This window comes from Oryctolagus cuniculus, chromosome 9, assembly GCF_964237555.1.
Source record: "Oryctolagus cuniculus chromosome 9, mOryCun1.1, whole genome shotgun sequence".
Taxonomy (NCBI): Eukaryota; Metazoa; Chordata; class Mammalia; order Lagomorpha; family Leporidae; genus Oryctolagus; species Oryctolagus cuniculus.
This window is the reverse complement of record NC_091440.1, coordinates 35,598,696-35,670,784: the sequence shown is the minus strand read 5'-3', so window position 1 is coordinate 35,670,784 and position 72,089 is coordinate 35,598,696. Positions and strand designations below refer to the sequence as shown.

Here is a 72,089-nt window from a genome sequence, read left to right as displayed (position 1 = left end):
TAAATTAACAATGAGGTCATTTAAAAGATCAGAAAAATCTAAAATAGAAATTCAAGAATTTTACAATGAGACAAATGAGACTGAAAATGAACCATTATATTTCAAATTATCTGAGCTTGGGCAAATTATTTAATTCTTCTAAGCCTTGATTGCCAATCTGTAAAATGGAAACAACAACTGAAACATATATGGCTGTTTTCAATATTAAATGAGATGACCCAGGTAAAGCGTGCAGAATGATGCCAACCCACAATAAGTACTTAGAAAGCATCAGTTCTGTGGCCTTCCATCAATATGCATTCATGCAAGAATTATTTACAGACTTATTAATGAATGACAGGCATTCTACTAGACATTGAGGATACTGTGATAAAAAGAGATCAACATTGTCCTTACTCACTGACATTAAAACCTCTTTGTGGTAGCAGACAATTCAACCAACAGTTATAATTGAGTAGAACAAATGTTAATCAAGTATCATTTCCTGAGATGTTCATAGGGCAAGAGCTCATCAAATCTAGGGTGGGTCAAGGGGTCAAGGCCACAAGGTGCAGTCACTGCCACATAGCAACATTTTGTTCAGTGACGTACCACACATGCAACTGTGGCCTACAGGATCACAATGAAGCTGAAAAATTCTTATCACCTGGTGACAGGGTAGCCATCATAGCATCATCACACAATGCACTACACGTGTGTGGTGATGCCAATTGTATGAAAATATAACATGTACACTCATGTACAGTACATAATACTTAATAATGATAAAAAAAGGCTATGTGACTGCCTTATGTATGTACTGTAATATATTTAACATTTTAGAGAATACTCCTACTTAGAAAGATAAACAACCTATTGTAAAATAACACGTTGTGTTATGACAGCAGCAGCCTCCAATGTCTTATGTTTACTATGTCTCTCTTTGTATTTAAGATCTATTTATTGGGGCAGAGCCAAGATGGCAGAATAGTGAGGGCGCACACTGATAGTCCAGGAAAAGATAGTTTAATAAAAGTGGAGTTACTGTAGTCTCAGGAAAAGGCTCAGGAAAAAATTGCAGAGGAAACTCTTCCAGATCTAGTGGATGTGACATGGAGGATCTACCGGGAGAGCAAGGTTGCCCACCGCGTGGAAGCCCAGCTGCAGAGTCTGCATGCCAGCGCTGGAAGTGGAGGTGAGACATTGGCGGGGAAAGGCAGAAAGAGCCTACAGGGAATGAGGCCTGAAGCCCCGCTGAAGAAAGTTCACCAGGCTGACTGGAGGAGAGAAAAAAATGAATAAATAAGGGGAACCAGCATGGACACTAGCCTCTCTCTCCACTCACCTTACAAAACTGAGCAAGACAAAGAGCAGGCACCATTTTGGACATACTTCAAGTGGTGCCTGCCATCAGCCAAGCAGAAAAACCTGACTCTGGTGGGGAGAAATAACAGGAGGTTAGGACCTAGTGAAAGTGTGGAGCTAACAAAATTAGACTGTGAAAATCTGAGGGGGGGCGGGAGAGAACTCACCGAGTACACAAACTCAGTAACCTTGGCAATCCGGTGAGAGACTGTGGAAAAATTTGAGACCACACTGAGGGCTGCATAAACTCTTTGTGTCATCCCAGGGGTAGAGCAGACAAACACACACAGGGGCCAGATTTCTTACATCAACTACCCTCAATGCCACTCAGCTGTGCGGAATTATTCCCAACTGAGTCAAAAAAAAAAAAAAAAAAAAGAGGGAGAGAGAGAGAGAGCGAGAGAACAATCTGGGTAAGTCACCTTTGGCACACCCTTAACCCTGAAGAACCAAACAGAGCTCTCTGGCCACAGCCATCACAGCCTCTAAGGATCCATCAAAAGCAGCCAGTCCACTTAATCTAGAGTCAGAGTATAATGAGAAAAAGCACCACAGCAAAGAAACCAAAGAATATCTCCACAATTCCAAACAACAAACGCAGAAACCGAGGTAACAAGAACAAGGAAGACACTACGACACCCCCAAATGAAAGACACCCCAATTCAAGATTATGAAGATGATGAGATAGCAGAAATGCAAGAAGCAGATCTCAAAAAATTGATAAGAACATTAAGAAGTTCTCAAAAACAAATTCTTGAACTACAGAAATCCTTAATAGACAGGATAGAAAATCTCTCTCTCTCAAAAATGAAATATTAAAGAAGCAAAATGAAATGAAACTAGTAGAACATGAAACTGTGATAGTGACAGGAAATCATAATGAAATGAAGAATTCAATAGATCAAATGACAAACACATTAGAGAGCCTTAAAAACAGAATGGGTGAAGCAGAAGAGAGAATATCAGACTTAGAAGACAGAGAACAGGAAAGGATACAGTCAGACCAAAGAAAAGAAGAGGAAATTAGAAATCTAAAAAATATTGTCGGGAATCTAAAGGATACTATTAAAAAACCCAACATTCGGGTTCTAGGAGTTCCAGAAGGCATGGAGAGGAAGAAAGGATTAGAAGGCCTTTTTAGTGAGATAGTTACAGAGAACTTCCCGGGTTTGGAGAAGGACAGAGAAATCCTAGTACAGGAAGCTCATAGAACCCCTAGTAAACATGACCAAAAGAGATCCTCACCATGACACATTGTAATTAAACTCACCACAGTGAAACATAAAGAAAAGATCCTAAAATGTGCAAGAGAGAAATGTCAGATTACTCTCAGAGGATCTCCAATTAGACTCACAGCTGACTTCTCATCAGAAACCCTACAAGCTAGGAGGGAATGGCGAGCTATAGCCAACGTACTAAGAGAGAAAAACTGCCAGCCCAGAATATTATATCCCACAAAGCGCTCATTTGTGAATGAAGGTGAAATAAAGACCTTTCACAACAAACAGAAATTGAAAGAATTGGTTACCATTCATCCAGCCCTGCAAAAAATTCTTAAAGATGTGTTATACACAGAAACACAGAAACACAGCCATCAATGTGAAAGAAGGTAAAGGAAGAAAACCTACCAGTAAAAGATCATAGGAAGCTCAAAGCATATAGTAGAAAATATCTTTGGGAAAATGGCAGGGCAAAGTCACTACCTATCACTAGTCACATTGAACGTTAATGGACTCAACTCTCCAGTTAAAAGGCACAGACTGGCTGTATGGATTAAGGAACAAAACCCATATATTTGCTGCCTACAAGAAACACATCTTTCCAACAAAGATGCATGCAGACTGAAAGTGAAGGGTTGGAAAAAGATATTCTATGCCAACAGAAACCAAAAGAAGCAGGTGTAACCATATTAATATCAGACAAAATAAACTTTAACAAAAAAACTGTTAAGAAAGACAAAGAGGAACACTATATAATGATTAAGGGTTCAATTCAGCAGGAATATGTAACTATTATAAATGTATATGCACCTAATTACAGAGCACCGGTTTATTTAAAGGGTATGTTAAGGGACTTAAAGGGAGACTTAGATTCCAATACAATAGTACTGGGGGACTTCAATACTCCACTCTCAGAAATAGACAGATCAACCAGACAGAACATCAACAAGGAAACAGCAGATTTAATTGACACTATTGCCCAAACGGATCTAACATATCTACAGAACTTTCAATCCTACATTTAAAGACTTTACATTCTTCTCAGCAGTGCATGGAACCTTCCCTAGCATTGACCACATACCAAGCCATAAAGCAAGTCTCAGCAAATTTAAAAGAATTAGAATCATACCATGCAGCTTCTCAGACCACAGTGGAATGAAGCTGGAAATTAGCAACTCAGGAATCCCTAGAGAGTATGCAAACACATGGAGACTGAACAACATGCTCCTGAATGAACAATGGGTCATAGAAGAAATCAAAAGAGAAATCAAAAACTTTCTGGAAGTAAATGAGGATAACAACACAACATACCAAAACTTACAGGATACAGCAAAAGCAGTGTTAAGAGGAAAGCAATAGGTGCCTACATCAAGAAATTGGAAAGGAACCAAATAAATGTGCTTTCAATGCATCTCAAGGATCTAGAAAAACTGCAGCAAACCAGACCCAAATCTAGTAGGAAAATAGAAATAATTAAAATCAGAGAAGAAATTAACAGGATTGAATCCAAAAAAACTGCAAAAAATCAGCCAAGTGAAGAGCTGGTTTTTTGAAAAAATAAACAAAATTGACACACCACTGGCCCAACTAACTAAAAAAAGAAGAGAAAAGACCCAAATCAATAAAATCAGAGGTGAAAAAGTGAACTTAACAACACATACCAGAGAAATAAAAAGAATCATCAGAAATTACTACAAGGGCTTGTATTCCTGGATACATGCAACCTACCTAAATTGAACCATGAAGACATAGAAAACCTAAATAGACCCATAACTGAGACAGAAATTGAAACAGTAATAAAGGCCCTCCCAACAATGAGAAGTCCAGGACCAGATGGATTCACTGCTGAATTCTACCAGACATTTAAAGAAGAACTAATTCCAATTCTTAAACTATTCAGAACAATCGAAAAAGATGGAATCCTCCCAAATCCTTTCTATGAAGCCAGCATCACCTTAATCCCTAAGCCAGGGAAAGATGCAGCTTTGAAAGAAAATTACAGACCAATATTCCTGATGAACATAGATGCAAAAATCCTCAATAAAATTCTCGCCAATAATATACAACACATCAGAAATATCATCCACCCAGACCAAGTGGGATTTGTCCCTGGAATGCAGGGATGTTTCAATGTACGCATAACAATCAATGTGATATACCACATTAACAAAGTGCAGATGAAAAACCATATGATTATCTTAATAGATGCAGGGAAAGCATTCTATAAAATTCAACACCCTTTCATGATGAAAACTTTAAGCAAATTGGGTATAGAAGGAACATTCCTCAATATAATCAAAGCAATTTATGAAAAACCCACGGCCAGCATCCTATTGAATGGGGAAAAGTTGGAAGCATTTCCACTGAGATCTGGCACCAGACAGGGATGCCCACTCTCACCATTGCTATTCAACATAGTTCTGGAAGTTTTAGCCAGAGCCATCAGGCAAGAAAAAGAAATTATGGGATACAAATTGGGAAGGAAGAAGTCAAACTATCCCTCTTTGCAGAAGACATGATTCTTTTTTTAGAGGATCCAAAGAACTCTACTAAGAGACTATTGGAACTCAGAGAAGAGTTTGGCAAAGTAGCAGGATAAAAAATCATTGCACAAAAAGCAACAGCCTTTGTATACACAGGCAATGCCATGGCTGAGAAAGAACTGCTAAGATCAATCCCATTCACAATAGCGACAAAAACAATCAAATAACTTGGAATAAACTTAACCAAGGACGTTAAAGATCTCTATGATGAGAATTACAAAATGTTAAAGAAATAGAAGAGGATACCAAAAAATGGAAAAATCTTCCATTCTCATGGATTGGAAGAATCAGCATCATCAAAATGTCCATTCTCCCAAAAGCAATTTACAGATTCAATGCAATACCAATCAAGATACCGAAGACCTTCTTCTCAGATCTGGAAAAAATGGTGCTGAAATTCATATGGAGATGCAGGAGACCTCAAATAGCTAAAGCAATCTTGTACAACAAAAACAAAGCCGGAGGCATCACAATACCAGATTTCAGGACATACTACAAGGCAGTTGTAATCAAACAGCATGTTCCTGGTACAGAAACAGATGGATAAACCAGTGGAACAGAATAGAAACACCAGAAATCAATCCAAACATTTACAGCCAACTTATATTTTATCACAGATCCAAAACCAATTCCTGGAGCAAGGACAGTCTATTCAATAATTGGTGCTGGGAAAACTGGATTTCCACGTTCAGAAGCATGAAGCAAGACCCCTACCTTACACAAAAATCCACTCAACATGGATTAAAGACCTAAATCTATGACCAGACACCATCAAATTATTAGAGAACATTGGAGAAACCCTGCAAGATATTGGCACCGGCAAAGACTTCCTAGAAAATACCCTGGATGCACTGGCAGTCAAAGCCAAAATTAACATTTGGGATTGCATCAAATTGAGAAGTTTCTGTACTGCAAAAGAAACAGTCAGGAAAGTGAAGAGGCAACTGACAGAATGGGAAAAAATATTTGCAAACTATGCTACAGATAAAGGATTAATAACCAAAATCTACAAATAGATCAAGAAACTCCACAACAACAATACAAAGAACATACATGAGAGATGGGCCAAGGACCTCAACAGACATTTTTCAAAAGAGGAAGTCCAAATGGCCAACAGGCACATGAAAAAATGTTCAAGATCACTAGCAATCAGGGAAATGCAAATCAAAACCACAATGAGGTTTCACCTCACCCCAGTTAGAATGGCTCACATTCAGAAATCTACCAACAACAGATGCTGGCGAGGATGTGGGGAAAAAGGGACACTAACCCACTGTTGGTGGGAATGCAAATTGGTAAAGCCACTATGGAAGTCTGTCTGGAGATTCCTCAGAAACCTGAATATAACCCTACCATTCAACCCAGCCATCCCACTCCTTGGAATTTACCTAAAGGAAATTAAATTGGCAAACAAAAAAGCAGTCTGCACCTTACTGTTTATTGCAGCTCAATTCACAATAGCTAAGACCTGGAATCAACCTAAATGCCCATCAACAGTAGAACAGTAGAAGTTATGGGACATGTACTCTATAGAATACTATACAGTAGTAAAAGAACAATGAAATCCAGTCATTTGCAACAAAATGGAGGAATCTGAAACACATTATGCTGAGTGAAATAAGCCAGTCCCAAAAGGATAAATATCATATGTTCTCCCTGATCAGTGACAACTAACCGAGCACCAAAAAGGAGACCTGTTAAAGTGAAATGAACACTATGAGAAATGGTGACTTGATCAGCCCTCACCCTGACTGTTGATGAGCAACTTAATATGTTATCCCTCTGAGTATTTTGTTTGTTTGTTCTACTTAATACTATTGGTTGAATTCTGTAATTAATACACAGTTATTCTTAAGTGTTGAAACTAAATTAAAAGTGATCCCTGTTAAATATAAGAGTGGGAATAAGAGAGGGAAGAGATGTACAATTTGGGACATGCTCAAGCTGACTTGCCCCAAACAGTAGTTAGAAACATACCAGGGGACTCCAATTCAATCCCATCAAGGTGGCATGTACCAATGCCATCTCACTAGTCCAAGTGATCAATTTCTGTTCACAATTGATCATAATGATAGGTCTAAGAGTCAAAGGGATCACATAAACAAGACTAGTATCTGCAAATACTAACTGATAGAATAAACAAGGGAGAGAACAATCCAACATGGGAAGTGAGATACACAGCAGATGCATAGAATGGCAGATGTCCTAAACAGCACCCCGGCCTCAGAATCAGCCCTTAAGGTATGTGGATCTGGCTGAAAAGCCCATGAGAGTATTACAGGCATGGAAAGCCAAGACACTCTGGAAAAAAAATGGCTTAAATGAAAGATCTCCGTGAGTGAGATCCCAGTGGAAAGAACAGGTCATCAAAGAAGGGGGTACCTTTCTCTGAAGGGAGGAGAGTAGTTCCACTTTGACTACAACCTTGTCTAAATATGATCAGAATCGGTGAACTCAAAAGTCTTCCATAGCCTTGGCAACTCATGACAAGAGCCAAGGGTGATGACTGATGCCATAAACAAGAGTGTCAATTTGTTAAGTCAACAATAGGAGTCACTGTGCACTTACTCCTCATGTAGGATCTCTGTCCTTCATGTGCTGTACATTGTGATTTAATGCTATAACTAGTACTCAAACAGTATTTTTCACTTTGTGTTTCTATGTGGGTGCAAACTGTTGAAATATTTACTTAATATATGCTAAACTGATCTTCTGTATATAAAGAGAATTGAATATGAATCTTGATGTGATGGAATGGGAGAGGGAGCCGGAAAGGGGAGGGTTGTGGGTGGGAGGGAAGTTATGGGGAGGGAAGCCATTGTAATCCATAACCTGTACTTTTGAAATTTATATTCATTAAATAAAAGTTTAAAAAAAAAGAAAGGAATAAGGAATGGAAACCAAAAAAAAAAAAAAAGATCTATTTATTGTATTCGAAAGGTAGAGTTAGAGAAAGAGTGATCAGTCTCCATCCACTGGTTCAGTCCATAAATGGCCACAACAGGCAAAGCTGAGCCAGTCCAAAGCCAGAAGCTTCTTCTGGGCCACCCACATAAGTGCAGGGACCCAAGTATTTGGGCCATCTTCTGCTCCTTTCCCTGGTGGATTAGCAAAGAGCTGTATCTGAAGTGGTGCAGTCAGGGCTCAATCCAGTGCCTACATAGCATTCCGGCACTACAGGCAGCAGCTTTATCTCTATGCCATAGCAGCAGCCCCCACTTTATCTTATTTTCATAATTTTCTCTTATGCTTAATTTTGTGTTGTTTTGCCTCATCATGCCCCTAGAAGCAATACACTATTATATATACACACATACATATTTATACACACACACACACACACACACACACACACATACACCACATAGACCAGATATGTAGTAATGTAGGAAGTTCTACCATCTAGGCTTGTGTAAGTATACCTGATGTTCACACAACAAGGAAATCACCTAAGCATGCCTTTCTCTGAATATATACCCTTCAGCATATGACTGAACCGAGGAGCCAGCTGACTGCATTAAACCCTCAATTGCATCACTCTACTTGCTGGGAAATTTTTCTAGTCAGCAAAACTTAGGTGTAGAAGACTAGTGATTACATTCATCTAGACTCAGAATTTTTCCAAGAGCTATAAAAGAAGTTCCATGGAAACAAAGCATTGATACTGTGAAAAGAAGACTGGAGTGATGGAACGTGACATGTAAACACGTGGGAAAATGGTGATAGAAGGTATGTGACAGAGAAGGAGAAAAACAGAGCAATCAAGGATCTGGAGAGCCTAATTAAATAAATGCAAAGTGTATGGCTAACCCTATGGCCAAGGGACAAACGTCTAAATAGATTGCTTCAGTCAGAAAGCAACCGAGAGTTGAAGCAAGTTGTAGTTGAAGATGGTTATGCATGAGTCAAAACCCTGAGACGCCAGAGTCGTGTTTTAGGGGCAGATACCAAAGTCTCCTAGTATAGGACATGGCCTGGGAGTCCACAGAAGACTGAAGACAAAAAAAAAGGAAAAGAAAATCTCTTAGAATGGTGGGAGGACTGGCTCAAGGAGATAAATAGAATTCAGAATTACCTTTAATTCTTTCAGTTATAGGGGTATAATATTTACAAAAGGAAGGAAAGAAAGGTCCTTAGCCTAATTTTTCTTATTAATTCCATAAACATAAGCTTAGCCTCACCTAGAAAAGTTATGAAACAGAATTCTCTGCCGGTAGAACACCAGTAAGGCCATATGGTACGGTACATGAGCTTTCAGAGGTGGTTATTTCAACTCTAATGGAACAGAATCCATCCTAGAACTGCCTTTAGCATGAAGAGAAAATGAACTCAGAGGATAACCACTAAAACTTAAAATGGAAAAAAAACCCTTTGGCATATTTATTTCATTAGTTTAGAAAGCTATTTCCAGATCATTAAAATTCTTTAAACCTATCACTAAAAAGAAAATGGTGGGAGAAGGCAATGCAATTGATTTTAGGATAGAGGATAAGAAATATAACAAATTTGTAGAATATTATAAAAAATGAGTACCATAGGAAAATTTCAATCATTTGTAGCCTCCCTATATCACCTATCAATTACCTTGGAAAGTCATTTCATTTTAACAAAGCAATTCCAAGAAGATGTACTTTTTTTTAACTTTTATTCAATGAATATAAATTTCCAAAGTACAGCTTATGGATTACAATGGCTTTTTCCCCCCTATAACTTCCCTCCCACCCACAACCCTCCCGTCTCCGTTCCCTCTCCCCTTCCATTCACATCAAGATTCATTTTCAATTAAGAAGATGTACTTGAAACACCAAAGTTCTAATATCAAACAATAAAACTCAGATATGTAAAAGCCAAAGAGAAAACCCTACTGGCCCTGATTCCTTTGATAAATAACTAAATAATAAATAAATAAACTGAAGGACCAATTTTACTTTCAAGGTTCTAGCTTATGCAGATAAAAAGCCACTATCTAAAAATGGCATAGCTGTGTGGGCACGTGGCAAGAGTTAAGATGCACTTGGGATGTGTGTCATTCCATGTCAGAGGGCATGGGTTTGAGTCCTGGCTCCACTTCTGAATCCAGCTTTCTGTTAATGTGCACCCTGGGTTGCAGCAAGTGATGGCTCAAGTTTTTAGGTCCCTGGCAGCCATGTCAGAGAACCAGATTGAGTTCCTGGCTCTTGGCTTTGTCCTGTCCCAGCATTGACAAAATTTAGGGAGTAAATCAGCAGATAAAGGATCTCTTTCTCTTTCAAATAAAATAAAAATATTTAAGTTTTAAATAAAAATGGCATGCCAAATGCTTTTGTTTTGGGGGTTCTGGAGCTTGATCCAAGAAAAACGTCCCTCATTGTTTTGTCTAAAGTAAGTTCTCAACAAATACTTCATATGCATTTTTCTGACTACTATCCACATACCAAAAACACTTGGAAATAATACACTATTAGATTGGGAGGGAAAAGACTGGACAAACTGCAACTGATGTGTTGACATTTAATTTCTCTTACAAGCTAGAATTTTCCCTAAGCTATTCATTCCTGTTTCAGACTCCCCCCACCAGACACTTACACCCTAAAGTCCTGTACCATATGTAACATCCAAGTGGGAACACAGGAAGGAATCACTGTGGTTACATTTTCTACTTCCTCAGTAAGTTCAAATCGGTTTCACCGTTGCTGTGGAGAGTAAGACTCTCTACCAACTGATCTGGTAGGACTAGAATTTTGCACAGGAAATTAATTTTTGACTAAAGAATGTTTTAATATTAATCTTTCTAGTTTAGTCTCACTTTTAAATTTTGTTATTTTTCTTTTTATTCACCTTTTTATTTGAAAGGCAGAGGGACAGAGACAGAGAAATCTTCCATCTACTGGTTCACTCTCCAAATTCACACAACAGCCAGATCTGGACCAAGAAGAAGCCAGGAGTATGGAACTCAACCCAGGTATCACACAAGAGTGGCAGAATCCCAAGTACTTAAGCTATTATCACTGTCTCTCAGAATGTGAATTAGCAGTAAACTAAACCAAAGATGGAGCCAGGACTCAAATCTATGCATTCTGAAGTGGGATTCAGGTGTCCCAAGCAGCATCTTAACCCTTCAGCCAAATGCCCACTCCTAAGTGTCATTTTAAATAATAAACGTATTACCCCAAGTACTTTTCCTTTTTTAGAACACCAGAGTAAAATCTTGCAAAGATTTAACAGTAGTCACTCTGGAGATAAATTTTCCAAAGATGATTTGACCAGGAAAATCTTATTTTGGTGAGATATTCAAGAAGAAATGCAAAGCTGCAAGTATTCATTTGTCCTTTTCCTCCCTGACATGACAAGTGGGATACCATTCAGCCTTAAAAAAAAAAATAATGTGGGGCATTTGTGACAAAGTGGATGGAATTGGAGCACATTATTTGAGTGAAATAAGCCAAGCACAGAAAGACAAGTCCATGATTTCACTTACACGTGCAATCTAAAACAATGGAAGTCATAAAAGCAGAGATTATGAGAGGCTTGGCTGGACGGAGAGAGAAGATCAGCAAAGGGTTTTCAGCTTCAGTAAGACAAGAGGAATATGGTTTTATAAGTCTGTTGCACGGCATGGTGAATTTAGTTAATAACAGTTTACTGTACGTTCTATACATTTAAAAAATCACTAAGAAAATCTCAAATGTTCTCACCACAAATATAATTTTTGAAGTAATGGATGTGTTAATTAGCTCAATTATTATATCTATATATTTTAATTTTATACCTCAAAAGTATATGTAACTTGTCAACTTACACTATAAGTAAATAAATGTGTGGTTGGACCTATTATTTTTGTAAATTTTAAAACCAATTTAATTCATCCTGCTCACACAGGTTGACATAGAAATTGAGGCCTTTAATTGAAACTATGATTTTACATTTTTCTGAAATGTTCATAATGTAATATGGAAGGCTCAGAAACCTTAACAAAGTCAACATTTAATACTGATGTTTGAGATGATTTTGTTTTAAAATTTAAATAAAATACGTAAAAATAATAGGAAAAGAGGAACACAATCAAGTTTTGATTTTTCTGAACACAAAAATGAAGTCAATCAGTTTATTTTTAAGTAGCATAAACGTATGTCAAATCTTTTTCTCATACTGAATTTGTTTTTTAAAGAACAATAGATATTTTTCCATCAGCTTCAAAGATTCGTGGAAAAATTGGGGCAAAAAAAAAAAAAAACTGTCCAATCAGTACTTTTGCTTTTAACAGAACAAAACATGCTAAAGGAAGGGTTAGACAGTCCAGTGTCGTGGTGTAGTGGGTTAAACCACCAGCTGGGATGCTGGCATCACCTATCAGAGCATCTGTTTGAGCTGACTGCTCTACTTCCTGTCCAGCTACCTACACTAGTGTCCCTGGGAAAGCTGCAGAAGGAATCTTCTGTCTCCCACAAGGGAGACCCAGAAGGAATTCCTGGCTTCAGTCTGGCCCAGATTTGGCTATTACAGCCATTTGGGGAGTGTCTCTCCCTCTTTTTGTCTGTCACTCTGGCTTTCAAATAAATAAATCAATCTTAAAGAGGGGGGAAAAAAGAAAGGGATAGTGTGTGCAACATAAAAATCACACCACCCATCTCAGAAATTAATTAGAATATTTTTCCACTAAGAATTAATATTTTTTAAATGGACAAAGCTGAGCAGAAGCAGAACAGTGTTCATTCCTTGTTTCATTCTCTTAAATAAATAACTTAACATACAGTCATTGTTCAACTTGACAGAATAACAGTTAAACCATCACAGATCCCAGTTCTGTAAACTCTGTCTTCATTTGACAACCTAATCTCCAAGACTAAGTCTGGAACGCTGCTGACCAACATATTTTATGAAGTATTCCTGGAATTATTCAAAAGAAAATAATAAAAACATATCGAACCAAGCAATTTTTCTTTTCAAAATCCCAGGGTAAAATCTTGCAAAGATTTGATTAAATAGCAGTTGCTCTAGAGGTAAATTTAGCAATGATTCTTTGGCCAGGAAAATCTTTTTCTGGTGAGATATGTAAGAAGGGATACAAAGCAATAACTGTATTCATTTGTCCTGTTCCTCCGTGAAGTGACAATGTAAGAAGGGTTATCTATCTTTATTCTGTGTGCAACATTTAAGGTAAGCTGCTCCCCCTGTGGACAATCCACTTGTTAGGGAGGCCTAGGTACTCCATTCCTCCAGGTTTCTGCTCTCCGAAGAAATTCTTCGGGTGCCGAGAAAATTTGTCATAAAATGATACATAAAGTGTTAGTACAACTCAGCAATTTTTTCCTTAAAAAAAAAATCAGTTGTTTCAGAAGACAGGTCAAATTTGTCCTCAATATCAAAGGATTTATTTTAACAAAAATTTTTAAGATATCTCAGTGAATCAAAGTAACAGAGCTTAAATCAAGAGAACTACAAAGGATTAGCCGAGTGCTGGAAATCAAAGAAGAGATGACTAGATAATTATCAGCAAAAATTTGCAAACATGTTTTCTTATTTATATGAAAGTGCCAAATACAATGTCATACTAATTCATTTTATTTAAATGAGTTTCTGTGCACATGAGAGTAAAAAACAATTTAATAGTTCTGTCTTTGTACATTTTTTTCCCAGAAGTTAGCAATATATCCCTTTAGCCTTGGAACAACATTTGATTTTTCAAACAAAAATCTCAAAAATTCAAGAAGAAAGGTTTCATATCCTCTTTGACAATATACCACTCAACTTTCACTAGATTCCCTGCCTTAGCTTTGTTCTTGCATTGGTGAAGCATTTAATCTTGTCTGACTGCCATCAACAAACCCAGTGAAATAGTCATATGGTCTTGCAAGAATTGTTCCTTAGAAAGGTGAGGCCTGGTGTCAAATCAGCCAGAACATGTGCTCCTGTGCTTAACTAGAAATCTGCTGCCAAGAGGGTACAATCTTTCTTCTGCAACGACGCTTGCCCTTCCGCCCACTCCAGAGCAGAGCCCTTTGTGACTTTGTGGAGCAGAGAAAGACAGGCTCAGGTTGAAATGCAAATTCGTGCAGTTTTTGTACACAGACCTATCTTTCTATAATATAGAAATCAACTTTAGAATTCAAGTTTAGATTTAGAATTTGAGTATAAGAATCAAAGATTTTTTTGTCTTGTTTCAAGTACTTCTTACCCAAATTTTGCAGGAAATACTGCTGGAATACAATCTATGAGTTTAAAATATTGAACTACTTTTCAGTACAAATAGTTTCTATTTCCCATGTATCACCACCTCTCATGTGTCTTTCAGTCTCTCCCTGTTAACTTTCTCCTGCCTTCTCTTTTTTTCCTTTATCCTTATCCTTAATCTAAGAAAGCTTCCATGATTTCTTTCCTCATCACCCAACTTCTCTCTCAATTTACATGCCTAGATCGTAGCTGAATAGCACTTTTTATGTTTTACAACAGTTATCAGCATTTGACTCTCAGACTCCTCATGATATAATCGCAAAAGATATTATTGCTTTCATTCCACATCTACCTGAAAATCATACATCTCATAAGAGGTAACATAAGGTCTCGCAAAAACCTTCCAATGACCTGAGTCCCCCTCCAAATGGACCAAGGAGACAGGGAATACATCTGTGTCATCAGTGAGGCTCCAGTAACTAGCATGGTCCCTAGCACACATTAGGTGCTCAATACATGAGTATCAAATGAATGAATGAAATGTAGCTGTATTTCTTACAGATGTATGAGAACTTACACTTTTCAAGGTGCATTATTAAGTCCAAAGGCTATCCAGAATGTTCATGGAAATGCATATTATTAAAAATTATGCACAGATTTTTAAAAATTTGCAAAATAAACTTGTCTTTTATTTCCAATTTTCTAGAAACTTTGTGAAATACTCACATATAAACTCTGCCCAAAGAAACATTTTATGAATTAGAAAGATCAGCTAACATTGGTCCTTCAAGCAACTGTGGCTCAGACAAGCTAGAAAACTTATTCATAAATATTAATGGTGTCAAACTAAGAAGCTAATGCCAATATGATAATTTATGTCCCCATATAAAGAACCCATGTCCTTTACTGTAAGGTTATAGATAGGATAAGTGAGTAATTTCCAGTTATTTTCATGATTCTACATAGTCTCAATATTGGTGTGTATATGTATGCAAATATAATCTTATCTGTTTATGTCACATGTGCTAGGTTATTGTAATATGGGGGAAAAACTCACATATTTTTACTAGCTGATTACCTCTAAGTGTATAGTAAATTAAAACCTATTATTCAATTCCTTCCAAACTTAAAATATGTAACTCAAAGATAGAGCCTAACTATTATTTAAGCTAATAGTTCCTCCTGTCATTATGCTGTATTAATATCCCTTTAAATGACAAAATTTCTGGACCTGAAACATTCCTAAGACATGACATGCATGTTCACATGTGTGTGCATGTACATGCAATGTTTCTTGGAATGTTCATCATGATTCACAGGCTTGCCTTTTAGCCCTCCAGATGGCCCATTGGCTCTGTTCAAGCTGAACTCCAAGATTCCTCTTGCCTAATTGCTGGCTGTCAGCAGGAGCTGGTTGTGGCAGCTGTTCCCCTGCAGGCAACTGCAACATCGCATTGCCTGGGCCTATGTCTCAGTGTAGTCTTCAGGCTCTTCCCCCACCTACGTAACTAGTCCATAATTACCTATGCAGAAAGGGGAAAGGGGCAATATGAATAATTGAAAATATCATCATCAAAGGAAATTTATTTGAAAGAACAGGATTTATTGTACCAAGTGATACCTATCTCCATTTTTGGCCTCTGTTAGCAACAGCAAGGCTTCTGGAAGGATTTGGTTGTCAAGATAAAATGTGTTTCTCTTAATATTCATTCGCTTATTTAATTAATTTTTATAAACAGTATAGAAAATATAGGACCTTATTTAAGTGGCAGGGAGCCTGGTGGAGTAGAGAAATGCAAAAGAAAGAAGGAAAGAAATGCAAGTCACTACATCCAAGGAAAATAAGCCAAGACTCCCAGTTACTTTAAAAAAAAAAAAAAAAAAAGACATGCTCTGCTCTCCTAAGCTCTTTCTGTACCTATTGACCAATCTGCCTGTGTTATTTCTCATGTATTTTGTTTTCAATTCCCTCTTCTAAGAAGTACTTACATTGCAAAAAACAGTTAAAAGCAAAAGAGGGCCAACTACTATGTCTGGCAGGTAGGGCTGGGGATGGCAATGTTGGATGTCAGATTCAAGGATGAATTGGCATTAATGAGGCAAGAAGGGAGGGTGCTGTACAGTATAAGGAACATTACAAGATGAGGGATGACAGGGCTGGCGGCATTGTGGCTCAGCAGGTTAAAGCCCTCACCTGCAGTGCCACCATCCCATATGGGTACTGTTTCAAGTCCTCTCTGCTCCACTTCAAACCTAGCTCCATGCTAATGTGCCTGGGAAAGCAGCAGAGGAAGGATCAAGTACTTGGGCTCCTACACCCATGTGTGGAACCTGGATGAAAGTCCTGGCTCCTGGCTTTGGCCTAGCCATTTTGACCATTTGGGAAGTGAACCAGTGGTCTCTCTCTCTCTCTTTATAACTCTGCCTTTCAAATAAATAAATCTTTAAAAAAATATATAGCTTTGGACCAGCACAGCTCCAACCATTGCAGCTGATGAGTGAACCAATGAATGGAGGACCTCTCTCTCTGCCTCTGCCTCTCTGTAACTCTGCCTTTTAAAAATAAATAAATCTTTTATAAAAAAAAAACTATAAATCATTGATGAAAAAAAGAGGACACAAAGAAATGAAAAGATATCCATGATCACAGATGGGAATCAGTGTCATTAAATGTGCATACTACCCAAAGTGATTTACACATTCAATGCAATCCCTATTAAAATTCCAAAGACACATATTCAGAATATATAAGGAACTCAAACTCAATGGCAAGTTAATTAATTAATTGAACATGAGCAGTATATCTAAACAGATATTTCTTAAAAGAATATGTACAAATATCTAACAGGTACATGAATAAAATACTTAGCATCAATAATCAGGGAAATGCACATCAAAAACAGGATGCAATATCTCCTCACTCTAGTAATATTGGTTATTATCAAAAACACAGAATAACAAATGTTTATGAGGGTGTGGAGAAAATAGAACTCCAGCACAATGTCAGTGAGAATGTAAATTGGTACGGTCATTGTGGAAAACAGTATGGAGCTTTCTCAAAACACTGAAAATGGAACTACCATATGATCCAGTAATCTCACACCTGGGTAAATATCCAAGGGAAATAAAATCCATCTGTCAAAGAGACATCGGCACTCCCATGTTTATTGCAGTACTATTCACAATGGCCATGAAATGGAAACAAACTGATGTGTCCATCTGCCAAAGAAGGGAGAAAATATGGTACATATACACAATGGAACACTACTCGGCAGTGAAAAGGATGAAATCTTGTCATTCACAGCAACATGAGCTGAACCACAGGTCATTATGTGAAGCAAAGGAAGTCAAGCACAGAAAGAAAAACACATGATTTCACTCACCTGTGGAGTTTTTAAAAATAGGTGTTCTCATAGAAGTTAAAAATATAATGTGGCTACCAGAGGCTGCGGAGGAAAGTTGGGAGGGAGGAATGGGGAAAGTTTAATTGACAACTACTAGCTTATAGCCAGACAGGAATAAGAGGTTCTGGGATTCTGTTGCACAGTAGGGTAGCTGTATACAATGCTAATACCCTATTTCTCTTTAAAAAAAAATACAAGATAGAATTTCTTAATGCTTCACTATAAATAAGTGTTACATTTTTGAAAGGACAAACATAATTACCAGATTGAACATTTCACAATGGCTGCATGTAAGGAAACATCACCTAGGGCACTAGAAATACAATTTTTACATCTGATAAAGTTTTTAACTATAAAAAATAAAGATTAAAAATGATGTCCATTTTACCTGTGGCTAACAGTTAAATGAGTAGATCAATTAAAACAGATTACGCTCCATAATGTGGATAGGCCTCATCCAATCAGTCAATTGAGGGTTTTAAGAGAAAAGACTGCTGCTTCACACACAAAAAAACTCCTTGAGGTGGTTACACTAAAAATTCTGCCTAAGTTCCTGAGATTCTAGTTTGCTGCCCTGTGGAATTTGAAGTCCAGACTCTGACATCATTTCTTATCTGAATTTCAAGATTTCAGCCTTACAAATTTCAGACTTTCCCCTCCCCACAATCCTTAAAATAAACCTATCTCCATAGATAAATAGAATATAGGATATATAATTTTACAAATTATTTCTAATTATGGCATATTATGAAGTGTACAACTATGTAACATACTCTGATGTGTGTAATATTGGTTCCATCTCTCTGGAAAACTGACTGGCACCGATATGTACTAGGGGACCCAGGAAAAGCCACATCCCTGCCTCACATGGAAAAGGAAAACTAGAGTCAGCCTCATTAAGACCAGGAACATTCTGTTGCCCATTTACCTAGGATCTTTTACAGCAGGAGTTTGAGGCTTCTCGTTAAATTTGCCACCAAAGTGGCTGTACCACTGCCTTTATGTCTCTACCCTTTTCTAGTGGCTAGAGATTGGACCCCTCCTTCACTAATCTGTTTTACTACTTTCTGATTTGGATCAGTTTCCTCCTAGAAAAGTCCACTGGTTCCAACAATGAGAAGGACTGAATCAGAGGTAACGGCAGTATTCTCAGCGCTAATAAAAATTCTACTCACATAGTGTTTTCAGCATTCATAGAATTTGGGTAAGCCCTACTATTATATTCCCACATTGTTATATTGAAAAGTCTGCAAAAATGGTTAAAATTTTATGGGGTGAATTTGACCAGCAGTAGTCCAAATTCTGGTGCAATGTTCATCTACAACATAAGCTGATCCATGCCCTCTTGAATTCAGCTACTTGCTATTATGGAAAATGGCACTAAGACATTTAATTGGTCTCAGTGGGATTAATATAGATCCTAGCAGATCAGTTCTAGATGGGAAATATTGCTGAACTGGATTGCGGCAGGGTCATCACTGAATAGACAGATTTTATAGCCACTGGGTTGACACTGAGTTGCACCATCTCATGAAGTCACCACTCACTGTAAGTAGCCAACTACATTTAGTTTAACTTAAAGTAAGCCAAATTAAAATTTTAATTCTAAGTCAAATTGGTTGTGCCTCAAGTACCCAACTGCCAAATTTGGGAAAAGTCCATCATATTGGGCAGCACAGATATAGAACATTCCCATCATCACAGAAAGGTCAAAGAGATGGTACTAGTGTGGATGCACACTGGGATACAAAGGGTGAAGGAAATGGGGAACATGATGTAACAGAGCTTTGCTTACACAAGGATAATCTGAAGATTTCCATGGATATACCAGTGGAGACAGTTGCTAGGCAAAGTATTTTTGAGTCCCTTGTCTCAGATATTGAATTTGTAAAGCAAGGATCCATTTCCTAGAGGAAGTTATCACCAAAGCACCAGAACAGTAAATCACCTTGGAGTCCCATGACCAGTTGTATCATGACAAAGGAATACCCAGATCCTGGGGCCCAAGTAAGATGCTTTCTTTAACAGCTCCTTGAAGAAGGCATACAAATCAGAAAATAGTAACCCTCTAGAGAGACCTGAAATACAAGTCCCTGAAACACAGACATTTTGGAAAGCTTGAGGAAGAAAACCCACAGAATTCAATGGAGAAGTCACGAGTCCATCTTGTAAAGGCAGCTATGTGTTCAGAAAATACTGGGAATCCTTACCCATATCTTGGAGAACATGGGAAAGTTAAGCAGCACAAAGGAAAAAGCCTAGTAACATTACAGGAAAGGTAGGAGGAAAATCATCTGATAAACAACTGGAGATGGGAGGAAAGCTTCCGGGTCTACAACTTCCAGCATGGACAGTTGTAATAATTATCCCAAGAATTAATCATAGGTGTATAAATCCAATTGAAAATAGACCCCAGTGAAAAATAAGGGTGGGAATAAGAGAGGGAGGAGCTGTACAGTTTGGCACACATTCCCACGGAATTACCCCTAAGGTAAAGCTAAAACTTGTCATGGGACTCCAAATCCCACCAAGCTTGGTGGTACTAATGCCATCTTACATGTTAAAGTGATCACCTTCAGTGCGTAATTGATCATATACATAGGATTAAGTGTCAAAGGGATCACCTAAATAATACCAAGGTAAAGCTAAAACTTGTCATGGGACTCCAAATCCTACCAAGCTTGGTGGTACTAATGCCATCTTACATGTTAAAGTGATCATCTTCAGTACGTAATTAATCATATAGATACGATTAAGTGTTAAAAGGATCACATAAATAAGACCAAGTGTCTGCTAATAATGACAGAATTAAAAAGGAGAGAATGTTCCAACATGGGAAGCAGTCCACACAGCAGAATGACAAATGCCCTAAATAGCCCTCTAACATCTTTAGCCTAGTGGATCAGAAACTGGGTGTCCAATAGTGTAGCCTATGGCCAAAGCAAACACATATCCCAGTTTGCCAATGATTCCAGTTTATGTTTTGTCTTAATTAGTGATGATGCCTCCCTTTTACTGAAAAAAGTTCCAGTTGGGACAAAAAATAACATGGGCTTACTACCCATTATACTATTCTGTAGATGCATTCCAGAATGCCAAGGGCAACATGTGTTGCTTTTCAGAGGCTGGTGGTTTTAGGAACCACTTTCCACCCACAAATGTCACCTTGAATGGAAGACATTACTTCACCACATTGGCACCGTTAACCCATTTTCAAAACTATCTCATTTGAATGGCTTTTTTTAACCTCTCTGTATTTTCAAATTCAAACTTAGTGTCAATTTTGTTTACCACAATCTTCGTCCTGTCCTTCATTCTTCAAGTTATTTTTTTTAATTTGGCTTTCTGTGTTCTTATCTCTGTTGTCTATTTTCCACAGTTACTGTAATGTGTGCCTTCTGTTTTTGGTTTCCATTCTTTCCATGTTTAATTCATCTGTTGTGTTTTAAATGACTATTTTTTTAAGGATAGCATTTCACAAGCATCCACTTGTACAATCCATCCATATCCAATAACTAAACTTCTACCTCAAGTGTGTTGTATTGAGCTTCAGTCTGATAGGTTGAAATTCCTGGTGCCTACTGTAATGTCTAAAAAGCAACTGTTTACTGATAAACATTTACCAACCATCTCTGAGGTGGGGGGAGTCCTGATTTGCAGTGTTTTCTAGTTTCCATGGAGAAAGAGCCTCATCAGGGGAAAATTTCTGGATACCCACATGAACTCCACCAGTTCAGAAAATGTGTAAAAATTTAACAACTGGCTGTGCTGAGCCTCTCCAGCGGAGTACTGCAAAACCATTTGCAGAGACGCAGAAAGTAAAGTTGCAAAAGCAAATCACATAACAGGTCATTATTCCAATTGTTTAAATATTGCTTTTAGCGTAAAATGAAAACAAGCTGATGTTTTAAAAAGGAACACACAAAGTTCTATTTAGTAACTAAAAGGCTCAATAAGGGGACATTTCTGGTAGTTAAAAATGTCAATGAGTTGAACTAACTTGGTTTTCTTTCCATTACTGCTCTCCAAAAGATTATTCTCATCTCCTAAACATGTTACTACACAAGGTTAAAACTCTAACCTCTACAGTTGCCACACTAAAGCAAATCCATGGACCGGAAAACTTCCATGAACTGGAACTGAGCCCCCAGGGCAGAAAGCAAAAACTTCAGAGGCTCTCAGAGCTGAAGATCAATTTACTAGCTATTGAAAATCCTTTGGCATTCAGTAAAAGTTATAAGATCGCCTTTTCTCTGCTGTTTGAGGACTGCAGAAGGCCTAAGGTTATATCTGGGATCAGTAATTTTTCACAGATCTAAGCATTATTTCTATTCAAAACCAATTAATAACTTTGTTTACTTCTAGTGGCTTAATATAAAGGCTAAAGCAGATAAGAGGTAGACAAATCCTCTTGAGGAATATATAATTTAAGTACCACTCAAATATTTTCAAATGTTCTCATCAATTATGAGAGATCCTATACAAAATTCACTAGCTAGGGACATTTAAAAAGGAGCAAAATATACATTTTTTAGAGAATGTTTTATGTACAACCCAATATTACCTCTAAATTCAAAACACTTGATTCCAGAAAAAAAAAACTGAAAACTAAATATTTTCTGACCCTGCATTTATTAAGATAGTGATATGTCATGTTTAAGCCCATGAGAGTATTTCAGGCATGGAAAGCCAAGACACTCTGGCAAAAGATCTCTGCGAGTGAGATCCCAGTGGAAAGAACAGGTCTTCAAAGAAGGAGGTACCTTTCTCTGAAGGGAGGAGAGAACCTCCACTTTGACTATGACCTTGTCTAAACAAGATAAGAATCAGAGAACTCAGAGGGCTTCCATAGCCTTGGAAACTCATGACTGGAGCATAGGGAGATTACTGATGCCATAGACAGGAGTGTCAATTGGTAAAGTCAACAACAGGAGTCACTGTGCACTTACTCCTCATGTAGGATCTCTATCCTTAATGTGCTGTACATTGAGATTTAATGCTATAACGAGTACTCAAACAATATATTTCACTTTGTGTTTCTATGGGGGTGCAAACTGTTGAAATCCTTACTTAATGCATACTAAACTGATCCTCTGTAAAAAAAAAAAAAAAGAAAGAAATTATCAATTCCCAACTTGACTCTCACTGGGATTAAACATGACAATAGGTCTGCTCTGATTTCATCATCATTTAAAAAAAATCATCTATTATTTTTCACTTTTTGTTTCTGTGTGGGAGCAAACTGTTGAAATCCATACTTAATGTATACTAAGCTGATCTTCTGTATATTAAGATAATCGAAAATGAATCTTGATGTGAATGGAAGGGGAGAGGGAGTGGGAAAGGGGAGGGTTGTGGGTGGGAGGGACGGTATGGGGGGGAAGCCATTGTAATCCATAAGTCGTACTTTGGAAATTTATATTCATTAAATAAAAGTTTTAAAAAAATAAATAAATAAATATGATTATCAAATACCACATATTACTGTACATATTTTAAAACCCTTATGGCAAAATATGGTGGTTCCATAAACAATGAACTACTGAGAGAAAGAAATCCTGTCGTTTGAGACAACATGGATTAATCTAGAGAACATTATGTTAAATGAAATAAGCCAAGCAGAGAAAGAAAAGTTTCACCTATATATGGAATCTAAAAGAGTTAACCTCAAGAAATAGAGAGCAGAATGGTGATTATCAGACGTTTAGTATTGCTGAGGAGAGGTTGGGTTGGTCCAAGGATAAAACATTTCATTTGGGAGGAATAAGTTCAAGAGATTGATTGTACAAGATGGCTACTACAGATAATAAAAAGGTGTGGCACATTTGGTTTTTTATTTAATTTTATTCAAGGTACACAAATTTCATACAGATTTAGGAACTTAGTGATACTTCCCACCCTACCCTCCTTCCTGTCCATGCACCCACTCTGCATCCTTCCTCTTCTTAATTTTCACAATGATCTACTTCCAGTTTTTTTTAATACTCATAAGATTAATTCTACAATAAATTAAGAGTACAAAAGTAGTAAGATGACAAAAACACTGTTCCTCAAGAGTAGAGACAAAGGCTATAAACAAATCCCAAAATGTCAATTTCAGTCCTATAAATTACACTTTTTGGTACTCTGTTAGTTGCAATGGAACAGGTTAAGCATATGGCATTTGTGTTTGGGGGACTGGCCTATTTCACTAAGTATAATGGTTTCCAGTTGCATACATTTTGTTGCAAAAGACAGAATTTCAATTTTTTTTTACAGCTAAGTAGTATTCTACACTATACATTTACCACAATTTCTTTATCAAGTCATCAGTTGACGGACTTCAGGGTTGATTTCATATCTTAGCTATTGTGAATTGATGTACAATAAACATAAAGATACAGATAACTCTTTAATATGCTGATTTCATTTCCCTGGTATAAATTCCCAGGATTAGGTTGTGTAGAACTATGGTACATCTATTTTCAGATTTCTGAGAAATCTCCATACTGTCCTTCCACAATGGCTGCACTAGTTTGCATTCCCACCAAGAGCAAATGAGGGTACCTTTCCCCCAACATTCTTGTCAGCATTTATTGTTTTTTGAATTCTGTTTGAAAGCCATTCCACCTAGAGTGAGATGAATCCTCATTGTGGCTTTTATTTGCATTTCCCCGATGGCTAGTGGTCCTGACCATTCACATGTCTGTTGGCCATTTGAAGTTCCTCTTTTGAAAAATGCCTGTTCAAGGTCTTCAAAGAGGGAGGTGCCTTTCTCTGAAGGGAGGAGAGAACCTCCACTTTGACTATGACCTTGTCTAAACAAGATAAGAGTCGGAGAACTCAAGGGGCTTCCATAGCCTTGGAAACTCATGACTGGTGCATAGGGAGATTACTGATGCCATAAACAGGAGTGTCAATTTGTAAAGTCAACAACAGGAGTCACTGTGCACTTACTCCTCATGTAGGATCTCTGTCCTTAATGTGCTGTACACTGAGGCTTAATGCTATAACGAGTACTCAAACAGTATATTTCACTTTGTGTTTCTATGGGGGTGCAAACTGTTGAAATCTTTACTTAATGTACACTAAACTGATCTTCTGTTAAGAAAAAAAAAAAAAGAAAAGAAACTATCAATTCCCAACTTGACTCTCACTGGGATTAAACATGACAATAGGTCTGATCTGATTTCATCATCATTTAAAAAAAAAATCATCTATTATTTTTCACTTTATGTTTCTGTGTGGGAACAAACTGTTGAAATCCTTAAGGTATACTAAGCTGATCTTCTGTATACTAAGATAATCGAAAATGAATCTTGATGTGAATGGAAGGGGAGAGGGAGTGGGAAAGGGGAGGGTGGTGGGTGGGAGGGAAGGTATGGGGGGGAAAGCCATTGTAACCCATGAGACGTACTTTGGAAATTTATATTCATTAAATAAAAGATAAAAAAAAAATAATGATAATAGAAAGATATCAATTAAAATTTCACGATCAAAAAAAAAAAAAATGCCTGTTCAAGGTCTTTTCCCATTTCTTAACTTGGGTTTTTGTTGCTGTTGATTTTTTTTTTTTTTTAGCTCTTCACAGATTCTGGATATTGATCCTTTATCAGTTTCATAGTTTGAAAATATTTTCCATGGTGTTAGTTATCTCTTCACTTTTTTAAGTGTTTCCTTTCCACAGCAGAAGCTTCTAGCTTCATGTAATCTCATTTGTCTATTTTTGGTTTGGCTTCCTTTGCTTCTGGGGTCTTTTCTAAGAAGTCTTTACATATGCCTATTTCTTGCAGAGTTTCCTCCAATGTTCCCCTCTAGTAATTTGATACTATCACGCTGTACATTTAGATCCTTGATCCATTTTGAGTTGATTTTTGTATACGATGTAAGGTAGGGTTGTTTTATACTTCTGCATGCAGAGTCCAATTTTCTCATTATCATGTATTAAAGATACTGTCCATTTTTAAGGGATTGACTTTGGCTCCTTTGTCAAAGATTAGCTGGTTGTAGATGCCTGGATTGATTTCTGGAGTTTCTATTCTGTTCCATTGGTCTACATGCCTATTTTTGTGCCAGTATGAGGGTATTTTGATAACTGCCCTGTATAATTTTTGAAATCTGGTATTCTGATGCCTACAGCATTTTTGGTTTTTTAAAATTGCTTTAGCTATTTTGTGTCTCCATATGAATTTTAGCAAAGTTTTTTCTAGATTGGAAAAAAATGTCATTGGTGTTTTAATTGGGATCACATTGAATATTAAGTGAATCTTTTATACTATGGACATTTTGATATTAACTCTACCAATACACAAACATAGAAGATTTTTCCATTTTTATGTCTTTTTTCTATTTTTTTTATTTTCAACATAGAGATATTTCACCTCATTAGTTAACTTTATTTCTTCTAAGTATTTATTTTAGCTACTGTGAATGGAACTAATATTAGAAGTTTTTTTTTCCAGAGTTAAGGGATTGTCTGTGTATAAAAAGGCTGTTAATTTTTGTGTGTTAATTTTAGTCCTCCAACTTTACCAATCTTTCTTATGAGTGCCAACAGTCTCTTAGTAAAATCTTTTGGTTCTCCCATATATAGAATTATATCATCTGCCAACAGGAATAATTTGACTTCCTCTTTTCCAATTTGCATCCCTTTGATTTCTTTTTCTTTTCTATTGGCTCTGGCTAAAACTTCCAGGACTATATTGAAAAGCAATGCTGAAAGTGGGCATCCTTGTCTGGTTCTAGATCTTAGCAGAAATGCTTCCAATTTTTCTCTATTCAATATGATGCTGGCTATGGGATTGCCATATATTGCCTATTTCATGTTGAGGAATGTTATGTTAAGATTTCATTTATTTATTTGAGAGGCAGTTACAGACAGAGAGAGAGAGATATCAAGGAAGGTCTTCCATCCACTGGTTCACTCCACAAATGGCTGCAATGGCTGGAGCTGGGCCAAGCTGAAACCAGGAGCTTCTTCTGAGTCTCCCATAAGCGTTCAAGGACCCAAGCACTTGGGGCATCTTCCATTGCCTTCCCACGCCATAGCAGAGAGCTGGATCAGAAGAGGAACAGCTGGGACTTGAACCAGCACCCATAAGGGATGCTGGTGCCACAGATGGCAGCTTTACTTGCTACACCACAGGACTGGCCCCGGAATGTTCCTTCTATACTCAATTTGCTTAAGGTTTTTATCATGAAAGGATGTTGTATTTTATCAAATGCTTTCTCTGTCTATTGAGATAATCATATGGTTTTTATTCTATAATTTGTTTATTAGATATATCACATTTATTGATTTTGGGTATGTTGACAATCCCTGCATACCAAGGATAAATCCCCATTGTTCCAGCTTCTTTCTGATTTGTTGTTGGAGTTGATTAGCTAGTACATTGTTGAGGATTTTTGAATCTATGTTCATCAGTAGTGGCAGTCTATAGTTCTCTTTGTTGTACTTTTTTCTGGTTTTGGAATTAAGGTCATACTGGCCTGACAGAAGGATTTTGAGATTTCCTCACTTTCCATCGTTTGTGAGTAGTTTGAGAAGAACTGGAATTAGTTCTTCTTTAAAAGTCTGATAGAATTCAGCAGTGAAGCCATCCAGCCCTGACTTTCCTTTTTTGGAAGGGTCTGTATTAGTGACTCAATCTTCGTCTTGGTTATTGGTCTGTTTGGGTTCTTAGCATCTTTGTGTGTCAATTTTGGTAAATTGTATGTGTCTAGGAATCTACCCATTTCTCCTAGATTTTCCAATTTTGGCATATGGCTCTTTGTAATAATTCCTGATGATTATTTTCATTTTTGTGATATCCATTGTTACATCTTTCTTCATTTCTGACTTTATTAATTTGAGTCTTCTCTTTTTTTGGTTAGTGGGACCAATGGTATATCAATTTTGTTTATTTTTCTTTAAAAATCCAGCTCTTCATTTCCCTGATCTTTTGTGTGGCTTTTTCCATTTCAATATTTTGTATTTTCTTCTCTAATTTCTTCTTTCCTCCTACTAATTTTGGGTTTGGTTTGTTGTTGTTTTTCTAGGTCCTTAAGATACATTGATAGCTCATTTATTTCTCTTTCCAATTTATTTATGTAGGCACTAATTGCTATAAACTTCCCCCTTAGCATTGCTTTAGCTGTATCCCATATGTTTTGATATATTGTATTTGTCATCTTCATTCATTTCTAGGAAATTATTTCCCTTTTAATTTCTTTTATGATCCACTGTTTTCAGGAGCATGTTGTTCAGTCTTCTTGTGTTTGCATATTTTCTAGATTTTGAGTTGTTGATTTCCTGCTTTATTCCATTATATTAAGAAAAGACGCATAGTGTAATTTCATTTTTTTAATTTGTTGAGACTTGCTTTATGGTCTAGCAAATGGTCTATCCTAGAGTAAGTTCCACATAATGATAAGAATATGCATTCTGTAAATAACTATAGGATTAAAAGTTCTGTAGATATCAGTTAGGTCCATTTGATCCATAGTGTTTATTAGCTCTGTAGTTTGTTGATTTTCTGTCTAGTTGACCTGTCCGTTGCTGAAAGTGAAGTATTGAAGTCCCCCATTACTATTGTATTAGTGTCTATGTCTCCCTTTAGAACCATTAACATTTCCTTAAATAGCCAAGCATTTGGTGGATATACATTTATTACAGTCACACCTTCCTGTTGAATTGATCTCTTAATCATTTAATAGTGCTCTTCTTTGTCTCTTAACAGTTTTTGTGTTACAGTCTATTTTGTCCAATATTAGGATGGCTACACCTACTTGTTTTTGCTTTCTGCTAGCATGAAATATCTTTTTCTGATCTTTCACTTTCCGTCTGCATGTATCTTCGTTGGTGCAGTGGGTTTCTAGTAGGTAGGAAATAGATGGGTCTTGATTTTTAATCCATTCAGCAAGTATATATCTTTTTTGAAAGTCATTTACAGAGAGAAGAAGAGGCAGAGAGAGAGAAAGAGAGAGAGAGAAAGATCTTCCATCCACTGGTTCACTCCTCAGTTGGCCATAACAGCCAGAGCTGCACTGATGCAAAGCCAGGAGCCCCCTTGGGGTCTCCCACATGGGTGCAGGGGCCCAAGGACCTGGGACATTTTCCACTGCTTTTCTAGGCCATAGCAGAGAGCTGGATCAGAAGTGGAGCAGCCAGGACTCAAACCAGCACCCATATGGGATGCCGCACTGCAGGTAACAGCTTTACCTGCTATGCCACAGAACCAGTCCCCAGTCTATATCTGTCAATTAAGAATTTGGGCCATTTACATTCAAGGTTACTATTGTTAAGTAATGACTTGGCCCTGCCTTTTTCCATAAATGTTCCTATTGTTTGCTTGGATTTCTTTCTACTTTTACCAGGAGATTTTCTGCCTTCACATTCTTTCATAAAGATGACTATCTTTCTGTTTGTTTCTGTGGCACTTCCTTAAGCACCTCTGGTATAGCTCAATGAGTTGGACCAAATTCTTTCAATTTCTGTTATAGGTGGTCTTTATTTCACTTTCACTCATAAATGAGAGCTTTACAGGGTATAGTATGCTGGGTCGTGGCCAGGGAGTGCAGTGGAGGATGGCCCAGGTGCTTGGGCCCTGCACCCCATGGGAGACCAGGAAAAGCACCTGGCTCCTGGCTCCTGCCACCAGATCAGCGCGGTGCGCCGGCCGCAGCACACCGGCCGTGGCGGCCATTGGAGGTTGAACCAATGGCAAAGGAAGACATTTCTCTCTGTCTCTCTCTCTCACTGTCCACTCTGCCTGTCAAAAAAATTAAAAAATTAAAAAAAAATAAAAAAAATAAAAAGTATGCTGGGTCAATGGCTTTTTTTCTTTTAAGACTTGATATATATCTCTCCATTCTATTCTATCCTGTAGGGTTTCTGATGAGAAGTCAGCTGTGAATATGATTTGAGATCTTCTGAAAGTAATACGGAATTTCTTTCATGCATATTATAGAATCTTTGTTTTGCTGTTGAAAGTTTGAATTATAATGCGATGTGGTGAAGATTTTTCTGGTCATGTCTATTAGGAATTCTATGTAGCTCATATACTTGGACATCCCTTTCTTTCTCTAAATTATGGGTGTTTTCTTTATTTCACAGAATAGACCTTCTAATCCATTCTCTTTCCACAACTTCAGGAACTCCTAAGAACATTTGTTGGATCATTTGATAATATCCCATAAATCTCAAACTTTTAATTTTTCTAATATTTTAATTTCTTTGGTCTGACCTAGGTATTTCCAAAGATTTATCTTCTAGATTGGCTATTCTTTCTTCTGTCTCACCTCACTGTAAGACTGTCTACTGTATTTGACAAATTGAATTCTTCATGTCTAATGTTTGCCTGATTTCTCTTTAAAATCTCAATCTCATGGGAAAGTTTTTCTACCATGTCATGTATGGATTTCTGTAACTTGGGAGTTTGCTTCTCATTGCTTCTGAATAATCCTATGATCATTCTTTTGAATTCCTTTTGAGGAATTTCATCAACCTCTCCATCTTCACATACTTTTTTTTTTTTTTTTTTGAACAGGCAGAGTTAGACAGTGAGAGAGATACAGACAGACAGACAGATCTTCCTTCTGTTGGTTCACCCCCCCCCCCACACACACACCGCTACGGCCGGCGCGCTGTGCTGATCTGAAGCCCAGGAGCCAGGTGCCTCCTCCTGGTCTCCCATGCGGGTGCAGGGCCCAAGCACTTGCGCCATCCTCCACTGCCTTCCTGGGCCACAGCAGAGAGCTGGACTGGAAGAGGAGAAACCAGGACTTCCAATGAGGGGAAAATAGCAAAAGAAAAGCAGAAGACATGCATTTGGCACCCTGACCGGGACTAGAACCCAGGGTGCCGGCGCTGCAGGCAGAGGATTAGCCAAGTGAGCCGTGGTGCCGGCCTCCATCTTCACATTCTAATCTAGAAGTGTTATTGTGTTCCTATGGGGGAGTCACGTCTTCCTTTCCTTATTGTTTCTTAAATTTCTATACTTATTTTTAGGTATTTGTGGAAATATGTATTGGTTTTCTCCTCTGATGGGTTTTATCTTTCAACTGTCCCTCTGTGGCTTAGAGGAGTGTCTGCTCTTTCAGTGAATATCAAGAGGCATGTGCTCAATGTGGCTAGGGAACTATAGTCAGTGCTCCAGGGTGGAGCAAGTATCCATGGTGACATCCTAGTTGGCCATGGAATATCCTCCCTATTGTCAGCTGGCGAGGAGGTCTGATCACCTCAGTAGGCATAATCACACCCTCACCTCATCTCTTCCAAAGTGATCAATGCCCAGGGTTAGCCCACAGCAAGTGAAACACTCACTCATGCTGCAACATGAACTGCACAAAGGATCTGTGCAGTCTTCAGTGTGAGCATAGATCCCTATGCAATGACCCACTCCGGGCAGTCAGGGAGCTTGAGCCCCTGGCACCAAACATAGTGATTGCCCAGAGACCCGTCTACACCCCGGCCCCCATCATGTAGTCAGAGTTCCCACAGCGCACTAGACTTGCACAGTCATGAGGTGCACAGGATCTGCCTTGCCCCACTAGCCTGTCCCAACCACGGAGAAAGCAGAGATGTTCCCAGAGCCAGCTGCCTGTGAGTGCTCTGCCTTGGCAGTTTGAGCCCCGGAGACTGGGATATGTTGAGAGGTAGGAGTACCTCACAGTTCTACATGGGTTCCCAGCCCCCTTTCAACCCTCCCAGACATACTAAAAAGTCAGTGGGGAATATTGATTTTTCACTCTGGTAAAATCCCCTGATCACACATGTGCACAAGGGCCACCACAGCCTCTATTTGTGTCAAAATGGTATCTTCTCCCTGCCTATTGCCAGGTGCCTTTATGTAGAGATGAGGAGAAAGAAACATGCTTTTCATTCACCAGATTAGGCAGGTACCCTGCCCCCGTGAGGGCTCCAGGCCAGACTCAAAGACAGCATGGTCCTCACGTCTCTTCCTCAGGTGATATCACCAGTCTCTCAGGCTGCCTCAGTCTGCTCCCACAAGCTTGTGTCTCCTCCAGTGCCTGGCTGCAGGGACTGTCTATGATGTCCACAGCTCACTGGTACATGTCCACACTGCCTATGCTTTTCCATGGCATCCCTCTTCCTTCTGTAGAATTTTCACTGCAAACTTTTCTCCACCTCCTGAAAATGCATGTCTTCTGCTTTTCTTTTGCTATTTTCCCCTCATTGAAAGCAGTACATCTTTTCCCTATTCAGCCATCTTGGCATTGCTGATATGTCTTTTTCTATACTTTTAAATCCCATCATTTCTTTAGCATCTTCACTGCTTTTTAAGTGATTCCATGTTACTACTACCAGTGTGATGTTCTAATTATGGTGTTAGCTTTTCAAAATGAGGTTATTCACTTCTCAAAGCAAACAAGAAACAGATCTGGCATTTCTGGAATTATGATTTGTGGTTTTGAATATGATTGGTTTGCCATGGTAGACCCTGTTCTTTTTCTTAAGATTTAATTCCTGTTTTCATTGAGCTCCTGGTGGAATACACATCTGTATGAATGGATGCCTGGGCAGGAAGAAGAGAGATATGGCCAGTAGAGGTGTTGGGTAAGCAATGCTAAGTGTAGGGCAAGTGTGGCAAATCCAAAACCTATGATGGCCAAACAGGTAATATAAGCAATTATGAAAGGCAGGTGAGAATTATGGCCACTACTGCCTTTCTAAAAGCAACTATTTGCCATCAGTACCTCAGGATTACCTTGTTGGGATGTTGCCAATCTTTTTCAAGAAATATCTGAATCCAGATTTGATACACGATCTATTAAGATTAAAAACTTTGCAGCTAATTCTGCTAACTCTGTGTAAGTCGAGTAAGTTATATCTATTGCCTACATTTGCAAATACTCAACTCCATCGCACATCCAGGAAGGGATTGCACTTAGGAAAGGACAATAATTGAAGCCCTACCCCAACTCTGTTTATCATTTCAAATGAGCGCATTCCTCTTTGTAAAGAGAAATTCCTCCTGAGAAATATAAGCTTTATTCATGTCTTAGGTCTTAGGCAATGGGTGTTTGAAATCTGGTTGACTGCCACAAACTGCACAATAGACTAATTCTCTGTGTGCAAAAATGTAAAATGATAGTAAGAACGGTGCCCGCAAATGAAGGAATTCCCCCAAAAAATGCTGCCAACATTCAAATTTGTACCAATCTCACCAAACTCAGTCCAGTTTAGTCTAGCTTAGAAACCAACTTAGCTCCACCTCTGTCCAGTTCTGTCCTCCCTGAGAAAGAGAGGAAAGAAAGGAGAAGTGCCCCTACTACCTAAATATGCATACATATAATTCATAATCAAGTTGCTTTAGGATATCCATGGCCACCAAGAGGAAAATGCAATGACTGGCTGAATACACAGATGTTCTTTAAGGGAGGGAAAAAAAGGATTGAACACCTAACTGCTTAGATAACTTTCAGATGCTGTTATATGTTATTTTATGTAGTTCTCAAATGAAACTCTGAAGTACTTCCATTTTATAGTGAGAGAATTGAAGCACAACGAAGATAAATGACTTGCCAAGGTCACAGATTTTAATAAGTGTTAGTGCTAGGATTCCAAACCAGGTATCCTATATCAAAATCCTGTGTTCTCCGCCCTATCACACCTTCTCTGGCTGACAACCAGAAGAGACTGTCAGTCCCAGAAGCCAGATTCTTGGAGAGCCAAGACTTCTGATGGAGCGTGGGGCTGGCAGGTGTGGATGTCAAGAACTCAAAACTCTATGAAGTCAGAAATGAGCTGTAAGGCTCGCAGCCTGTACAAATGAAGGGCAACTGAAAGGTTGCAAGGAGAGGCTTAAATTTTATTAAAAAATAAAAACAAAACCAAAAATCTGTGACTTTTCACCTTCCTCCACAACTGAGTCCCTGTTTCCTGTCTTTCCACACACAGACCAGGTACCCATATTACCTGTCTGAACACAAAACTCATTTAACTCCCAAGCTCATAGACATTAAAAAAAAAAAAAGACATTTATTTCAAAGAGTTACACAGAGAGAGAAGAAGAGGAAAGGGGGAGGGGTTTCCATCTGCTGGTTCACTCCCTAGTTGGCCACAACGGCTGGAGCTGCGCTGATCCGAAGCCAGGAGCCAAGAGCCTCTTCCAGGTCTTCCCATGCAGGTGCAGGGGCCCAAGGACTTAGGTCATCTGCTACTGCTCTCCCAGGCCACAGCAGAGAGCTGGATCAGAAGTGAAGCAGCCCGGTCTCGAACCGGCGCCCATATGGTATGCTGGCACTGCAGGTGGCAGCTCCGCTCGCTATGTCACAGCGCCAGCCCCCATTATTTTTCCATTCCCCTTTCCATATCCTCCTACAACCCAATCAACTGCTTGATTATCTTAGCTTTGCAAACTTCAACTGTATAGGAGGTTGTTTCACTATTCACCTTGGTATTTTTAGTCTAGTAAGTAATTGGTATATATTGCCTCTGTTAAAGAAAGCATATTCTCTATATAAATTAGAACAGTTTGGTAAACATTTGGTAAAAATTCTATCTACTTTCATCATAGTTTGTTAACAAAGTTACACATTTAAAAATACTAATCACATACAGCATGGATCTCTAATATATTCTGGTACATGTTTTGACTGCCATATGGCAATTGTATTGAACTAAATGTGGGAAAAAGACTGAATGTTTTAGATTTTTAAAAGTGAATGAACAGAGTGCATTATGAGATGCACTTTTCTTTCCAACATGAACAACAGAAAATTCTCTGGAAATTATAATAAGATATTTCACTGGAAAAGAAAATCTGTCATTTATATGCTACCTCTCTGGTCAATGCTCAGATTGTCTCTTCAGAGGAGCCCATGGTTGACTTTCAACATTTTCATTACCATGGGTTTATTTTACAAATAAAAAGGGTACATGTGAAACCCACCTCCCAACACGATGAGATGGAACATTCTGGGCTCTGAGCAGAGTAAAATCATTTATTCTGCAACGAGTGGCTTTCTGCTCTCAATCTGCACTCAGGCTCGTCTTGCCCAAATTGCTTTGCAGCTCTGGAAATTCATAAGGGCTTTAAAGAAATATTTAATGCCATAGTGTCTTATATTTTATATTCTTCATCTATATCTACTGCAGCACCTTGGATGAATTATGGGAGGAAGTGAGCAACTGTATTAAAACTGGAAATGCCTAGATACTTGCTCACCAAAAAAATTAAGTATCCGGTGTAGATTTCCACTACGAATGACCCAAATATTTATCTAAAGAGTTCTCCCAGGGCCAGCACTGTGGTGCAGCAGGTAAAGCCTCCACCTATGGTGCTGGCATCCCATATGGGCGCCAGTTTGTGTCCTGGCAGCTCCACTTCTGATCCAGCTACCTGCTAATGGTCTGGGGAAAGCAGTGCAAGATGGCCCAAATGTTTGGGCCCCTGCCACCTACATGGGAGACCCAGATGGAATTCCAGGTTCCTGGCTTCGGCCTGGCCCAGTCCTGGCTGTTGTGGCCATTTGGGGAGTGAACCAGCAGATGAAAGAAATCTCTACATCTCTCCCTCCCTCTTTCTGTAACTCTAGCTTTCAAATAAATAATTCAGAAAATGTTTTTTTTAATTTTTTTAAAAAGTTCTCCCATTTCCATAAGAAAGGTGCTATAAAGATAGAATTGTTTACCATTAACTTGGAATCTACTTAATAATTTCATTATGAAAAAAGCTTTCAAAATATACTTGCTTATTGATATCTTTTGGCAAACACATGGCCACCGGACCTTACCAAAATTTGCAAAAGAAAACCATTTCTGTTTTTCCAGCTTGATTATAAAGTTCTGACTGTCCCCTGTGAGAAGCAGTTAATCTCTCATGAGGGGGTCAATGGTTATAAAAAAGGATTATGTTTCTGTTTGTTCAGTAGAAAAATTCACGAAGTGCTTTTATGAAGAACATCTTTTAAAACTCCAGCAGTTTGCTTCATCCGTATTTCCACGGCCTTTGGCTGAGACTAAAAATCCATTAGCTCTTCTAGAGCATTTCAGTGGGCATCACAACTTGTGTAAAAACGGGTTCCCACGAGGACCCACATTATCTCCAGTGACACCTATATTTCACTTTCTGGTAACTCACAAGCTGGTCCCAGTGAATCACAGCCAAATAGCAGCAGAGGAAGGAAAAGCGAGGTCTCACCCTACTCTGCTGTTGACAAAGGAAAACAGGACATCCTGGTAGTATTTTCCCTACACCAGCCCAGAATCACAATTATCTGTAACTCATACCAATAGCCACTGTCAAGAGTGCAATTCCAATTCTAAGGTATCTTTTAGATCACTCTTCTATGCTGATAAAATACCGTTAGTCTAGCTATCGCATGGAAACCGGAAAGAGAAGTAAAATGGCAAAATGATGAATGTTCAATATGTAGCAGAGACTGTTCTCTCTCCTCCCTGGAATGTTAAGCCTAAGTTGCATATTCACATGTTTTGTTCCATGTTTGGGGATCCCTGCAGCCAAAGGATCCTACAGCTTATCGACCCCCTACGTTTCCTCCCCACATGCCTAAAATTAAGGACTCAGTAGAGCAAATGGATCATAAATGAGCTAACAAATGAAAAATATCAAGGAAACTAATAATTCCTTTCCAGGACGGGGAGCAAATACTGACACAGTGACATTGCTGTACTATCATTAATTCTTTAAATAAACTGCCTGTCTATCCATGGGGCAAACTCTCACAGATTATATTCGTTTCTTATGACTGCTATAACAAATCACCACAAATCTGGTGGGCTTAAACAATGGGAATCCATTTTCTCACACTCCAGAGGCCGGATGTCCAAAATTACAAGTCTCCTGTGGTCTGCAAGAAAAATCCATCGCTTGTCTCTTACAGCTTCAGGTGGCTGCTGCATTCTTTGACACAGAGTCAACATCACTCCAATCTCGGCCTCTCTGCTCTGTGTCAGCTCTCTCTCTGCCTCGCTCTTGTAAGGACACTTGGGATGGCATTTAGGGCCCACCTGGATATGCCAGAATAATCTCCTTATCTCAAAAGAAACAATTGACATCTGCAATTCACAATTACTACAAATGCCAGGATTAGAATTACAGGTACTAGGGGAGTACGCAGGCGCATTTTTCAACTTGAAAACTGCAGTTCAAACATTTAAATGTAGGCAAAGAAAATAGTGAAAGGAAGGAAACCTGGTCAGCCTGTCTGCCTCCCAAAATCAAAATGCCCTTCTCATAGTATGGCTGCATAGCTTCAGCTCTTTGGAGAGTGGTGCTTGGGGTTTTAGTCCCAATGTTTACAGATTAACAGATTACCTACTTCCAATCATTCACCAATTAAGAAGTGGATTCCCTTACTGTTTATCTAACAATAAAGGTATTTATAAAGAGAGGGGACAACATTTTTACCTGACACTAAAGTAGAACCAAATATGTTCTGATTATTCTTTAAGGGTTTTCATTTTTTAAGATTTTATTTATTTATTTATTTGAAAGGCAGAGCCATAGAGAGAGGGAAAGAGGGGGAAAGGGGTAGAAGGGGAAAGGGGTAGAGGAAGGGAAGGAAGGAGGGAAGGAGGGAGAAAGAGAGAGAGGTCTTTCATTCATTAGTTGACTTCTCAAATGGCCACAATGAGAGGGGGAGAGGTCTTCCATGCACTGGTCTGCTCCCCAAATGGCTGCAGTGGCTAGAGCTGGGCTGATCCGAAGCCAGGAGCCTCCTCTGGGTCTCCCATGGGGCCACAGCCCCAAGCACTTGGGCCATCTTCCACTACTCCGAGGCCACATGCAGAGAGCTGGATCAGAAGAGGAGCAGCCAGGACACAAACCTGCACCCACATGGGATGCCAGTGCCACAGGCAGAGGTGCAGCCCACTACGCCACAGTGCCAGCCCTCTTTTAGGCATTTTAGAAAAGTGTTTCAGCTCAAAAGTTGCCTGGAAGAGCAAGTGGTTGGCCCTGTCGTGGGCATTTGGTCATTTGGGGAGCGAATGGGGGAATCCCTCTCTGCTCCCTTCCCAATCTTCCCACCTTTCAAATAAACAATGAAAAATTTAAAAGTTGCCTGGCAACCAACTTTTTTTTAATTGTTCACAGAATGTTGTCCTGATACAGATTGTTACAAATGAGGAAGAGCTTACTTCAAAAAGTCTAGTGAGGCTCTGAGAAAATATCTGGCCGAACTCTGGGTTCCCGGTTCGTGGCTCTTGGCTGCAAAGGTATGTAAATGATCCCTTCCAGGGCCCAGCTGTTGTATGTTGAAATGTGCTGATGAAACTAAATTGGGATTCTAGAGAACACAAATCAAATTGTAAGCAAAATTACAGAAATACACCAGCCCTCCTTTGGAGCATTATAGGCCAACCCAAGAAAAAATGACTAATGGGTAATAATACACAGTCCTGACAGGAATCGTAAGCTAGGAAGCAAGTTGCATGTAAAATCATAATAAAGGATATTAAATTGCCACCAGGCCCTGTCAGAGACAAATGAAATCACAACAGAGTCTCACCACCAGTCACTTACTCCCTTTGAATACGTCCCAGGAACCTGCAAAGAATGCTTGCACTCTCAACTTCCCACCTCCTAGAAAAGCATGACTTCTTGGATTTGGAAGAGGCATATGAGGGATACCCTACTGAAAAGGAGGCCATGAGAAAAGCACCATCCTACCCAGTTCATTGTCCTTTCTTGGGCACCGAGGAGAAAACCTGGCTGACCTTCCTAGCTGTGCACTTTCCCCAAGACATCCATGCTTTGATGGCCTTACATTTCTTCTCTTAGGGTGTCTATAGGTGAGTTAAAATAATGCGTAACTCATGTAGTAGTGTATTTCCTCCCAGGTGACTTCATTGCAAGGTGGCACTCGGTCAGTTGTGGACTACTGTGCTTTCGGATGTGTCCCCAAAGGTTTATGTGTGGGAAACTTGTTCCCCGGCGTGGCAATGAGGGAGGCAGAGTTTTCATTAGCAACCTAATGGGAGGACATGGGGGACACTGCCCTGAGGGAATAAACATCGTTCCTGTGGGACCCCATCCCTTCCCAAGCCCTGCCTTGTTCTAGAAGAGCAATGCGGGCCCCTCCCTGCTCTCCGACTTCCTGTCTGACCACTCGAGTTCTGGCTCTCATAGACATTCCCCCCACAATGCAAAGAAGCTGGAAGAGGCTTTGCAGGAGCTGGTGCCCTGCTGTTGGGACTTTCAGCCTCCAAAACTGTGAGCTGCATAAATGTTCTTTCTCAGGTATCCAGACTCCAGTATTTGGCTACAGCAATGGAAAACAGACTAACTCAGGGACCCTCTGGAAGTTTAATCCAAACTCAGTCATTCATCATTAGTAACAATTAAGTTCCCGCCTGGCTGGCTCTGCCCCCTTCATCAGTAGAGTTAAGGCTGGAAGGCTCCTGTAAAACCCAGCCTCAACCTCCTGGCAAGTACGCGTTTCCAGTTGCAATGCACTCGCATCCCTGCAGAGCACAAGTAGGGAAAGAGCAGGACAGAGGACAAGCAGCCCCTGATCTCAGGTGGCAGCTCATTTAGAGTCCTGTTCTAGTTACTTTTCTTCCTCCTAGACATGATGATCTGGGATGGCACTGCTCAACCCCAGCTGCCCATTAGACACATTTGGGAAACATCTAGAAACACACTGGAAGAACCCACCCCTCAAAAACTTGGATTCAGTTGGTCTTGACAGGGGTAGGCAGGTAGCCAGTGAGTAGCAAGGAACTAAGGACTGCAAACACCCAAGCTCCATGCACCACCAAAATCCCATCACCTCCAGTTCCAATTAAATGTGTCTGAAAACTCGGCACACCCACTCCTGGTCGTGCAGCCAAGCCTCACTTTCCATGAAGCATCAAATGCCATGCCACCTTCCTGGAAATCAACATGTGTGCTGCAGGGCCCCTCCCCGCCAAACCCTGTCTCCATTGAACATTCAATCAGGATCTGCCCTTAGCACCCCTGCCTTGTCCTATAAAAAGGACAACTCCCACCTGGGCAATTCTCCCTCACAAGGCTACCTGCACTCATGTCTGAGTATGTACTGTCCCTTTGCCTTTCAATAAATCCTGTTTTTCTGTTCACCTCTATCTACATCTCCTGGTTGTATTATTAAATGCAGAAAGACAAGAACATGAACCAACTCTAACAGGTGGTGTCTCCAAACTCCAGTGGGGCTCATGATCCCCGCAACATAATTTGGGGGTCATGATCCCCATAACAGTCTGAGATGGGGCCCAGGCATTGATCTTTCCTTTAATTCCCTAGGTGACTCCAATGTGCACACAGGTTTGAGGAAAATTGTTCTACCCACTAGCTTTGTTGCTTTTTACCAGCCCCTCAGATAAATTCCTTAAATAAAATAAATTCCCACCCACCCACCATTTTGCTTATCATTTTGGCTCATCTCAAACCTGACAAGTCACATAACCTTTTCCTCTTGTAACCCAGTAACATTCAACACCTTGATCCACTTTGGACCAAATCCCTCACCATGCCGATTCCCTTGCCTATCCATACATTCTCCTTTCTATAATGGAGGCTCATAACATCAGAACTGTCACCATTTAGGACCAAGAAATTCACCAGATGTTGAGCGGCAGGAGGGCTGCCTTGTATCTTACTGGGATGTTTAGCAGCAACCCTGGTCTGTGTTCACCAGATGCCAGTAGCATCCTATCCCCAACTGTGAGAATCAAATCAGTCTTCAGATATTGCCAGATATTCCCCAGGGAAGGAGAGGAAGTGCCTGGCCCCAACCCCTGGAGAATTGCTGATCTGTAGGGTCCACTGTCCCAAACCACTTCGGTTGGTTCCCCTGCCATCTGGTATTTACAAGGGTACTTCCCAAAGTTCATGGAAAATGGAAGAAAAAGATAAGCTTATTTTTGTGCAAAAAGTATTTGAAATTCATGCATGGTTTTTCCATAACACACATTTTCCATGAACTCTCTGAAGACTTCCCGTATATTCTTCCCAGTGTCCATTTGTACTTAGCTTAAAACCCAATACTGTGAAGCCTTCATCTTTCAGTCAGCTTCCCTCAGGATACCAACCTAAGGCAACAGAGACAGCGTCGTATCTGCAGGCCATCTTTAGCCTTCCCATCACAGGGGAACCTCGCCAAGTCTCTGCAGGGCCTGTCTAATTACTGTGAATCTAGTTACTGTGAAAGCTCCTTACACAACACTGGGTGGAGAGGAAGAATAACTTCTTATGTTCTCTGGCCCAGGAGGGTAACTATGGTCAACAACAATTAATGATGCATTTCAAAACAACTAGCAGGGAAGATTTTCAATGTTTGAAGTGATGGATATGCCAGTTATCCTGATCTGACCATTATGCATTGTATACATGTGGTAAAATATAATATTGCATCCACTGTATTCCATAAATATGTATAATTGTTATATGTCAGTTTGTAATAAAATATGTATTAATAAAAAATCCAGGGGCCAGCATCGAGGTACCACAGGTTAAGTTGCCACTTATGATGCCAGTGTCCCATATCAGAGTGCCAGTTCAAGTCTTGGCTGCTCTGCTCCCGATCCAGCTCCCTGCTAATGTTGCTGAGAAGGCAGAGGAAGATGGACCAAGTACTCGGGCCCCTGCCACCCACATGGGAGACCCAGATGGGGTTCCCAGCTTTGGCCTGGTCCAGTCCCAACCATTGAGGCCACTTGGGGAGTGAGCCAGCAAATGGAAGATCTGTCTCTGTCACTGTCTTTCAAATAACTTTAATTCCAACTGTGATTTCTCTATTACATACCTTTGTTCCATAAATATTGGCCTTATGCTAAACCCCCCCAAAACTAGGTTAATTACATATCAATGAGAATGTTAATAAAGGGAATGCTAACTTGGTTTCTAACTCTAAACACTAATTCTTACTCCCTGAACAATGGCTCATTCCATCCTCTGGCTTGTGGAATGGGAATGATAATGTTCTTGGGGAGTCCTTTGAAATTCCAAATTGAGTGAGACTTCATTTTAATTCAGTTTGAGCACCAACTCTTTATTATTTGAGCTAATGGAGAGAGAGCACAAAAACAGAAAATTCATAGAATGTAAATTTAAGCACATACTAACACATAGACAGATTCTCAAATTTTCGGAAATTAAAAGGCAAGCAAAGGGTAGAAGATGGATTATGTTATATGATACATAACCCTTAGAATGATGAGCTGCTCATGTTTGGGTATTCTGTTGCTGGCAAAGCACAGCGTGAGGGATTTTCCACAGTTCCTCATTGTAATTGGAGGTCATTTCAATGCCAACTTTTTCTGGTAGGTTTATATAAGCAGTATTACACTCTTTATAATTTTCTACATCTTATGTTATGTTTATTAAACTCAGTATTTTTGTCTTGTGACAAAACATCACCTAAGTTTACCATTTTTAAGTGAGCTCTCTGCAGCAGTACGCACATTCACATTCTCATCCAACCATCACCACCACCCATCACCTGAACTTTTTCATCTTCCCAAAATTTAACTTTTTTAAACTCCTGCCTTCTGTCAGCTAATACTTTGCCAAATATTAAGTCGCATTCCTGTAACTCTTATGAAATGCATAAAACCATTATTCTGAAGGATGGTGCTTATATAGGTTTATTCAACTTTCTTCTATGATGTTTGTTCACACTTGTGCTTCATACATTTCCACTACTCAATGCCTGGTTAACCCTGTTCTTCCTCTATTTCTCTTTCAACACAATAGAACTGAATATGTGCAGAGAACTTCTGGGTATACATAAAAGCATACTTCAAAATGTTGGTGGAAAATGGAATTAGAAGACAAGTGTGTTTTAGTACCCAAAAAAGTTTTGAAATCCATGCTTAATTTCATAATATGTGCTTTCTATGAGATTTTTGAAGGCCTCTCAGAGTATCAAGTTGTTGACTAGACCAATATGTTTTTGTATCTCTAATTTCAAACTTCATTTTTTAAAAAAGATTATGTTCATTGTTTAAAGAATATTGGGGAAAAAGTAGGTCCATCTGGGCTTTTCTTAAAGCCTTCTACTTTGATATTACACCATTTCTGTTTTGACAACTGCAAAATATTAGCAACTAAGGAGAACATAAGTTTCATAAAGCTTTATTAATGAAGTTTCTTTTAGCTGCCCCTCGTTCATAAAGATTACACAAAGTTCTTTGAAATATATCTAGAGCAGAAAGCTACTAAAAATACTTCACATTTCAAAATGAATCATCAAATACATGTCCAACTGTCACAAAACTCTAAATTTTGGAATTGGGAAAAATATTCTGCGGTGATTTTGATACTAAAATCTTCGAAATTCTCTTCTTGTAAGAGAAAAAGACTGAAGTAGATGTTGGTGACAGTCCCTAACTGTTCTCTCTCCAAGACAAATGTCCTTCACAGAACCCCTAAGGATGGGCCCCATAGAGTTTCAAAACTTCCCTATAAAGTAATGGCGTATTATAATTAAGAGTGCCTCTAGTTCCTTATGTAGCAATTTTAGCTTCAACCCTGTTTTAAGATAAAGTTGCTCCCTTCTGTCTGCTCTTCCATAGCTAATCATCATTGCCAAGAGTAAGGATACAGCTAAGAGCAAACTAATGTATTAGTCTGCTTGGCCTACCCTAACAACATACTGTAGGACCTAAAAACCCAAAATGGATTTCTCACAGTCTGGAGGCTGGGAAGACATGAGCTGGGTGCAGAAGGGAAATTTCATTCTGAGACCCTTCTTTCAGGTTGCTGGTGCCTGGATGACATCATCCTTGTTGAGGCTCTGGTCTCTTACATTTCTTATAGAATGCTAATCCTATCAGATCAGAGCCCCACCTTTATGACTTCATTCAACGTTAATTCCTTCCATAAAGGGCCTTACTATAAATACCACAGTCACACTGGGGTTTAGGACAACAGCATATGAATTAGGGGAGGGGGGACACAAATATTAGTAGCAAATATTATCACCCTTTTAAGTTGGAAATCACTGGTAGATTTAAGCATGTCTAAGCCCATAAATTATAGGTGGATTAAAGACAAATGTCAAAGATTCAAGCCCCTCAAAAAAGTTTTCTCCAACTGTTGGATCCAGAAACTAAAAAATGTAATTTGTCTTATTTATTCCCCAAATGATTCAAGCCTCTAATTAAACTACATAATGATAGTAGCATGAAACTTTTTTAAGAATTCTAAGAGTCTGGGGGAAGGAAACTATCTATTACAGAGAAGAAAAATACACCAACGATATAATCAAGTACCTTTGTTGTTTTTCGGGTTTTTGTTTTACTCAATTTCTAAAAGGCAGACTCCCAGAACTACTCGTAAAAATTTTGACTACAGCTCTGTTTCTGACATTGGTGCATAGAGAACTTGTACTTTGAGCACATGTGGTTCTCAGCAGAGAAAATGAAACACCATATTCACCACTGTAGGTCAGAGCATCATTGCATAGGTTATTTCTTTTTAAAAGTCCTTCCAACTGTCATTTTAAAAAACCCACAACTCTCACCAGAACATTTGGAACAATATACTCCAGCATTTCAGGAAGGTCAAATTTCTTTCCTACAATTCTTCAGGGCACCTTTTGAAACTTTCCAGTTAAGGTTTTCAAAACTTGTACCAAATAATAGCCCCAGAGGAAAGCTATAATACGGCTCACAGTGAACTTGACTTCCTTCAAAAAATGCAAACATTGTCAAGCACTTTCTCCTTTAGCCAGAAATTCACATAGAGCTTATGAGCAGCTGTCACAGAGTATCTGTTCAGAAACAAATACCCAAGTCAGTTGGGTAATATTATCCTAATCCCTGTGACTTTCAAGTCAGATGGTAGGGAAGTCATTTTTATTTAATAAACTATACTTGTAATTTAGCAAATATATACATATTTAGGTATGACAAAGGGTTGTTGATTTTTGGTAGTGTTTTTCTTAAAAGTAAAGGATGGCAAATTTATTGTTAGTTTTCTCCTCGATATGTCAAAAAAGAGAATGTATTACTTATAAGCATTCTTTCACTTATTCAACAAGTGTTTATTGATGATCTGTCACGTGCTGTGTACTGTGGAATCTTGAAGCAAAGTAAGAAACATTTTTTCTCATTTTATAGTCAAAAAGACAGGAGCCAAGGATGGCTCAATATTAAGACCACATCATAAAATAGAAGCAAGCAACACAAGTCACCAAAGTGTCCAAATGCTTAGTTGTATTTCTTTCAAACTCCTCTTAAAACCGTGTGATGTGTTCTAGTCAATGCTTTCCAAAGAGAAAGGATAAAGCAAAACAATAAGATATTTCTGAGGCAGATGTTAAGCCTAGCTCTTAAGATGTCCATCCGGGATCCTGAGTTCAATACCCAGCTCTGGCTCCTGACTCCAGCTTCCTGCTAATGCATGATCGATGACAGGTCGATCAAGTGATTGGGTTCCTGAAACCCACCTAGGAGACCTGGATTCAGTGTCTGGCTTTCAGCTTTGGCTTGGCCTAGCCCCAGTGGTTGCAAGCATTTAGGAAGTAAACTAGTAGATGGGTGCTCACTTCTCTTTTTGTCTGTCTCTCAAAAAAAAAAAAAAAAAAAAAAAAAAAAAAACCCTAAAGAGAAATTTCCACTGCCATTTCCTTCTATATACAAAAAGCAGGGCTTACTCTAACCCTGGATTCTATCCTCCCTCACCTACCCTGAAAGCCAAATGGAGAAAGGTAAAAAGTGAAGAATCAACAGTAAATAACTTGAGAACTGTCAGTTATGATAAAAACAACCAGCTTCAGGATTCAGCATTACTGTGCTTCATCTTTCTCTTTGAAAAGAGGAGGGAATCACTCTTAATAGCTAGTAAGTGTATTTAGAGTAATGGAGTGGGGGGACATTGTGTTCATAAAATGCCAACCATTCGAAGTGTGGAAAGCCCAAAGATGCTAAGTTTTCTGGAATGTACAGAAGGGTGGGCCCTGTAAATTGGCCAGTTGACCACTCTGCTCTCTGTTGAGATGGCAGAGGAAGCACACCTGGAAACACATGGCTGTATCTCAAATAGATTAAGGGCTCCTTTAATGGTTGCTGAAGCTGAAAGGCTGATTCGGTATTCAGGACTCTTTAAGGGTAACAACAGGTGCACAACAAAGTGTCCACCAAACAAACCATTAAGTCTCCCTAAAGGCTGTAATACATCACTTGATGATGAGGAGACATGGGATTGCTAAGAATTTCTCATTCAAATATGATGATCCCAATATGAACAAATCTCACCCAGGTAAAACTGCATAGCCTGAGGGGATCAAACGGCAAAGAAGGGTGACAAAACCTAACCCCACTGTCACAGACAAGGGATCTGCACATGGCTTGATGTGGCCTTCTCGATTGTTTCCTGGCTATGCCTGTTCAACTCACCCCATCAAACCCTCAAGTGGACTTTGCAAAATCAATTTAATCGATTATTGAGGATTTTAAGAGTTATTAAGTAAACTCTAAGAACTAAATTCTAACTCTTTTTGTAATTTGAGACAGACAGAAGACAGACATGTGCTGGTTCACTCACCAAATGCCCACAATATTCAGGGCTGGGCTTAGGCCCAACTCAGAAGCTCAGAATTCAATCTGGGAGTCCCATCTGGATGACAAGGACCTAAGTAGTTGTGCCATCACCTGCTGCCTCCCAGGGTCTTCATTACTAGCAGGGAGCTGGCAATCAAACCCAGGCACTCCAACATGGGACACACTTGTCTTAACCAGTAGGCTAAACACTCCCTCCCAGCTCAAACCATTTGTAGATGAGGCTCACTCTGATGGCCCAGTACTTCTCCATAGTTTGTTTGATTAGTTGTTTCTGTTTGGTTTGAGTTTTCAGTTGTCTTTTTGGTAGGAGTAGGATTGTTCCAGCAACACAGAGCTCTTTCTGGTCCTGCCTCTCAGTCCCCTAAGATGTCCTGTGCTTGAAGGGCCCACCCCTTCCCTTTTCTTTGCTCCTCCTTCCTCTCCTTTAAGTTCCCACCCTAGCATCTCCTCTTCTAGCAAAGCTTCGACATGAGCTGAACAAACCCCCCCCTCTGACTTCTCATTCCTGAGACTGTCTCAGCACTGCATTTCCAAATTATTTTATCATGACTCAACTCCCCTCCTAATCCTTGTGTCCTAAAAATTTGTCACCATCAGCTTCACAGTCTGCCACAGAGTAGCTGCCATGGTTTGAGCATCCTCTCCCAAAATCCTGTTGAAATGTAGTTGCCACTGTGACAGTATTAAGAGATGCAACTTTAAGAGATGATTAGGTCCTAGTAGGCTCTGCCCCTATGCATGGATGGATGTGGTTACCTTTGAAGTGGGTTAGTTATTATGGAAGAGACTTTGTGATCAAAACAAAACCAATAAAAAGAAGAGTTTGGCACAATTTCCTCTGTCTCACAGGCTTGCTTGCCCTTCTGCCATGTTATAACACAACAGAAGGCCCCCACCAGATGCCAGCGCCATGCACTTGTGCTCCTCAGCCTCAGAATGGTGAGCCAGATAAACCTCCATTGTTAATAACTCATCCAGTCTAGGGTGTTCTTCTATCGAAGTAGACTAAGACAATGGGTGCTCCAGAGTTTGCATGAATGCATGCTTGTTAAATGGCCATTCATGGGAGGAAGTTGCAGAAGTCAAGAGCTAATGACCTAAAGAGGTTTCAAAGACCTCCTTTCTTAGCCCCATAGGCTGCTCTTAGATTGGCAAGTGGGAAGAAAGACTCATTTGGTCCCCAGAAGAGCATTTACTTGTAAACTTCTTACGTAAGCAGAGTAAAACAAAGAACCTAAGAGTTTAACATTTTCTCTAAATGACCCACCATAAAAACAAGGCCAGCATGTATTAGCAGAAGTTCTTAACTCTACCACCACGAGGTTCTCATGGCAGAAGAGGATGAACTTACCCATGGCTTTCCACAAGTTCAGTCTCAGTTTAACATTTAGGATCTTCTCTTTTAAATTCATGTAAACATATCATTCCACAAAATGAGCTTTTGTAATCACTCACCAGTTAAAGCACCCAATTTCCCAGCCCACACACAAACATTTCAGCGAAACTGGTGTTCCAGAAGGTGCCTCATATTTATCCTATAACTTCTCTTTCTTTTCCAACTCTCCTAGATTTGCCTCTTTAGGAAATATAGGATCCTGGGCCAGCATTGTGACACAGTAGGTAAAGGTGTCACCTGCAATTCTGGCATCGCATAGGGGCACCAGTCCTAATCCCAGCTGCTCCACTTTCAATCCAGCTCCCTGCTAATAGCCTGAGAAAAGCAGCAGAGGATGGTCCAATTACTTGGGCCACTGCTACCCATATGCAAACACCCGGATGAAGCTCCTGTTCCTAAATGGCCCAGCTCAGCTAGCCCTTGAGGCCATCTTGGGAGTGAATCAGTTGATCGCTCTCTGTCCTTTTCTATGTGTCACTCTTTCAAATAATACATCTTTTTAAAAAATGGGGATCTACCATGGCTCTTCTACAGTCATATACAAGAATTACATTCATAAAAACCTAGTTATGGATCATGATGAAAAAATTCTTAAAAAAGGATGAGATAGAGGAAAAAAATGAGGGGGACATGTCCCAATATGAAATTTACATCCAACTTCACACTAATGTACTTGATGACTCTAGATTTACACACAGTCCCTGACCTACAAAAATTCAACTTAACAATCTTTCCAATTTGCAATGGCATAAAAGCCATATGGAGTCACTAGGTATATCAGATATACTTTGAATTTTGAATTTGTTTTTTTTCCCCCAGGGATGGCCATCCATGGCACAATACTCTCCCCCTATGGCGGGCAGCAGCAGTGACCCAAAGCCCCTGGTCAGCCACGCAGTCACAAGAGGAAACAACCAATACTTACAATATCTACACTATCATGTTTGGTAGGTAGGGCATATTAAGTGCATTTCCACTTATGGTATCTTCAACACACAATGAGTTTATAGGACACAATCCCACAGGAAACCTGGGAGCATATGTATTTCATACCGCCACTATCCCCATTTCCTCAAGAGCCTCCAATGAATCCTATTATTTCCATAGTCCCTAAAAAAAGGACAAAGTAGCTCCAAACCATTCCTCACCTGGCATCATTGTATAGGTAAAAAATTCAAAACATGTTTTTGCATAGTGAGCCTTTAAGAAGATATTCAGGGGCCAGCGTTATGGTGGATAAAGCCACCTGTGTTGCTAGCATCCCTGCTAATGGGAGACGGCCCAAGTGCCTGCCCCCTGACACCTTCATGAAGACATAGATGATGCTCCTGACTTCAGCCTAGCACACCCCTGGCCATTGGAGCCATCTAGGGAGTAAACCAGTGAATGGAAGATTCTCTCTCTCTCTCTCTCCCTCCCTCCCCTTACCATCTCTTTCCCTCTTTCAAAAAAATTTTAAAAAAGATTAAATACAGTGCTCTTTACAGAAGAACAATCTGGTGAATTAAATGCCTACCAACAAAGGCGTAATAAAACAAGTGGTAACCCATCTCGATAATGCCATATCAAGCAGAGTATCATGTAGGTATCAAATAAAATGAAGCATGTCCATTGCTACATGTTCATGCATTTCAGGAGCTCCAAGATAAACAAAGGGTGAGAGAAGGAGAAAGGGGAAGAGAGGGAGGTAGAGAGGAAGGGAATATCCTTAGAATTGTACCCACAAACCACATTGAACCTACTAAGAAAAATTTTTTACATAAAAAATTTAACAAAAAAAAAAAAAGCAAAACAGGTTTAATTCCCGCTGAGTAGAAGTGGGGAGGGTGGGTATATCTCTATTTATATAGAATGTCTCTGTAAACATACATCAACGGTTGCCTCTGAAAAGGACAGGGCGATTTCTTACTACATTCTTGTAGTAAATTTTTCACCATATAAATTCAAGAAATAAATCTTGCGTTTCTGTGTATACACACAGACTTTTAAAAACAAAAGCCACCCAGAGGAAGTACAGCCAAGAGAAAAGAGGAAGGGCGAAGCCTGGCTCACTCTACCCACGCCTTCCTGTGCCACAAACCGCAGGCTCCAGTTTCTGTCCTCTCCCAAAGTGAGCCACTGTTTTCTTTCGAGAGAAGGGACATCAGGACGGGAGATGGCACGGAAAGAGCTCCTATCCCAAATGCAGGCCCTCTTTCCCAACAGTCTTTAGAATTCTGTTTGCAGGAGTTGAGCTTTTATTTAAGGCTCAGGGTGCAGCTACTGTTTCCTTCAGGAGGTCACTACTACCTGCGTTCCCCACCCTCACAGCAGGAATAAGCTGCAGAGATGGAGATCAATGGAAATGCATGTGAAGGACATTTCTTCCACACTGACATCAACCACGTGTGTGTTCTTGACAGGAAACTGAGGCACAGGGACAGGTTCATGCCTTGCCCAATGGGCCAGTCTCTCGGTGATGAGGTCCTCCGATGGCATCAACTCATCATCAGTTCCACACCAATTTGGGAAGCATTCCTCATACTGAGAGAACATCTTAAATGAAATTAGACCAGCATCCAAGCCAATCCATATCAAGGAGCCAAGAGAATAATTAAAGGAGTGAATGTTTTATTCTTTAGTGTTTAATACATAACATGTCACATAATCAATGATTCATTACTTCACACACAGGGAAGAAAACAGTATCGAGTATTTCTGTTATACAACTGTTTGTGAACAGGAAGAACAAAAATCGCTACAGCACTTAATGATTGAAGAAAGTCTCAAATAACTTCATTAGCATCTTTTTTGAAAATAGAGAGGTGTGTGGGTTTTTGTTGGTTTTTTTTTTTTTTTTTTGGCTTTCTGTTTTGTTAGAAAAGTCTGAAAGCACAGAACAATTTTTTTCTTATATATTTAAGAAAATGGCCCAATAAACACTTTTCAACAACTTCAGAATCCTAGACAGCTCTGTAGGACTCACCTTATCTAAATGCTTGGAAAACTTTAAGCAACATATAATTTCCATCTTCAAAATTAATATCTACCTTGAATGTTTTAAACCTTTGTCATTAAACGGTTACTAATAGTGGCCATAAGTGATCATCAATGGTCATCATTTATATTCAATAGTAGCAAATTTACCTATCTATAAAGTCACAAAGACAGTTGTATAATAGTTTGCAATACAATTAATGTCCACATACTTCAAAACACACTTAGAATTTAAAAGCTGGCTTAAAAAAAAAATCACAAAACATGTAAGTGACAATTCTTGGTCAACTATTCAATCTGCCTATCACACAAGATTATATTCTAAGGTAAATATTCTGGTTCAATTTCTACTAAGTTTCAAGGGTCCCAGTAGAGAATCTAAATCCTCAAATGTTAACACTTTCAGATTTTTATTGTCCAAAACTATGACAAAAGAAAAGTTAGCTTCAACATAACTTTTCCCTGACTGTAAGAAAACCTTTTACATGTAGTATAGGTACTGTAAATAAGAGTATTTTACTTCTTTCTCAAGAGACAGGCTTAGGACATCTAATAAAAGTAATCTAGTTTTTAAGTGATATATACACTAAGTTAAAAAAAAAAAAAAAAACAGGGAAGAAGTCCAAATAAGGTGTTGATTCTGTTAAGTTACAATAAAAATACTCCATTTACTATTTTAAAAGCTTAAGCCAACAGAGTACTTGTAATTTAGATTATAAAAAAAATCTTAAGGAATTCAACGCCCTCCAGTCAATACTTCTCTAAATGTCTGCATTGTAATTTAGCATTTTTCACACTGGAGTATAAAAATGAATATTAGATTGGAACTTACTGTAATTTGAAGAGTAAAAAATTATCAAAGCTTCCCCTTACATGGCTTTAATGTAGTAACATTCCATGGAAAATTCCAATAAAAACTGGAATATTTTATGAGCACTGCCAGTTGCCCATTTTGTCTGAGTATTTGCACATTATGCATTTTCTCAGAGAAGCAGAAGGCTATATGTACATATATGTGTGTGTATATGTATATGTCTAGTTTTAAAGAGAACGTAATTTAGCTAGTGTTACTAGCTCTCAATCCAATAAACATATGAGAATCACCAAACAGTTTTAGAAGGAGTAAAAATGTAAGACTCACATCTTTGAGCAATATTTTCCACAATGTATTATTTGAAAAATCAGAATAGGGCTCAGAGTCTACATATACTAAAAAACACAGTGTGTCCAACATGGTACCTGTTTTTTTAACCAGCACAATCAACAACTCTTTTTTGAAAAATTAAAGTTTTTACTAAAAGTCTAATGTCATCCAGTTGTATTTCTAAACATTAAAAGGTAACTAGAGGAACATCCGTAAATGCCTACCTCTGAGTCAGACTAATGCTGTTACAATTATTTAGAAAACCTGATGACAATATCCCACATTATTTAAAATGTGGACCCTCACCACCCTGGTTCAAGCTCCCAGGTAATGACCAACACTCCAGCCCACCTTGGAGATCTGCTTCCATAGATCAGAGCTCACAGAGAGCGTCATTTTGCCTCAGTTGTACTACCTGTGCAATGTGAAATGAGTTTCCCACCCCGGCTCTGCTTTGGGCAAATAGTAGATAGTTTTCATTTACTGACTTCAACTTCAGAGCGAACAGTCACCCACAGAAAACGGGGTAAGTTGACTGTATATAATCATGAAGTTCTCAATCTTCTAAGCAATGTAAGGGTGCAGGACAGTAAGGATGTGGTGGGTTGAGGCTTAAGATGCCTACATACAAGAAAGTGCAGTAGTTTAACTCAAAGTTTTAGAAGATGAATTCTGAAGACCAGGGTGGCAGAGATAAAACGTTAGTAGCTTCTGACTCCTAGACTTGTGCAAATTTGATGAGAGAAATTAGAATCAGTGAGTGGTGCCATCTGTTAGTGGATTCAGTCTGTCCTAAAACGTTCACGATCATTTGTTTTTTGTTGAGCAATCTAACAGGATGCCATACATGTTAGAGAAATCTCTGTGACACTCACCTCTGGCCAAGTGGGTGGCAATTCTCAATCATTTGAGACTTGAAACAGGGTTAGTTCTCATGCATTACTGAGTCTGAGACTAAACTCACCACATGATCAAACACCATTTCCTGGATTTCTGCTTCCATTTCCCTCTCAAGTACAGTCTTCATATGGAAAACAACTTTTCTAAAAATGGAACTCTAATAAAAGATCTCAAATCTTTCTCAATTCAAAAAAAAAAAAAGAAAAACTAGTGGACTAAAAATACAGGTACCTTGCTTTTAAATAGGAATCTAATCAACACTGAATCAGTTTACAACTAATATCCCCTCCAGCCAAAAAAAAAAAAAAAAAAGAAAAATAGCATGGAGTAAACTCAGTTTTGCAATTATGTATTTTTTCCTAACTCAATCACTCATAAACAAGGACATAAGGAAATGCATCAAAACATGTTTCTTTAGAATATACATCATCTGATGCAAGGAACTGGGCATAGGCATTTGATAACATCAGTAAATGAATCAAAAAACTAAATGTTCAGGTATGGTATACACAAGTTGGGACAGATGAGTCTAAGAACAAAACTGTTCCCATTCTTAACATCCATTATGAACACAGTAAGATACAGTACAAGACTCATAAAAAAAAAAAGAAAAGAAAAATAGCACTAAACACTGAGAAGGACTTCTTACAAAATCTTTAAAAAGATACTTCAGAGAAAGTAACAAACAAAAGGGCTTCTCTGTCCTCAGAGTATCTGAAGAACACCTCACAGCCCAAAGCATGACAAGGATCTGTCTCCCTTCACTCACGTGTACACAGAGTATGCACTGGGGACAGCGTCCACGTGGGAAGAAGGGGATAAGGCAACCAGGTCTCCTTCTGTTGGTTACAGTTTACCTCTAACACCATTTTATTGCTCAGCTCGCTGTTAAGTAGTTATTTGCCTTCATTTTAGAAATCTCATTTTACAGCTATCTACACAGATGGGTAGCCCCTGGTGCTCCTACTTCTCAGCAGCTCTGTCACTTGAAAAGATTCTACTTGAACTTCAAACAAACTGCGTGGGGGGAATGTGGCATTCTCAGGTTTGCCCCGCAGTCAAGGGTCACTGGCTTTGAAGAAAATGAGGATTTTTAATGAGATCTGAAGTCTAAGAAGCCAAGAGCAAACTCCCTTTGCTCAAGTAAATAGATTCTAAAATCGAGATTGATAACCACAAGGAAATTAAAAGTTCAAAAACTAAAACCCTACTGGGTAACTCTTTGGTTAGATTAGATACCTAGTAGCAACTTCTAAGTTTAGGACTAAAAACAGTTAAATAAACCGCAGTTAAGAGTAGGTCTATTACTAATCTTCACGAAATGCTTAGCTGTGTTTGCATTTTACCATTCGGTATTTTCAAATATGCACGTATTCAAATGGATGCTTAAAACTTCTAACTTTCAAATAATAAGAGTATCTATCTGTCCCTCCCTTCCCACCCTCTTCTCCTACCTCCCCACCCCACCCGCAAAGTCCTAGCTCTAAGAAAGGTCCTATTACCATTCACTGCAAGAATACAGTTCTGCTAATGCCCACGAGCGTCTCCTGGCCCGGTCGCGAATACAATCACTTCCAGGTAACCACTCCCCACGGAGCGGAGGCCTGTTTGGTTCTAATTCTTAGGAGACCAACACCCCTTCTCCCTCTTGCCCCCAAGGGCTCCCACGTCACCCCAGGGAACCAAGGGCTCCTGGCGCTGAAAGGGCGCCTCGCCAGGCAGGAGGATCCACGCTCTCCAAGTTTCAAGACCCTGTATTCCGTAGGGAAAAGACAGGACCCTTGACCATGTGAGCACCAGTGCTCCTACGTCTACACCTGCAGCTTTTCAAAACCTCACTCGTGTACAACCGAAGTGCCTCAGCGACGCCCTCAATCCGGCTTCACAGAGGGTCAGCGATGGCAGTGAGCTGTTAGGACACCAACTCTCTCCCCCAGGCGGGGTCACCATTCTGCGCCCTCACACCACACGGGTGTCAGAAGGGCTCGAGATCTCAAGGAATCTTCGCAGCACTGCACAGTCTGAACGGGTTCCCAACACCTCGGTTCTCCCCCCCGGTTCGTGCCGGCTTTGTAACCACACTGGCCCGCTGGATCCAGATTGAAGTACAATCTGGGGGAGGAGAGGTTTGAGGCAGCAAAAAGAGGAAGCATTGGGTGGGGGTGGGGACGGGGACGCGCCTGGGCCCCCTAGGTTAGCCGAGTCCGAAGAAAAGAAAAGAGGATGGATTTTTCTGAAGCGGGGGTGGGGGAGGGGGTGGGGGGGGTGGAACGGTCTGACCCAGGACAGGACCGGGGATTGGGGACCTCGGGGCAAAGGGAGACAAAGGGCAAAGGTTAGGGATGGGGAGCGGTCTCTGATCCTCTCCCCCGCCGAGGGGTGGGGGCGGGCGCCGGAACCGCGAGGGGTCCCGGGAGCTCACTCCCTGCAGAAGACGTACTCGGTGTAGCTGGTCCAGATCTTGTCTTCGCTCTGGTCGGTGCTGCCGGCAAAGGCGCAAGTGCCGGTGGAACTGCAGGCCACCATGTGGAAGCCAGACTCAGACAGCTTGTCGAAGGCCTGCTCCAGGAAGTTGAACTTGAGGTAGTAACGCGAGGTGTAGCGCTCCGGCGGCCGGTCAGGGTCCCGGCTCTCGTTCAGGGTGTCCCCGAACACCTCCTTGGCCAGGGACGTCTTGCCGCACACGGTGATGCGCGCCACCCGCCGGAACTTGGCATCTGCCTGCGCGTCCCGCCCGATGGTGTAGGAGCCGCGGTAGCCGATGGTGATGTAGCCCGAGCGCCGGCTGCCGTCCAGCGACTGGGACGGTGTGAGCAGCGGGCCCGCCGCGCCCCCGGACGGGCTGCGGCTGGCCGGCTCCAGCGTGGGCGACGGCGCCCCGGCCGAGGCGCCCTCCTGCTGCTCGGGCTCCGCGTAGCCCAGGGCCAGCAGCTCATCGCCCAGTGAGCCCTCCTTGGGCACCCCGCGCCGCGAGTGCGGTGGTGGCGGCCCCGGGCCGGGCTGCTGGGGCGCCCCGAGGCGGCGCACGAGCTCGGGCAGCTCGAAGTACTCGGCCTCCCGCTGCAGTCGGCTGCGCTCCGGGAAGTAGTCGGGCAGCACGAGCTGCAAGTCCCGCAGGTAATCCAGGATGTAGCGGAAGAGGAAGCCGTCCCGGTCCAGAAAGAAGCGGCCTTTGCTGTCCCGGGCCAGCTCCTGCGGCTGCTGCTGCGTGAACATCCGCCAGAGCAGCGAGTCCGGCACCGACACCACCGTGCAGCGCCGGGTCACATACACCTGGCCCCCCACGTTCAGCTCCACGATATCGGGGAAGAGCGGCGGCTCGGCGGACGACGATGAGGAGCCGCTGCCGCCCCCGCCGCCGCCCCCGTTGGGTAATCCTCGCGTGCTGTCCGCCAGAGCCATGGCAAAGAGGTGGCCCGGCTGGGGCAGTAGCAGGGAGCAGGACTGCACTCGAAAGCTGCAGCCGCTTTCCCCGGAGCCCCTGCCCGGGACGCGCTCTCAGCCCTCCGCCCGAGCCCGAGCCGCACGGAGCCAAGTGCAGCTAGCGCGCCCCGCTGTGAGCCGCGGGAGCTCCGCTGCGCTCCGGCTGCCTCGCCCGCGAGCTCCAGGCGAGTGCCAGGTCGCAGCCCGCGCGCAGCTTAAGTAGAGGCGCCCGCTCCGGCGCCGTGGCGCGCAGGAGGCGTGGGCGGCCGCTGAGCGGTGGAGCCAGGCTCCCCCCACCCCAGGCGGGAGGGTGGGGCGTGCTTGCGGGATCGATTTGCATCTTAAACGCTGACGCGGGGCCTCGGCTAGGCTGCTGGCTCCACCCTGGTTCAGGCGCACCCAGGGGCGACCTCGCTCCCAGCCCACGGCACGCCTGGCTCCCCAACGGCCGGCTCCGTGCTTCTGCCCAACTTTCTCCCTTCTCCCGAAGCGCTCAGAGCCCGGGACTGGCTTCGTCGCAAGACAGCAGTGACCACTCCGATTCCCTCCAACCCCGGCCCGCACGGAGGACTCAGACAGAGGACGCCAACTTTCTGACACTCCCAGCCCTGGGACTGGAAGTGCAGGGCCACCTCCAGCCCGGCCGACCCCGGAATGGACCCATCCAAACCACGCAGCCCGGGCGCTGCCTTCCTGGGGTATGGTAGTTTTAGAAACAAAAAAATCTGGAGACACAGAGAAGGCCGCCCAACCCGGAAGGAGCCACACTGTGTGCACGGTGGCCTCAAAACGAGCCCTGGACACCAAAGGTTGACTTCAGAGTCCTGTGCAAAACTCTTTCCCCAAGTTCAAGCTCTGGGTGCAGCGCCAGAGGCGCTGGTCGGGGAACCTCAAAGTAGGAAGCTGTGAGCTATTACAGCACCAGGGACTTGGCTGGGCGAAGGGTGTGATGTGGGGGCGGCCAATGCAACCACCTTCCCTCCCCCGCAGCGCTGTCTAGGCCAGACTGAGGGAAGAGTGAGTCCATACTGGACATTGTAAATGATACAAGAAATCCCAGTGTCTGCCTGATCACTCCCACGTGTGGATCCTGCCAGAGATCCATGCACCCCCGCTCTCCTCCACGTCCCCGTCATTCCCTTCAGCCCTTCCCCGATTTCCCCAGAGGGAGATTTTTGTAGATGGGACAGCATCTTTTAGATCCTTTCTGGCTCCCCAACACTTGCTCCTTGCACGTTACTAGACAGATGGCAGCCCACATGCCACCTCCCCCGGAAGCCTTCCCTGGCTTCCCAAGAGGGTAGAGTCTCCGGACTGCTGCCTGCACACGCACTGCCTCCCGCCCCACAAGTCCGGAATGTATTTATGACTTTGTATACAAATATATACGTGCACCTGAGCGCGTCGGGAAGCCGAGGAGAAGCCAGAGGAAGATAAGACGACACGACACGGGTCAGGGTCAGCGAATGTTTGCTGGGCACCTGCTGTTTGCCGCTTCCAGGTAGAGGAGACTCCAAGGTTGAATAATCTCCGAGGCACTCCCTGCATAGCCCAACAGGCAGAGTCAGGGGTCCGAGAAGTTGTCTGATCAGTTTGAGGTGCAGGCCATCCATCAGGACAAGTCGGCCAAATCTTCCTTCTTGATAATGTTTACCCTTTCGCTTAACTACCCAGCGGGCTTTACAGTCTCGTCACGGATAACTGTCATTTTCCTTTCGAAATGTTTACGTCTGCTAAGCAATTATGGTGCTCGCCTCGGTGTGCTGAAATCAGATCAAGCCCCAGACTGGCTCACTCAATTGCAAGGACCGATTTTAATACCAAATATATTTCACCACTCCTTTCTTGTTTTGTTCTTTGGGATAAATAATAGATGACACAAAAGTGCTAAGTTCCAGTGCTGATTTTAGAGGTAATTGTGCTATTTGTTGTGTCAGTGCCACAGCCCTGACAAAACCAGTCTCTTTTCTGCAAATCCAAAAAAAAAAAAAAAAAAGGCCTGCTGTGTTGTGTCAGTTTGGCTCATATTCTGGCATCAATACCTTTGTGCATTGTCTTAGCAAATCCTATCACATATACATCACAGTACTTCCATGCTATCTACAGGTTCCACCACCTCCCGGTGACCAGCTTGTACCAAGCCAACACTACCTCCTGCTTGGATCATCGCCTGGGTCTCCTAACTGCTTCCACAGCAGCCCCCTACAGCCTTTTACCACTCCGAACACAAAGAGGGGCCCTGCTGAAACCCCATCAAAGAGGTCACTCTGCTCAGAGCAATTCCAGGTATTCCAAGATTTTGTTCTGCTTGATTCATTGCTATAACCCCAGTGCCTAGAATAGAGCTGGCATACCATGGGCATTGGGTAGGAGTCCGTTGCTCATTCATTTATTCCAGCAGTATTTTCAGGAGCCACTACTATGTTCTAGGCAGCACGATCAAAAAACAACCACTGCCCTCTTGGTGCTTACAATTCTGTGAAGGAAATTTAATAAATACGGATACTTATGTAGATATTTATAAATAAGTTCATGGAAAGTTGTGGAGAATGAGCATTCCATGCAGAAGGACAATCAAGTTGAAAAGGCACGGGTCAGAAATGAGCTCAGTGTGCCTCATAGTGGAAGTTCATGTATTGTTATCATCTGCTTGTATCCTGCGACTCTCCATGGTACATTTAAAGTGATCATTTGAGTGTAAACTCACTATGAGATATTACACGCTTATACACAACAGCGCACTACTGCCAGTCTCTGCCTTTTGTCGTAACACCCACCACAAGCCAGTCTACTACAGAAAAGCCCTAGGCATTTCCGTACAGAAGCCAGGTTGCACATGAGACACACGAGAATAAAACAGTGAAGATCTGAGACGCAAGTAACAATTTTCTGGTTAATTTTGTGTGTTCTGTTTTTTGCATCTTGAACGGTATCATGAAATTCAAGAAGAAATGTAATTGGGGAACTTTGATGCTAGGACTTGTAGGCCTGAGTGTTTAAGAAGGAGGAAAAGGAGTTCTAACTCTTTAGGAGTTCCACTATGTTAAATACGCTGAATTGGAAGGGGCAGGGAAGGATCAGGAAAAACAATACCTCACCATTTAGTCTCTAGCTAGTTTCTACTGGATAAATTCAGGCTCATTGGTCCCTTTCAAGTAATTTGTTATCTTTCTCAAAATAAGAAACAGTGTGTTTTTTAAGTACTTTGTCCTTTGATGCCAAAGTGTAGGACACTGGTAACATCACCCCCCCCCCAACTTCTGTTCCAGCCAGCTCCCACCCCAACCCTCACCAGTGCACTTAGTCCATATCCTACACACTGACGACTTGAGGAAAGGAATGAAGGACAGACAGTAAGAAACATGAAGTTCAAGAAGAGGACCATCTGGGGCAAAATGAAGTGAATGCCTCTGAGGACTGAATGAATTTAATGTGTGTGAAAACGATCTGTAAGCTCTGAGACACCATTCCAGTGTCAGCATCGTTATTTTCCATGACTTACCATGGTGCCTGGCAAGAATGCTCAGTAACTACTGAATGAATGAATGAATGAATGGTAGAAACATTAAAATGAGTGCCATGGGGAGCAAGGGGAAGAGACACAAAATTAGAAATTGCCCTGAGCAAACGTTTAGTGCATTTATCATCCTCCCAATACGTGTCCATCTTTTCTGTGTGCACGCTTTAAAAATCATTACTTTTTGCATTCAGAGGGAGGAAATAATTGGATATAGGGATTAAGTAACATTAAGTAAATTAAATAACATTAAAGGTTCAAAAGGATCTTAGCAAAGATTGGTTTTTAAAAATGCCAATATCTAATCCTAAGGAAAAAGAGGGGGTTGGTGTTAGGCCTAGGGATTGAGATGCTAGTTGAGGGGCTGACATTGTGGCATAGTAGGTAAAGGTACTGTCTGCAAAGCCAGCATCCAATATGGGTACTGGTTTGTGTCCTGGCTGCTCCACTTCAATGTGGCTCCCTGTTAAAAGGCTGGGAAAAGCAGCACAAGACAGCCCAGGTGTTTGGGTGCCTGCCACCCATGTGGGAGACCCAGATGAAGCTCTGGCTTTGGCCAGGCCCAGCAATGCCCATTGTAGCTACCTGGGGGAGTAAACCAGAGGATGAAAGCTCTGACTTTCAAAATAAATAAATCTTTTAAAAATTTTAAAAAGATGCTAGTGAAATGCCCACACCTCACAGTGGAGTACTTGTCTTTGATTCCAGGAAACAAGCAATGGTATCCAGATGATAACAAGCATGTGTATAGTGGTTACTGTATACCAGCCCTGTTTTCACAACTCTATGTGCATTTAATTGTGCTCAGTCCTCACCAATAATTCTGCATGGTTGGTATTATTATTACTTGATTTTTAGATGAGAAACCAAGATACTGAGAAGTTAGTTCATTTACCTGCTATCATACACGTACAGCAGATAAGTGCTGGAGTTGATATCAGAACCCAGGCAGTGTGGCTTTGAAATCTGTTTTTCAACATGGCATTTCACAGCCTCTCACCTCTAGGAGTGTTTTGCCTATATGAAAAAGTAGGTGCCTTCATTCACCACATTCTCCAGAAAAGAAACCGTAGGTACAAGGTTAATGAACTTGACAAAGGTAACTCAGCTATTTCTGCTGAGAACAGAACTGGTACTCTAAAGTCGGTATAATTGTGCCCTGAAGTATTGTTGACCAGAAACTCAAGTAGCCACTGTGAAAGATCTAGGGTTAAGGCAGAGTTAAGCCCTTGATTCTCCTCTCTTGCTCAGCTTTTATGGATGGCGCCTTCCTGCCTCCAGGAAGACTCTGGACTTATTGGAGTCTGTGGATACAGCTAACACACCATTGTCCTCCTGTTTGGCCAACTCAATCCTGGACACACAATAAGCATGATTTTATTTCTGGCTCCCTAAAATATCATTATGGTTTGCAAAGCAGCAGGTCCTTAGCATGGTCATGTGGTTTTGTTCTGATCTCATTAATTCTAGACAAGAATGAAGTGAGTCCACAGAAACTGCTGTGGTCTAGTTCTGGGCTTCCAAAGCAAGCAGTATCCACTGGCCCTCTGGGCGTATGGAATTGAAGAAATGAATTCTACACGTGCCTTTCCATGTCAAACTGATCACAACAAAATAGCTGAACCTCACACACATGGCTGATTCTGGAATTTCTGACCAAGGCTAATTATTAACATCACTGATGCTTCATAAACATTTGAAGACTTTGATCTCCAATCATGATATTAAACTTGGTGGTAAACAGTACATGAATTTACCACATTCTAGTGCTTTGCTCTTTTGAGTGCTGTCTTATGTTCACTTACTTATCACAATTTCAGGGGGCCCTCTCCAACCTGTGTTGCACAGGAAGAAACTCAGGATAGATGGCCCATGGTACCTCTTGGGTAGAGCCGGAAGTAGAATCAGGCCTCTCAGTGAGGGTGGACACACCTGGGTGCTTCCCAACTCCACATTCAGGGCTTTCTGCATTCTTTGGCACCCACACTGAATTTATTCAATTTATTGCCCAAATGAGGGCTGACATTGAAAATAATCAGCTTATACACTGTACACTTATTTCAGTAATGTTGGAATCACTCACCATTTTTGCCACCTCTGTTTAGGAATTTTTCTGTAGAGCCAGCTTGCCCAAGAACGTGTTTTCTGTTACTTTATACTTAAGCTAAATTTAATCTCTTTTATAGGGCTCTAAAACAGGGCACCTCACTGCAAGACAGACCGGCATGCCTGAGAAGAAATTAGAACAAAACCAGTTTTCGTGAATGTGGAACTAAGGCGATGATTATCAGCCATTCACCTTTTGACCTTGGGTTTTCAAGAGCTCATCCCCGGAGTTCTGTTAAATGCTGAATAGTATCGAGTTTAGGTTACTCAGGGCTGATTCGACTGCAGAGATTTTAATATGTGGTTCCAGAAAGTCTGCATTCTTTGCTGTGAGGTTTGGACAAGAAGCCAAGCCACTGGCTAGATGATAATGGCCACATTTTTATGTAATTGTGCAATCATTTGTTTGATATAATTAAAGGGGGAGACCTTTCCCCAAGCTGCTTTCCAGTTACTATAGAAATCTGCATAATATTTCATAGCAAGGAAATAGCCTTAAAACACGCTACCATTCAAATTTGTGTTATTTAATATGATGTTTAGAAAATACATTTCTTTTCTTACAGTAAAACACAGATGGGGAAATTTTGCACTTTGGAGACTGAAGACCTTGTATTCCTCTTGGCTTTACTTAAATCTACAATGTTGAGGAAAATTACTTAAAAATATTCCAGATGTGGGACAAGCATTAGACTGGGCAGTTAGGCTGCTTCGGATGCCTGCATTGCAGATCAGAACACTGGGTTCAAGTCGAGTCCTGACTGTTTCTGATTCCAGTTTTTTCTAATGCACACACCGGAAAACAGTAGATGATGGCTTCAGTACTTGAGTACTTGAGCATGGAAGGCATGAATTGAGTTTCTGGCTCTGGCTTTGGCCTGGCCCATCGCCTGCCATTGCAGGCATTTGCGGAGTTATCAGCAGATGGAGGAGCTTTAACTGTTTCTCTTGCTCGCTCTCTACTTTTCAAATTTAAAATGAATAAAATATTCCAAATTTCACATTTTTATCTTAAAATTGAGCAAAACATCTACCTTTATCAGACTCTTATGCGGTTAAATGACATGTTGTAAGGCACTTCATTTCACAGTGTCTGGCACATAACATACACATCAAGTATCCTTAGAATCCAAAGACGATGACTTCCACTCTCTGCCCGACCCCAGAGTTATAGGCAGGGAAATGCCACAAAGCCAAGCCTAAGAGGGCAGGAGCACCATCACTAACCACTGTAACGTTTCCCCCATCATTTCCAGCCTGCAACAGCTCCTTAAGAGGAAGAACATGTGTAACCTGCAAAGGAAACAGAGGTTTGCCATGGTTGCTGCAGATATCACCAGAAGAAATATCAATGGTGCAGGAGAAACTTAGCCCCCCTTTACATGCATTCAATGATGCTTCAAATAGTTAGGGTCTGCTATGTACTTGATCTTACTGGAAGTCATGGATGGTTCCACCAGTCTGTGGCCCATGAAAACCTGTTTCGTATCAAAAGTGATAAGCAATGGAGTTGCTGTAGGAAATTCCATGTGTCATTTGTGAATGTCACAGGTAGGGCAATTACCTCCTTGTAAGTCAGGAATCTCCAGAGAGAACAGGCAATACAGGTAGTCCACCCCAACGAAGTCAAGGTCATAAAAAACACTTTTCTTCAGCATTGCTAATCTCATGCACGGGGGCAATGTAATAGACACAGTTTATTCTGTTTTTGCAAGGTGTTAGCTCATCCAGGATATCATTCTAGATGAACCAGACAAATGTAGACTGCACATTAACTTCAATTAGAGGGACATGTCGGCCGGCACCGCGGCTCACTAGGCTAATCCTCTGCCTGCGGCGCCAGCACACCGGGTTCTAGTCCCAGTCGGGGCGCCAGATTCTGTCCCAGTTGCCCCTCTTCCAGGCCAGCTCTCTGCTGTGGCCCAGGAGGACAGTGGAGGATGGCCCAAGTGCTTGGGCCCTGCACCCCATGGGAGACCAGGAGAAGTACCTGGCTCCTGGCTTCAGATCAGTGCAGCACCCTGGCCGTGGCGGCCATTTGGGGGGGTGAACCAACGGAAGGAAGACCTTTCTCTCTGTCTCTCATTGTCTAACTCTGCCTGTCAAAAAAAAAAAAAAAAAAAAAAAGAGAGAGAGAGAGAGGGGGACATGTCACTGGTACTGATGAATGGAATAATATCAAAGAGAAAGAGCTAGGAGCAAGCATTCATTTAGCTGTTTCTTGGACTTTTATCAGCAAACTAAATGATTATGTGGGAATCATGCAAATAAAATGTATAGGTGATGCAGATCCTGAAGGGCTAAGTAATTTATCAAAGATGGAGTTAACATTTAGCAACAAAGAGAAATGTGCAAGAGAAGATGTCATGAAGGCAAATGTTAAGTCATGCAATTGCTCATGATGCATTTTAGCATCAGGTCACATGAAAAATGACCAGAGACTCTGCATCACCTGCAAGTTCAAGAAGCCAATAGGAGGACATGCCTGTAACACATGTGTGCATGTGTGTACACACATATCAAATAGCTTTTAAAAGGGGAAAAGGATCCCAGAAATTATCCCAGTCAAAGCCCTCATTGTATAGATCAAAGCCGAGCATGTAATCATAGAAACAAAACAGCTAACAGTAAAACTACACCTATCATTTATGTATACTTAATTCTAGGCATCACAATCTTATGAGTTATTTCAATAGGCAAAAATGTATTTAAAGAAGTTGTAAGTGAGATTGTGAAGAATCCAAAAGTGATAGAACTGGCAAGTGTTTTTGATACTAGCCTAGAATATCATAGACTACCCTAAGAAGGGAGTACTATTTTAGACATGATGACAGCTTGCCTTAGTCTGCTCAGGCTGCTACAACATACTACTGTAGACTGAGTAGCTTCTAAACAACAGAAATTTATGTCTCAAGGTTCTTGAGGCTGAGAAATCCATGACCAAGTCTCTGGTGGCAAATTCAGTGCCCAGTGCGGCCCAATTCCTAGTGCATAGAAGGCACCTCTTCTTCAAGTCCTTCCGTGGTGGAAGAGGCAAATAACCTCCCTTGTGCCTCTTTTATAAGGAGAATAATCCCACTTGTGAGAACCCAATCACCTCCTAAAAGCCCTGACTCTTAATACCATCATACTGGGAATTAGTTGCCACAGGTGAACCTGGGGGAGAAACATTCAGTCCATAGCACTACTACTTTTTTTCTGACACCAAAGGACAAACCTGGAAAATGCACGGAGAAGGTATTAAAAAGTTCAAGTTTACCTGAAGAAAATCTTTTGAACAACTGGAGCCACCCATTTGTAGGAAAGTTTACTTCAATAAGAACTAAGTTGCCATGGATCTAAGCTGTAGACCCATCTAAGATAGGCATCTTAGAAGGGATATGCAGGGGCCGCTGCCGTGGCTCACTTGGTTAATCCTCCGCCTGTGGCACAGGCATCCCATGTGGGCGCTGGGTTCTGGTCCCAGTTGCTCCTCTTCCAGTCCAGCTCCTGGCTGTGGCCCAGAAAGGCAGTGGCAAATGGCCCAAGTGCTTGGGCGCCTGCACCTGCGTGGGAGACCAGGCGGAAGCACCTGGCTCCTGGCTCCTGATCAGCGTGGCTCTGGCCTTGGCGGCCATTTGAACCAATGGAAGTAAGACCTTTCTCTCTGTCTCTCTCCCTCACTATCTAACTCTATCTGTCAAATAAAAAAATAAAAGAAGGGATATGCAGTAACTTTCCTTGCCCAGCACTTAGGCAAAAAGTCATTTTTTTTCTGATCTTCTCTCCCATTTTCAAGACTCCAAACTTGATATGACAGCTCTCATGTTACAGAACTCAGAATCACAATCAATAGCTGGTGTCTCACAGCCTCACTATGCCCCAGGACCTGTGCCAAACAGCAGACCAATTATGCCTTAGATGTGCCAATACTCAGCATGAACAGTTTTGGGGGGAAAACGGCATAAGGTTATTCTTGTCAAATCCTCGGCTTAGTGTAAAGGCAATACTCTTGTCGCCATCAACATTGCAAAGAGTTTTGTTACCAGTTTTATTCATTTATTTCAATAAATCTAACCCAACAAGCCTAACAGTGAGAAGTTATTAATAAATCTGCTTTTTTTTTTTTTTGACAGGCAGAGTGGACAGTGAGAGAGAGAGACAGAGAGAGAAAGGTCTTCCTTTGCCGTTGGTTCACCCTCCAATGGCCGCCGCTGCAGCCGGCGCACCGCGCTGATCCTGGCAGGAGCCAGGAGCCAGGTGCTTTTCCTGGTCTCCCATGGGGTGCAGGGCCCAAGCACCTGGGCCATCCTCCACTGCACTCCCTGGCCATAGCAGAGAGCTGGCCTGGAAGAGGGGCAACCGGGACAGAATCCGGCGCCCCAACCGGGACTAGAACCCGGTGTGCCGGCTCCGCAAGGTGGAGGATTAGCCTATTGAGCCACGGCGCCGGCTCAATAAATCTGCTTTTTAGAGTATGTTACAGTGAAAGTAAGAATCTATTACAAAAAAAAAACAGCACAAATCTGCATAATTTATATCAGTTTATCATGCAAATTGCTTTTTAATTATTGATGTCTCACCTATCCATTCTTCTAAAACTTCAAATTATGGATGAAAGTTGAATCAGTCATTGTATGCTTGGCAAAACCCATACAACTTTACAATAAGGTGTGAATCCTAATAAAATATGAATAAAATGAACTCTATCCAATGTATCCATGTTAGTTCATCAGCTGTAGCAAATGTACCAAACTAATGCAAGATTTAACAGGAGAGGTAGCTAGAAGAGAGGAAGGGAGTACCCTGAGGGTTCTCTACACTCCCCCACCCATTATTCCGTAAAACTAAAATGACTCTAAGAAAGTTCTCCATTAATTTTTTTGAAAATTAAAGATGTTTTCAAAAGTCCTCCGAGTACTTACCCTTCCATAGAGTCTGTCACTCAGTATTCATAATCATTCACAAATACTTCATGCATAGACCTATAGAAAAAACTTTTAGCACTGTCCCAATGTGTCACATTGTCACAATCGACAAGTTTATCTTACCCAATTCAGTTTAAGTAAGACCAGATGCCCTTAATATATGCCAAGGTCAATGGGGTGGCTGTTCAGTGGTTAAGAACATTACACATATTTGGCTTATCTGATTTCCTTTCCTGAAACAATCTCCATCTTTCTTTCCCTTCTGGACTAGAAATCACACTGACCCATCCTAACCTGTTCTAAGTATTCAGGAATAATTTCTTGGTCAGTTGAAGTAGCTGTCTCTGTTGAGTATCTATCACATGGAAGGCACTGTGTTGGGTACCAGATACAAAGAGTTCTTATCTTGAGCAGAGGAAGCAGAAATTAAATGAATTTTACTCTAAATTCACAACCCTGGGTCTATCACATCCATAACATACACTCAAACTGTTGAACAAACAGATAAGCCTGCTGGATTAAGAAATTGACCTGGGGGCCAGCATCATGGCAAAGCAGGTCAAGTCACTGCCTGCGATGCCAGCATCTCATATGGGCTCCAGTTCATGTCCCAGCTGCTCAACTTCCAACCCATCTTCCTACTAACAGCCTGGGAAAAGCAGCAGCGAATGGCCAAAGTGCTTGGGCTCCAGCTACCCTCATGGGAGACGCAACAGAAACTCCTGGCTCCTCCCTGGCCCAGCCCCAGCCATTATGGTCATCTGGACAGTCAACCAACAGATGGAAGATCTCCCTCTCTGTCTCTCCCTCTCTCTGTAACTTTTTTTTTACTATTTTATTTGAGAGGTCGAGTTACAGACAGTGAGGGAGAAACAGAAAAGTCTTCCATCCACTGGTTCACTTCCCAAATGGCTGCAACAGCTGGAGCTGCACCAATCCGAAGCCAGGAGCTTCCTCCTGGTCTCCCACGTGGGTGTAGGGGCCCAGGGACTTGGGCCATCTTCTCCTGCTATCCCAGGCCACAGCAGAGAGCTGGATTGGAAGAGGCGCAGTGGCACTAGAACCGGCCCATATGGGATGCCAGTGCTGCAGGCAGAGGATTAACCTACTGCGCCACGGTGCTGGCCCCTATAACTCTTTCAACTAAAAAAAATAGATCTTTAAAAAAATAAAAAGAATCTAAGTTCAGTTAAATTTTTCCTTTACACCACATAGTTTGCCCAGAAAAATTAATAGGTAAAACAGAGAATGCATGTTTGACCTGATGAAAGTGAATATCTTCAAAATAATTGTATAATCCCTTATTTGATATTGTAAGATTCAAATAAGCCCTGGCTATGTTTTTTAAAGAGTAATATCTTCAAATCTAGATAAACAGCAATTTCAAATAACTAAATGATTATCCCTGGAGGTGTTTCATTAGAGCACTTAAGGAAGGCTAAATATATATTGACTTTGTTAGGGATGTCCCTATCAAACCTTCAGATGTTCAATCAAGGGGAGTAGGGAGCTCACTCTCTTTCCATCCTATCAGCAGGGTGAGGCAGTAATAATGCCCCCCTGTAAAGGAACATCAAAAAGCACACCTTCTGTTCTTCAGCTATTTTCAGTTACTCGAGTGTAGCTAAGAGTTGGATTAACCCAGGGAGAGAGTTGAAGGGGCAGACAAGGGAGTGATTAAAATGATGGAAGGAATCCAAGCTGAAAAATGAGGACAGAGTGGGGCTTTCTCAAAATAGCACTTAAAGAAGCCGGATTATTCTTCGATATTCTTTTCTTCTCAAAGGAGGAGTTCAGAGAGTTAATAGAGCATATAATGGGGTTTCTAACCAGGAGGGGATAATGGGAGGATGGCTTCCCACCTCCAGCCCTTACTGTCTCTCTGTGTCACTACCCCTTTAGCCTCCCTTAACAATACACGACTCAATCCTGCAGTTTAGAGCCCGTGGTGAGAGCAGAGCCTGATCAGCTTCTGTAGTAATCAATATTTCTTTCATTTAAACTCTTTTGACCTTCAAAGTCACCTTGCTTGGTGTCTTGCTCTCTTGCCTGTGTGTAAGAGGTCCTACAGCTGGGTTTGATTATTATGGTTTTTTCTTTCTGTTTCAGTCTGGTTGAATTCCAATTTCCTACTTCCAACAAAAAGCAAGTGTTTGCTCCTGTTATCAGAATGGGCCCTTACCTGGGAAATTCAATAGCAATGAGAAAAACAATAACCAAGTGCTGGTTTTCTGCCCCACTTTCCCTTGACCCAGCTAGATCGAATGGGAATCAATCTCTATGGCAAGTGCTGTGGTCAAGAGGAAGGCAGGCAGCACCTAACACCCTCCCTGTCCCAGAAGTCCCACTCAACACTATCATGTAAATCTCTTCAGTCAAAAGTTGGTCATCTGGCCACATCTACCTGCAAGAGTATAACAAGAGTGAGCAGGTGGGAACAATCTACCTGGAAGGCTAATAGACCAAGGACAGCCAACAGCAGGGTTCAACACCTATTCAGACAATAGAACTTTTTTGTCTGCTCAATTTCAAGGTGCGTGAAGTCACAGGGAGACCCCTAAGCTCCCATCTGTCATCACACCCAACTGGAAGACGATCCCTTTAGCGGTGACTGTCAATTTTCTCTTTAGATACCTGGCCAGCTCTCTTCCTTACCAGCCTAAACTCCAGGCTTCCAGGAACCAGAAGCCATTGTATTTGCTCTCTGTATCCAAGATAGCTGAGCTTGCCAAGTTCAGTGAATAAATGAATGTCTGAATAGAAAACCAAGCCAGATAACTGATCCAAGAGAAATGAATGAATGTATTTCAAGCATCTAACTTCCCCTGTTGACTATTAAAAATTAAGACACTTATTTGAAAGGCAGAGTGACAAACAGAGGGATAACAGAGAAAGAGGTCTTCCATCTGCTGGTTAACTCCCCAAATTTCCACAAACTAGGGGCCCAGGACTCCCATGTGGGTGGCATGGGCCCAAGTAGTTGGGCCATTTTCTGCTGTCTTCCCACATACATTAGCAGGGAACGGGATTGGAAGCAGAGCAGCCAGGACTCAGATCAGGGCTTTGATACAGGATTACAAGTAGAGGTTTAACCCACTGTACCACAACACTGACCCCTAAGATTTAAGATTTTTATTTCTTTACTTTCATTTTGTTTGAAATGCAGAGAGCAAGAGAGAAGAGACAGATATTTCCCTTTCACTGCTCCATTCCCTAAATACCCATGACAAATAGGGCTGGGATCAAGCCAAAGATAAGAGCCTAGAAGTCCACCAAGCTCTCCCATATGGGCAACAGGGACCCAAGAACTTGAACTAGCATCTGCTACCTCTCAGGATATGCATTAACAGGAAGCTGGATCAGAGGCAGAGGAACCAGGACTCAAACCAGGCACTTAAGTATGGGTTGCAAACATCTTAAGCAGCTACTTAACCACTTAGCACATCTCCGTTTTAATTTTCAAATCACAGACATTTAGTTACTTCTTGTTTCCTTTTTATCCATTGCGGGGAGTAATTTTAAAAAAAAAAAAAAAAAGACTTATTTTAAAGAGTTACAGAGGCCGGTGCCGTGGTTCAATAGGCTAATCCTCCGCCTGCGGCGCCAGCACACCAGGTTCTAGTCCCGGTCAGGGCGCCGGATTCTGACCCGGTTGCTCCTCTTCCAGGCCAGCTCTCTGCTGTGGCCCAGGAGTGCAGTGGAGGATGGCTCAAGTGCTTGGGCCCTGCACCCCATGGGAGACCAGCAGAAGCACCTGGCTCCTGCCTTCAGATCAGCATGGTGCACCAGCCACAGCGGCCATTGAAGGGTGAACCAACAGAAAAAGGAAGACCTTTTTCTCTGTCTCTCTCACTGTCCACTCTGCCTGTCAAAAAAAAAAAAAAGTTACAGAGAGAAGGGGAGACACAAAAACAGAGATCTTCCATCAGCTGGTTCACTTCCCAGATGGTCACAATGGCCAGAATTGGGCCAACGAGAAGCCAGAAACTTGTTTCAGGTCTCGCACATGGGTGGCAGGGGCCCAGGCACTTTTCCCATCATCCAATGCTTTCCCAGGCAGGGAGCTGGATCAGAAGCAGAGCAGCTGGGACAGAAACCGGTGCACATACAGGATGTTGACATGACAGATGGCAGCTTAATCTGCTGCACCACAACGCCAACACCAAGGAGAGAAAATGTTAAAGTTTCAATATTTAGAATTGCTGAATTGAAAGTCAGATGGCTTAGTAAAATGTATAAATACCTTCCATAATGGACCCAGCATCATAAATATGAAGGGAGTTTTGTCCTTTTGGTTTTCAAAAATGTTTGCTGTGCATTCACAAGCAGAGATGGTAAAATGCTTCCAGACAAATTAAACAGGAATCCCTACCTCTTAGCTGCCTACCACCTGCCCCAAATGCCTTACATTTCCTCCTTCATAAATGTACACTGTGCAGATATAATACAATAGAGTAGCTAGAACACCGTAAGTGATAACTTGGGAGTTTCTGTCTTATTATCTAATATTTAAAACTGTTTAGATACAATATGCCACCTTTTGGGAGAAAAATCATAGGAATCTCAACTTTTTCTTATGATTATAGCCCTGTGGTTTCCTTAGATCAATAATAAATATCAGCATCTAGGTATGCTGTTTAATTTTCTTAAATGTGATACAGGTTGACACTACAGAAGGTAGATTTTACATATATATACATACACACAGATGTGTATATATATAAACTTTACTTTATACAAAGTGTTGAATATGTAGCCCATTACTTTCAAAATAATTTAGAGTTACACTAATAAATATTCAAGATAAAGCCATGTCTTGGGTTTAAATAGCAGCCAGGGGATAAAGAACCAGGTTGAATGCAGCTCCTCCCATAATAGAGGAACAGTACCACCTAGTGATAGAAAGCATCAACTGCACCCACCCAACGCCTGACCAATGTTTCCCTGAAGTGTTTCAGAAACATTTTTAACAATGCATTTCAGGAATTTCAAATGCTGGCATGTTGGATACCTAGGAAAGGTGTTTATCAACTACAGATCAGGAGTCCACCTTCTGTGTTTCAATATTTCCAAGAAAATGTATAGAATGTCAATATATCTAGGAATTCTGACAAATAACAAACTTTCCTAACATGTTAAAGATATCTAAAGTATGCTTGGCAAAATGTGCAGATTATAAACCAAAAAAATACAATAGGGGAAGAGAAATATAGACCAATATCCCTGATGAACACAGATGCAAAAATCCATAATAAAATACTAGCTAATCACATCTAACACATCAGAAAGATCATTCTCTTGGACCATGTGGGATTTATTTCAGGTATGCAGGGATGGTTCAACATTTGCAAATAAATGTGACACATCACATTAAAAACTGAACAAAAGGCCGGCGCCACAGCTTACTAGGCTAATCCTCTGCCTAGCGGCGCCGGCACACCGGGTTCTAGTCCTGGTCGGGGCGCCGGATTCTGTCTCAGTTGCCCCTCTTCCAGGCCAGCTCTCTGCTGTGGCCAGGGAGTGCAGTGGAGGATGGCCCAAGTACTTGGTCCCTGTACCCTATGGGAGACCAGGATAAGTAC

General features: G+C 41.0%; 1 protein-coding gene across 1 annotated transcript; it reads right to left on the bottom strand.

The window, feature by feature from the left end:
- Window positions 1–50,127: 50,127 nt before the first annotated feature.
- KCTD12 (potassium channel tetramerization domain containing 12) lies at window positions 50,128–56,194 on the bottom strand. The gene has a single exon (XM_008260066.4). It carries the CDS (start codon window positions 55,954–55,956, stop codon window positions 54,973–54,975), a length of 984 nt encoding a protein of 327 aa, XP_008258288.1. The 5' UTR covers window positions 55,957–56,194; the 3' UTR covers window positions 50,128–54,972.
- Between the last annotated feature and the right edge of the window lie 15,895 nt (window positions 56,195–72,089).

Bases quoted from the DNA above. Each gene is read 5' to 3' on its own strand.
- KCTD12 (XM_008260066.4), bottom strand. From the start codon at position 55,956: ATGGCTCTGGCGGACAGCACGCGAGGATTACCCAACGGGGGCGGCGGC.